Source organism: Equus przewalskii, chromosome 30 (genome assembly GCF_037783145.1).
Source record: "Equus przewalskii isolate Varuska chromosome 30, EquPr2, whole genome shotgun sequence".
NCBI lineage: Eukaryota > Metazoa > Chordata > Mammalia > Perissodactyla > Equidae > Equus > Equus przewalskii.
This window is the reverse complement of record NC_091860.1, coordinates 27,787,298-27,848,245: the sequence shown is the minus strand read 5'-3', so window position 1 is coordinate 27,848,245 and position 60,948 is coordinate 27,787,298. Positions and strand designations below refer to the sequence as shown.

The window sequence follows — 60,948 nt, the reverse complement described above, 5'->3', positions numbered from 1 at the left end:
AGTCTAAGAATTTATCCATTTCCTCTAGATGGTCCATTTTGTTGGCATATAGCTTTTCATAGCATTATGGTATAATGCATTGTATTTCTGCAGTATCAGTTATTTCCTCTCTTTCATTTCTAATTTTATTTACCTGAGCTTTCTGTCTTTCTTTCTTTGGGAGACTGGCTAGGGGTCTGTCAATTTTATTGATCTTCTCAAAGAGCCAGGTCTTGGTTTCTTTGATCCTTTCTACTGCCTTTTTTGTTTTAATACCATTAATTTCTGCTCTGATTTTTATTTCACTCCTTCTGCTGCCTTTGGTCTTTCTTTGCTCTTCTTTTTCTAATTCAGCTAGGTGTAGCTTCAGATTACCTTTTGGATTTTCTTCCTGTTTGTTAAGGTGAGCTTGTATTACAATGAATTTCCCTCTTAATATGGCTCTTGCTGCATTCCTTTCTAGGTGGTCTAGTAGGTTTTCATTTTAATTTTTCTCTACATTTTTTTTAAATTTCTCCTTTAATTTCTTCAATGCTTCATTGGTTGTTCCATAGCCTGTTGTTTAGTGTCCACATCTTTGTCCTTTTCTCAGCATTTATCTTGTAATTAATTTCTGGCTTTATAGCATTGTTTTCTGAAAAGTTTCATGCTATTATTTCAATCTTAAATTTACTGAGGCTTGCCATGTTTCCCGACATATAGTCTATCCTTGAGAATGTTCTATCCAAATTTAAGAGGAATGTGTATTCTGATGTTTTTGGATGGAGTGTTCTATGTATCTATTGAGTCCATCTGCCCCAGCTTTTCATTTAGTTCAAATGTTTCCTTGATTTTCTGTCTGGATGATCTATCCATTGATGCGAGTGGTGTGCTGAGGTCCCCTACAATTATTGTGTTATTATTAATGTCTTCTTTTAGGTTTCTAAATAGTTGCTTTATGTACCTTGGTGCTCCTGCATTGGGTGCATAGATATTTATGTGTTATTTCTTCTTGATGGAATGTCCCATTGATCATTAAATACTTCCTCTCTTTGTCTGTCTTTACCTATCTTATCTTGAAGTCTGCTTTGTCTGATATAAGTATTTACAACACAGGCTTTCTTTCCTTTGCAGTTAACTTAGAGTATCATCTTCCATCCATTCACTCTGAGCCTGTGTTTGTCATGGAAGCTGAGATGTGTTTCCTGGAGGCAGCATATTTTTGAGTTTTGTTCTTTGATCCATCTCACCACTCTGTGTCTTTTTATTGGAGAATTCAATCCGTTTTCATTTAGGGTGCCTATTGATGTATGAGGGCTTAAGGCTGCCATTTTATCCCTCATTTTCAGGCTTTTCTGCCTTTCCTTTTTTTTCTCATCCTGTGTATTTTGGTCTACCAATTGAGTTATGTAAGTTTTTGTGTGGGGTTTCTTTGTCGTCTCTTTATTTATTATTGTGTCTCTGTTCTTTTTTCTTTAGTGGTTACCCTGAGGTTTGTATCCAAGATCTCGTGGATAAGATAGTCCCTTTTCTGGTGGCTTCTAATTTACATAGACAAATTGACTCAGTCCCTTTCCTTTTCAGCTCCTAAGTTGTTTCTCTCCCATCTTATTCCATCTTGTGTTATGAGTTTGTGGTTAAAATGAGAAGATTATCTCCGTTTCTGGTGTTTTCTTTTCCTTTGTTTTTAATGCTACACTCGAGTAATTGCTATCCTGCTCTAATTCTGTCTACTTATTTAACTCCTTACTGCATGGTTTGTAACCCCACTCTCCCTCTTTTTTATCACGTATGAGGGCTTTCTGGAGGATTTGCCGTAGGGGGAGCCTTGTGGTTACAAAATCTCTTAGCTTATGTTTGTCTAGGAAAATTGTTATTTCTCCATCATCTCTGAACAATATTTTCACTGGATAGCATATTCTTGACTGAACGCTTTTGTCCTTCAATGACTTGAATATGGGTACCTGTAATTTTCTCTGTGGCATGGAGATCTAATATAGTGTTTGATATTGACAGAGGACCTTGGTCTGTTCTTTCACTTCCTGGTGTTATTTGGTTGCAGTTTCTGCCTATCACCGCTGGGTCAAGAGCTGCATATTCTGAGTACTCTGCCTTTATCCCAAATCCCAGGGGTTTGAGCCATTGTTGCTTGGGTGGGGGATGTGTGATTGCTCCTGCTGATCTCAGGGTTTTCTCCCTCTGCTCTCCTGAGGTTTTAGCTTGATAAGGTTACCCCCTGTGAAAACTTTTGCCCTAGTAGAGAGATTCCCTCTAGACTGCCAGGGCCCTAGGGATTCCTTGATTTTCCCACAAACAAATGTCCCCTCCGCTGTTCCTTCCTTCCTTCTTGGAGGTTTCCCACTGTCCCTGATTGCAGTCTTTAAGGGGAGGGAATGAAGATTTCTCTCACTGCATTCCAATTTTTCTGAGGAGCGATCCAACCACCCCACCCTCCATCATATGGCTGCGTGGGTATCTCCAACTTTATTTATGTTGTGTTTGAATGTCCTCTGTTGGATAATGGATGTTTACTTTGTTCTATATTGGAGGGGAAAGATTGCTGAGAGAACTCACTCTGCCACGATGGTGATATCCAATCTTTGTTATCTCATTTTGTTTTTTATATGCAATGCCTTAATGAGAAATGATGTTGAGTAAATTTTCATGTTTAATTGCCATCTATATATCTTCTTTGGTGAAGTGTCTATTCAGCTCTTCTGCTAATTTTTAAATTGTTTGTTTTCTTACTACATAGTATTAAGAGCGCTTTTTATATTTTGGATACTGATCCATTATAAATATGTTTTGCAAACATTTTTGGCCAGTTGGGGTTTGTCTTTTCATTCTATTTATAGTATATTTCACAGAGAAGATTTTTTTTATTTTAAACAAGTCTAACATTTTTTTTTCTTTCGTAGATTGTGCCTTTAATGATGTTTCTCTTGAATGTGTTGATTTAGTTTCGGGAAATCTTTATGACCTAATTTACAAAGCAATTTTGCAGGAAACTAGAGCAAAAATTTCATGCTGTCCAATATCTGGTAATTTTCCTGAAGTGTGACACATTGAAATAATCTTTACTGAAAGGAGCAATGATGAGGGAATTGACTAAACTATATTAGTTCTGAAGATGAAAGAGGCAAATGACATATAGAAAAATCAATAATGTCAGCAATGTAAAATAGATGGCACACAATACTATTGAAACTGTTGAGGGTTCCTATACTGCTTGACATTTCACATGTATAAAGGTGATTATGACAATATTTTATTAATAAATTGGTGATTCAATTTGAATAAAAATAAATGAAAAGTCATCACCACACCCAAGATCATCCCTATTTTCAGCTATGTTGCCTTGTAAAGTTTTATACCTTTCCATTTGACACTAAGGCTGATAAGTCATTTTGAGTTAAGTTTTCTGAAATGTATAAGGTCTGAAGACAGATGCATTTTTTGCATGTGGATATCTAGTTGTTCCAGCACCATTTGTTAAAAAGATTATTCTTTTTCAATTGCATTGCCTTTGTTCTTTTCTCAAAGATGTTTCAAGTCCATTTGTCTGGCTCTATTTCTGTGCTCCCTATTCTGTTCCATTAATCAACATGTCTGTACATTCACCTGTCCCAAACTGTCTTGATTCCTGCAGCTTTCTAGTAAGCCTTGAAATTGAGTAATGTTAGCCAAGTAACTTTGTTGTTATCCTGCTTCCACGAAGTTGTGATTTTCTGTAACCACCTGTCTCTCCAATTTTAGATCTGCAATTTGCCCTCTGACTTCAATTTTCTGGTGGACCTAAGGAGAGTTATTCATTATATAATTATTAACTGGGTCTTAATAACATAAGGTTATACAAATGTGAACTAAAATCTGGGAACATATATGACCTTCTCTAATTTAAAGCATGAATCATTTTAGGAAATACTGTGGGTTACATAGCTTTTTGGTTTTATCCCAGCTGAAGAGCATGGTTTTAGAAAGCATGGTGGTTATGAAACATGAATGTGGTCAGGAGTTGAAGAAACAGTTGCAGGTATAGGTGTTAGAAAGTGTACCCAGGTTTTAAACAACTTTTAGCCTCAAAATTCTTTGATTATCTTTGTTTGGTCCATGATTGTCTCAAATTTACCAAAGCAGTTTGAGTTCAAAATACGGTTCCTTAAAATTACATGATTGACTTTGTATCCATAAAAAAATATAGAAAGTAAATGGATATTTTTTTTAAAAATTTTCCTAAAACTTAATGAGTGTTGTAAACATTGTGCTATTTTTTATTGCATGTATTTTGAAGTGATGTTTGAAAAGCTAGGAGAATTGGAAATACTAAGTGTATTTGTCACATTAACGTTGGCTATACCAAAAATATTTAAAGCCTTAGGAATGTTTTGTGTTTTCTATCTGTAAGTATGCCTTGCTCTGTGTTTGAAACATTAAAAGGATCCAGTATATCAAATTAATATGCTTTAGAACCTAAGAAATTATGATAACCTTGGAGCTAATGTTCAAGGGGCTTTGATCAGTCAGTTGTTTCTCGCCAAATTCCTGCCAAAATTCAAGCCTGCAAGCTCATTACTGTTTCCAGGGCACATGCAACACTCTAGCTCTGACTCTCAGCTCTGGTTCTGAGGTAAAATATTGTGAAAAGTTTCTTTTTGTCTACAGCACAGAAGTAGAAAAGAGGCATTTCCCAAAGCTTCCCAAGCAGATATGTGTTCTTAAAACTACCATGTATCTGAATCCTAGTCATCCTTCCAGTCTGGCTCCCCTCCCACCTTCTGGGCCAACCTTGGCACAGGGTTACCTCCTTCTGGGATTTCCTGGACTAATGATCCCCTGAGCTGCTGAAAGGGAGCCTATGCATTGCTGATCATCCTTTCAATATGTTTGTCACCATCCAGGCTGTATGGAGTGTGTCCTCTTGCTCCTTGAATGCCCAAAGGAACACTGACTGATAAATAACTGCTAACTATTACTTCCCTAGGGAATGAAAACTCTACCCAGTCCTCTCCAGAAGTGTCTATAAAATAGTTATTGTATCCCATTTCACCAAGAAGCACACACAGAAATTCTAGGTAGATCATTTTTTGGCTCTAATGAGTCAGAAGGAAAGAAAATATACAAAACAGAGACTGGAATAGGAAAAATATTTGTGGGGAAAATTTTTAATTGTTACAGGATGTGACAAATATTGAGTGACTTTCTTTCCTGATCTATGGACCTAAATCTTGGTGAGTATGCATTTGTAAACAAGGTGGATGAAATTCATGCTGATGTATATAGTTCCCAACATCTGAGACGTTTCTTGCCTCACTATCCACACACAGGGCTTCTAGTGGAGGTCAGAACAAAGGCCTCCAAGTTAATAATCATCAGAAAATGGATACTCAGGGTGGCCAGCAAACCTAAAATGAGAAAAAACAATGCATGCATGGATTCAATGACTCTGTTTCTACAGTGGTACAGAAGTGATTTCTATGAAGCTGTCATTAGGGTAAAGTTAAACATTTTATTTTCTGGCTGGGCATGGAGTCTGCCTTTCTTTCTTTCACAAACGTGACTTCATAATAATTAAATAATAATAAAAATAATTAAAATATTCAAATTGTATTCCCTGCTAAGATATTAATACACGGATGAAGCAGAATCAAAAATTCAAATACCTCCTTTTCCCTATCTACTTCTATCAAGAAAGTAACAGATCACTTGTCCTTTCTTGTTGGAAATCCTTAGTGGGAGCAAAGAGTGGTTCTGGCTTGTTTTGAACAACACGTGTCCAGATATATGCTCAGAACTGATAAATACTTGAGGGTGACACAGGTTACTGAATAGAACTTCGCTTCAATTTTTAAAATTTATTAATTATTTACTAAGTATCCACCACAGGAAACATACCAAGTTATATTCATAAATCTAAAGAGTTTCACACAAAGATTGGGTCCCATCTCCAAGGAGCTTACTGTACAGCATAGAGGTCTTTATTCAGTAACAGGTCAAAATAGAAAGTAATAGAAATATAATGGTTTCTTTTTAAAATATCTAATTTATTGGAAGTATGACTTATTGATTACCTTTCTGTCTTTATCTCTGCATAATTTCCCTATCTTATTCTTCATTTCAAGCTATATTAATAAATATATTAGCAAGGATAAAAATATATTTACCAACTTTTGAGTATTCACAGCTTGCCATTATGCAAATCCTTTCCATACATTATCACATTTATTACTATTATGAATTAACATTCTCACAGGCATAGAGAATGTACCCAGTCTTTCCCTCAATTATGCTGAAGGTCTTTTCTCAAAGAGCATGAAGTAATAGTTAAGATGTTTTGTTGGCTAAAAATACACTCCAACAATGGTGCCTTTGCCTCCACACATTCCCAATGGTTTAAATCTCTCTTCTTAAAAGCTTTGTCTTCTTCATCGAGATCTTCATGTTTCAAAAAATTTTAACCAAGAATTCTTACTGATCCCACAAGATTAGCTCTTCTGGAGGGAAATGCATTATTTTGGTCCTGAATAAACATTCATTGAAAAAGAAGGAAAAAATTTGGAAACTTGTGAAGGACGTAAACTTAGCAGGATCTCATGAAGACACCATATGGGACTGATGGGCATTTCTGGCATGGACCACAAACTTTATGGAGAATCTTTTTTAATCTGATAAAGAATTGAGAAGTTTGGAAAAGAAGATGAGAAACACAGTTTTGGAAACATTGAATCAGGCTACACTGGTGATATCCACAGTGTATGTCCACTGGATTGTTGTAGAAATGGTAGGCATACATGGAAGATGTAGATTCAGCAATATCTACCTTCTTGGAAAGATCTTTGGAGTGATGAGGGCAGGACATATATGTGAAAGTTCAAGCTGACCCTGATCCATTCACCCTGCTGTTGTGACAGTGAAAAAAGCTCTGGCGTGAGTCTAGGATGAGATTCCAGAAAGTACCTGTCTCATCTCTGTCTCAAACTGGCCTCTGTCCTCTGGTATTGAGATAAATTTTAACAACATACACTTTAACAACAACATACTATCAGAAAATGAATTGAGCCCAGTGTGTTTACCAAAGTCACTTACATTTCTAAAGTAAGATATCGAACATTTCGGTTTAGGCCATCTAAGACTTTCATGTCCTCTGAAGTCAACTGGAATCCAAAAACCTATCACAGAAGTAGAAACATTTTTAGAACTTTTAGATTTCATACATGCCCATCCAGAAAATCCAAATAAATCAGATTGAATGGTATAGAGGCAAAATTCAAAATGTCTTAGAAGTTTTCAAAAGTTTTTAAAGACGTCATAAAAATACTCAAGTGGTAATATATATAAAGCAAATATTACATAGAAATCCATCCCTTGATATAGTATATTAAAACTGCACAAGACAACAGACAAAAGGAGATCTTATAAAAAAGCTGAAGTATCAAATTTGACATTATTCAGAGACAAGGTAATGAACCTAGCAAATCAAGAAGAATCTAGAAATAAATTTGAAAAGTAAAACACATAATTTAGTAATTTTGATGAATACAGGTAGATTTCTAAATCCCATAAATGAAGTCAGGATGTGAAAAATTTTTCAAGTTTATTTAAACCAATAATTTTTGAAATACTAATGATGTCATATTCAAAGGACACAGTAAGTGGCTTGGGGAGGATTTCATTATCTAAATGGGAGATACTTTCAACACCAAAAAGGGTGTCTATAAGAGCTAATATGTTGAAACAAGTAAACTCATCAATCCATAATAATATTCCAAGATAGCAATAGATAGTGTAGTTGGAGGGATAAATTAAGAGATGGACAATTCAATCAATTGATAGTGTGCAAAATGTCATTGATATAATAATTGATGACTATAAGTAATGCATTTATTGCAATTACTCTTTCAATGTTCCCGTACATTTGAAAATCTTCAAAATAAAAAGTTAGGAAAAAGCTATCAAAAGGGTATCTAATTTACCCCTTATCTTTGAATAAATCTAACAAAAGGATTGTGCAAATGGCACACTGCAATATGAACAGGAGACTTATACTTTTATTTTTTGCAAACATTGATAAGTGATACTGTATTTGACATTAAAGAACTAGTTGAGTTACGTCAACATGATGGTGGAGTGTGGTCTCTCAGAAATCTTTCACCTCCGATATACAATAAAAAAATCCCTACTCCAACAGACAACATCCAACACAACACAAAAAATGTCAGAGAGATCTAGGGAGTCATACAATGGAGGGTAGAGAGGCTGGAGCCCCCCTTGGAGAGAGTGGAGTGTATTTAAAGAAATCTTTGCTCTCTCTCTTAAAAACTGTGATTGGGACCACAGAGGGTCTCCTAAAAGGAAGGAAGGGGAGAGGGGCCATTTCTTCACAGGATTCAAGGACTCCCAGTGGCCCTTGCAGCCTAGAGGGAAGCTTTCTACAGTGGCAAAAGTTTTCATGGAGAATGTCCTTATCATGCCATCACCCCAAGAGAGAAGACGGCGAGAACACCAGGAGCACACAGGAGAAAGTGCCCCTCCCCTCACACATCTAACACTGGCTCAAGTCCCTGGCATTTGGCTGAAGGAAGAGGACTCAAAATAAGTGTCTCTTGACACCCACATATTGATGACAGGCCATAGGTGCAACCTAATAAAGCTAGGATGCGTAGGAACCGAGCTACCTCCTCTATCAATAGGAAATACTATATTAGATCTCCAGACCAAAGAAAACCTGACAAGTACCCAAAAATCAGTCCTGATGATACAGAAATACGTAATGTAAATCACAAAGTATTCAAAACAACTATCATCAAAAAACTCAATGAGCTAAAAGAGAATGTAGAGAAACAATTCAATGAATTCAGGAGCTACTTCACAAAAGAGATTGAAACTACAAAGAAAAATCAATCAGAAATATTAGAAAAGAAAGACACGATAGAAGAAACAAAATAAAATAGGGATTCCCTAAATGCTCTAGCAGACACCATAAAGGAGAGTATCAGTATAACGGAAGATAGACATGTCAAAATCCTCCAGATAGAGGAGGAGAGAGAACTAAGACTAAAAAGAAATGAAGAAAGTCTGAGAAATGTCTGACTCAATTAGGAAATGCGACAGAATAATTATAGGTATTCAAGAAGGAGAAGAGAAGGAGAATGGAGTAGAAAGCTTGTTCAAAAAATTATAGCAGATAACTTCCAAAACATAGGGAAGGAAATCCATGTGGAAGAGGCTGCCAGATCTCCTAAATACATGAACATAAAAAGACCTACTGCAAGGTATATAGTAGTGAAACTGGCAAAACTGAATGACAAAGAATACAAAGGGTGGCAAAGCAGAAGAAAATAACCTACAAAGGAACCCCCATCAGGCTTTCAGTAGATGTCTCTGCAGATACATTACAGGCTAGGAGAGACTGGAATGACATATTCAAGTCATTAAAGGACAAAAACATTCAGGCAAGAATATGCTATCCAGTGAAAATATCCTTCCAATATGAAAGAGAAGTCAAAACTTTCCCAGACAAACATAAGCTAATTGAGTTCATAACCATGAGACCCCCTCCTTCTAAAACAATCCTCCAGAAAGCCATCATACCTGATAAAAAAAATAGTGGAGGGGGACAAAGTGGTTACAAAGCACAGACTCAGGAGTTAAATAGGTAGACAGAATCAGAGCAGGATAGCAATTACTCAAGTATAGCATTAAAAACAGAGGGAAGGAAAACACCAGAAACAGAGATAATCTTGTCATTTTAAACACAAACTCATAACACAAGATGGAATTAGATATGAGAAAAACAACTTAAAAGGACATGAGGAAAGGGACTGAATCTATTACTCTACGTAAATTAGAAGCCATCAGAAAAGGGACTGTCTTATCCACAAGATCTTGAATACAAAACTCAGGGTAATCACAAAACAAAAAAGCAGAACAGAGACACAAATAATAAATAAGAAGACAACAAATAAACACAACATAAAAAACTACATAACTCGATTGATAGACCAAAATACACAGGATGAGAAAAAAAGGAAAGGTGGAAGAACCTGAAAATGAGGGATAAAATGGCAGCATTAAGCCCCCATATATGCATATCACCATAAATGAAAATGGATTGAATTCTCCAATAAAAAGACACAGAGTGGTGAGATGGATTAAAGAACAAGACCCTAAAATATGCTGCCTCCAGGAAACACATCTCAGCTTCCATGACAAACACAGGTTCAAATTGAAGGGATGGAAGAGGATACTACAAGCTAATGGTAAACAAAAGAAATCCTATGTTGCAAATATTTATATCAGACAAAACAGACTTCAAGATAAGACAGGTAAAGCCAAAGAGGAGCACTATATATTGATCAAAGGGACATTCCATTAAGAAGAAATGACACTTATAAGTGTCTATGCACCCAACAGAGGGGCACCAAAATGCATAAAGTAATTATTAAGAAACTTAAAAGAAGTCACTGATAATAACACAATAACAGTAGGGTGCCTCAATACTCCACTCACACCAATGGATAGATCATCCAGACAGAAAATCAACAAAGAAACAATGGAATTAAATGAAAAGCTATAACAAATGAACTTAATAGACATATATTGAAGACTCCGTCCAAAATAGTAGAATACACATTCTTCTCAAGTGCGCATGGAATATTCTCAAGGATAGACAATATATTGGAGGACAAGGCAAGCCTCAATAAATTTGAGAATATTGAAATAATAACAAGCATCTATTGGATCACAATGTTTTAAAGGTTAAATTACCTACAAAATAAAAGATAAGAAAAGGACAAAGATGTGAAGACGCAGTAGCATGCTATGGAACAATCACTGGAAGATGAAAAAATTAAAGGAGAAATCAAAAAATATCTGGAGGCAAATGAAAATGTAATATACCAATTGATATGGGATGCAGCAAAAGCCATAATAAGAGGGAAATTCATCACAATAGAGGCTCACCTTAATCAACAAGAAAAAAACCCAAAATCAATCTGAAACTACACCTAATTGAATTAGAAAAAGAAGAGCAAAGAAAGACCAAAGGCATCAGAAGGAGAGAAATAATAAAAATCAGAGCAGAAATGAATGGTATTAAAACAAAAAAAGACAGTAGAAAGGATCAAGGAAACCAAGAGCTGGCTCTTTAAGAAGATAAAGAAAATTGACAGACCCCTAGCAAGTCTTCCAAAGAAAGAAAGAGAGAAAGCTCAGATAAATAAAATTAGAAATGAAAGAGAAGTAACTGATACCACAGAAATACAACGGATTATAAGAAAAATTACATTCCAACAAAATGGACAATCTAGAGGGAATGGATAAATTCCTAGACTCTTACAACCTCCCACAGTTGAGTCAAGAAGAAATAGAGAATCTGAATAGCCCAATCACAAGTAAAGAGATTGATACAGTAATCAAAAACATCCCACAGAATAAAAGCCCAGGACCAGATGTCTTCCCTGGGGAATTCTACCAAACTTTCAGAGAGGATTTAATGCCTATCCTTCTCAAGCTATTCCCCAAAATTAGGGAAGATGGAACACTTAATAACACATTCTACAAGCCCAACATCACTCTGATACCAAAGCCTGACAAGGACAACACGAAAAAGGAAAACTTCAGGCCAATATCACTCATGAACATAGATGTAAATATCCTAAAAAAATTTTTGAAACCAGAATAGGGCAATATATCAAAAACATCATACATCATGACCAAGTAGGATTTATTCCAGGGACACAGCGATGGTTCAAGATCTTCAAATCAATCAATGTAATACACCACATTAACAAAATGAGGAATAAAAGCCACACAATCATCTCAATAGATTCAGAGAAAACATTTGACAAGATCTAACAGCCATTTGTAATAAAAACTCTTAACAAAATTTGGATAGAAGGAAATTACCTCAACATAATAAAGGCCATATATGAACAACCCACAGCCAGCATCATACTCAATGGGGAAAAACTGAACGCCATCCTTGTGAGCATAAGACAAGAATGCCAGCTATCACCACTCTTATTCACCATAGTACTGGATCTTTTGGCCAGAGCAATTAGGCAAGAGGAAGGAACAAAAGAAATCCAAATAGGGAGTGAAGAAGTGAAGCTCTCACTGTTTGCAGACCACATGGTCTTATATATAGGAAACCTTAAAGAATCCATCAGAAAACTATTAGAAATAATTAACAACTACAGTAAAATTGTGGGGTACAAAATCAATGTACAAAATTCAGTTGCATTTCTGTACGCTAATAAACTTACCGAAAGAGAACTCTGGAATGCGATTAAATTTAGAATGGGCAAAAAAATTAAAAAAAAGAATAAAGTACCGAGGAATAAATTTAACTAAGGAGGCAAAGGACTTATACAATGAAAACTATGAGACATTATTGAAAGAAATAGATAATCAAGAAAAGAGATAAACAGAGATTCCATGCACATGGATTGGAAGAGTAAAAAGTTAAAATATCCATAGAACCCACAGCAATTTACAGATTCAATGCAATCCCAATCATAATCCCAATGACATTCTTCATGGAAATAGAACAAAGAATCCTAAAATCCATATGGGGCAACCAAAGACCTGAAGTTGGTGAAGCAATCCTGAGAAAAAAGAACAAAACTGTAGGCCTCACAATCCCTAACTTCAAAAGTAGTACAAAGCCATAGTGATCAAAATAGCATGGCACTGGTACAAAAACAGGCACACAGATCAATGGAACAGAATTCAAAGGCCAGAAATAAAACTGTATATCTACCGACAGCTAGTCTTTGAAGAAGGTGCTAGGAAAGTACAATGGAGAACAGATATTCTCTTCAGTAAATGGTGCTGGGAAAACTGGACAGCCACAGGAAAAAGAATGAAGATAGACTATTATCATGCTATACACAAAAATAAACTCAAAATGGATCAAAGACTTGAAGATAAGTCCTGAAACCATAAAAGTCCTGAAAGATAACATAGGTAGTACACTCTTTGATATTGAATTTAATAGGATCTTTTCACATATCACATCTTCTCATCAAGGGAAACAAAGGAAAAAATAAATAGTTGGGAGCTCATCAAACTAAAGAGCTTCTGCAAGACAAAAGAAACAAGGATCAAAACCAAAAGAGAATCCACCAACTGGGAGAAAATTTTTGCAAATCACATATCTGATAAGGGATTAATCTCCATAATATTTAAGGAACTCACACAACTGAACAACAAAAAAACAAACAGCCTGATCAAAAAATGGGCAGAGGATATGAACAGGCATTTTTACAAAGAAGATATACAGATGGCCAACAAACACATGAAAAGATGTTCAACATCACTAATCATCAGGGAAATGCAAATCAAAACTACACTAAGATACCACCTTATGCCTCTTAAAACAGCTATAATCACTAAGACTAAAAATAACAAATGTGGGAATGAAGGGAGTGAGGAGAAGGGAACCCTCATGCACTGCTAGTGGGAATGCAAACTGGTGCAGCCACTATGGAAAATAGTAAGGAGATTCCTCAAAAAATGAAAAACAGAACTACCATATTACCTAGCTATCCAACTACTGGGTATTTACCCAAACAACTTGAAATCTCACAATCCAAAGTAACATATGTACCCCTTTGTTCATCGCAGCACTAATCACAATAGCCAAGATATGGAAGCTATCCAAGTGCCCATCGAATGATGATTGGATAAAGAAGATGTGGTATACACAGACAATGGATTAACATTCAGACAGGAAAAAGGAAAAATTCATCCCATTTGCAACTACATGGAAAGACTTGGAGGGAATTATTCTTACTGAAATATGCCAGACTGAGAAAAACAAATATCAGTTGATTTCATTTATATGTGGAATACAAACAAGCACATGGACAAAGAAAACAGTTCAGTGGTTATCAGGGGAATGGGGGTGGGGGTTGGATGGATGGGTTGGAAGGGATCACCTATGTGGTGACAGACAAGAAATAATGCACAACTGAAATTTCACAATGATGTATAAACTATTATGAACTCAAATAAAAAAATCTTAAAAAAGAAGAACTAGTCAAGAATAGCAAAAAAAATTCTGAAAGAAGAAAAAGGAATAAAGAAGAATTTTTAAAGTTCTGAAAAATAAGACATTTTCCACGATAATGCAACGGTAGAGAAAATTAAGTAGTTGAATAGAAGACAGAGGCCTGAAATAGACTGAAGGTCATTGGATAATATGACAGAGAAAATAATAAAAATCTGTGGGAAAATACGGACATTTGGATTTCCATTTAAACATATATATATATTTGGGTCCATTTTAACATCATATTAAAAAAACAAATCCAAGTGTATTAGAGACCCAAATTTGAATGAGAATACAAAAGCACCTTTGCAAGATTCTCTAACCTTTGAATCTGGCCTGGCCCGTATGTTGTACTGGCCAATAAAATTTGCCAGAAGCAGTGGTGAGACCATTCTGTGACTACACATAAAAAGACGCTGCAAGGACCTACTCGCTGCCTTGAGATCCTGCCGCTGTGATGAGATGAAGAACAGGATAGTTGTCTATGGTCTAGCCAATTGTGTGAGAAGTTGTAAAGAATAGAGTTTAAACACCACTGACAACAGCCAGAAAACCTCCTAAAGCAGAGCTGCAGAGTTACTTGACATTTAACTGCAAATATATGAGAGAACCCAGCCAAGAAAACTGCTTAGTTGAGCCCAGACTAATTGTCAAAGCACACAGTCATGAGCTAAATAAACAGCTTTTGTATTAAAATTCTAAATTGGGGATAGTTTGTTATGCAGCTATAGCTAATGTTCTCCCTACACATAAATAAAATGAATGACACCTTAATAAAAATGGACAAAGACTTGAATGGGCACTTCTCAAAAGCAGAAACTCAGGGAGAATAAATACATGAAAATGAAGCTACATTATTATTCAAGGAAATGCAAACTGAAACCACAGTGATTTGGAGATTGAAGATCACCGCTACATTCTGATGATTGCATGTCTCCAAAATCATATGTTGGAAAACTAACCTCTACTGTGGTACAATTAGAAAGTAGGTCTTTTGAGGGTTAATTACGTCATGACAGGGGAGCCCTCTTGAATGCAATCAATGCGTTCATAAAAGAGACCAGAAAGAGATCCCTTACCCCTTCTACCATGTTAAGATACAATGAGAAATGTGATCCAGGAAGAAAGCCCTCATCCAACCACATTGGCACCTTGATCTCAGACTTCCAGCATCTGCAACTGTGAGAAATAAATTTCTGTTGTTCATAAGACACCCACTCTGCGGTATTTTGTTATTGAAGCTGAAATAGGAAAAGAAAATCACATGGTCCATTTCCCTCATTTTAGAATGAAAACAATGAGATTTACTTCCACAGGGCTGAAGACTACATTGCACACTTCACGCTGGAAATATAATCTCTGTTTTCTGTTCAATCTCTCACTGTGGCAACGGCAGGAGAAAACTGGAATATACATAAGGCACACATGCGTGGAGAATAACAGGTAATTCATCTGGGCCCAAAGCTGTAATGAGAGCCTTACAAAAAGTTTTGGAGCCCTATGCCCACAATCTCACTCATCACCTGCATATTCTCTTTGATCCGCTTCTCACTGTAACTCTTGGCCAGGACCACCACCCCACGTTGTAGCTGGTAGCGAAGGGCAATCAGTGCTGGAGTTTTCTCATACTTTTTTGCCATGGCACAAAGAACTGGATCATCCAAGAGAACTGGGGAGCTCTGGTCCATCCTGGAAGGAAAGGCAGTAATATTAAAGACCTGAGACTCAGTCCTCAGTTGGTTAGGAGACTTCCAAAACATACTGAGTAGGTCCACTCTAGACCAATGCTTCTCAAAATGTGGTCCAGGGACCAGAAGCATCACTAGCATCTGGGAACTTGTTAGGAAGGCAAATTCCATGGCTGCATCCGAGACCACCTGATTCAGAATTTAAGGTGTAGCACCTAGCGTTCTGTGTTTTCAAATCCCTCCATGTCATTTTGATGCATGCTTGAATTCAGACCAATGCTGCCAATCATGAATTTTTTCTTACTACTTCTCAGTGGCTGTCTTTCTTCTCTGGTCATGGTCCTCAAAGTCAGAACAAGGGCACGAAAGGAGAAAGAGAAAGGGAAAGTATAGGATAGTTTTTATTTTAACTTTTCTAAGATATTGATAAAAGTTGAGTAGTCCCCAAATGAAAACTACTCCTTTCATCATTACTCATAGTGTGTGATAGTTCTAGAGAAGGATGCAAAAATGTTTCAGATTATAATTTTTTATCTCATGATGAACCTGGGTGTTATTTATATATGAAATATATATATATTATATATTGTATATATACATTATATATATATATATATATATATATATATATATATTCCTGTGTTTGTGTGAGGAAAAAGATTGGCCCTGAGCTGACATCCATTTCCAATTTTCCTCTTTTTGCTTGAGGAAGACTGTCCCTGGGCTAACATCTGTGCCAATCTTCCTTTATTTTTTATGTGTCGGTTGCCGCCACAGCACGGTCTGATGAGTGTTGTGTAGGTCTGTGCCTGGGATCTGAAGCTGTGGTCCCTGTGCCACAAAAGCAGAATATGTGAAATTAAGCAGAATGTCACCAGGCCAGCCCCTGGTAGTTATATATTACTATTCTGATTTTAGACATAAATTAAGTGAAGCTTAGAGAGTATATTACTAGAAATAGGTTCATTAGTTATTAAATACATAAATTATGACTTAAGCTTATAACTTTTGTCTCAATTTTTGGATTATATATAGATGTTAATTCAGGAAATTGGTATTGATTAAGCAGTCACATATAATGGTAAAGAATTGGCAGGGTGTTGGTGTGATAAAGGAGAAGAATTTCTTCCAAAACCCCCCTTTCTCCACGAAACTGAATGAGAGTTAATTTCATAAAACCAAGTAGGGTATCATTAAACCTATTTCATCAAAAACAGTGTTTTAGGGAATCTCCCTGTTCTCTTTGTTACCATTGTTCACGTTGGCTTCCCAAAGCACTGTAGGCAACCAGGACAATATCTTTTGACTTGCAGAAATCCAACAGTTTGCTCTGGTTGAGATAAGGGTGACATTCCACCTGCAGAATACCAAGATAGAAGAGTGTCAGAGTATATGAAATGACAATATTAAAATAAAACAGAAAGACTAAAAGTAAAAAGGAAGCTGAATAAAAAAAGTGTATTATTAAATTTAAACTGGAAATACCTACATCAAGTAGTGAGTTTTTTAAAAATAAATATTATATCTCTGTTCCATAAAAGGGTAAAAAAATATAGGAACAGCATGACATTCCTGGGAACAAGCGACTCTATGGAGATCTTGGTTACTCAATACCATGGTGTAATACAAGAAGACATGGCTAATTCTAGATCCGGGATACAAAAAAGAAATGTTAGAGCCTTGGACAACAAATAGTGCCAGAAAGCAAGAAATTATTCAAAGACTTGTGAAAAGATCTATAAAGGACAAAAGAACCAGGTTGATGGGGATTCAAATGATGACATATGGTAGGTTTGATCATCAAAGGGAATAATGACTAAAAGCAATTCTAACACATAGAGTAAATAAAAATCCATGAGCACACAGTGATGAGAGAGACAGAGAGAGAGAGGGAGTGAGCTGAGGGAATTTTCTGTTTATGATAAAATGCCAGGTAAAAAAATTATAAAATAATACTTAAAATGGAAGATAATTATTTACAAATCCCAATTAAATAACTAATTCAGGGTAAAATCATTGATGGCTACTCAACCATTTTGTGAAAACTTGGGTGCCTTATGTCTTCCACTGACATAATCATCACTGGACAGATTGCTAGATAATTTCAAAGGAGAAAATATTTACAAAGAAAATGCCTGGCTACAACCAGCTTAATCAAGACAAAAATACTATCATCTTTCACAGTGGGACAACTTGTCATGACAGGCTTCCTACCAGAGTGCAATTTGAGGGGCACAGCATACAAAGGACATTTTCTTGCCATAAATGTCTAACCTTAGTGCAATAGGGCATTCAGATCTAACTTCTACTTTTATAGAAACTGGGACTAGAGAAACAAGTTAGTTAATATCACAAGATAACAATTGGATAAATCCAGAATATTCAACAAAAACCATCCAGAAGTCATGGTAAAAGAGGTGTTGAGTGACCATTCTTGGTGAAGAAAGCTCATTAAACATGAATGAAAGTAAAATATGGTCCAAAATTGGCTCCTGATTATAAACGATGTACAAAAGCCATTGGGAAAACCATAGGAAAGTTTGAATATGGATTGAATGCTAGATCACACACACGCACATATATATATATTTGGCAATGTGCTAAAATGTTAAAAATTTTGATTACGGGAGGGAAAAGATGAATGTTTTCTATCACACTCAACTTCTCTTAATATCTGAATATTCATAATAATATTCATAATTTTATTCAATTCATAATAAAAATTGAGAGTAAAACCTATGTTAGAATTACATGAATGTTTTCACATTTATAAGTGAAAATCAGAAGTGCTATATCACTATATGTCAAAATGTCAAATTTTATAAGCCACATGTTTCAACAGAAGGTGGTAACTTCTTGACTGCAAGTTATCCCTTGAGGAGAGTATGACAAATGAACTAAGATTTTGACAGAAGGACAAGTACTACATGATGCCATTTATATGAGGAATCTTAATTAGTCAAACTCATAGAATCAGAGAGAACTGTGGTTGCCAGAGGTGGAGAGGAGGGAGAAGTCTGGAGTTGTTTGCTGTGGCTGTGGAGTCTCAATAATGCACAATGAGTAAATTCTACAGATCTGCTGTATAAGTCCCCATAGTTAACACGATTGTATTGTGTTGTATTGTATACTTCAGAATCCGATAAGAGGGTAGATCTCATGTTTCTCATGTTAAGTGTTCTTACGCTAGTAAAATAAAAATGGACAAAAATTGTAAGAGCACAGAAACAGATACAGAATAAGGTGTATGAACGGTTCATTTAAGGCTAAAAATCGATGAGGAAAACAAGACTAACACTGAGTACATAACAAGATCTGCTGTATATTCCAGTAAATGTTCCAGAGTGTTGAATTTGTCCACCCTTAGTATCAGCAGAAACCATCCCTCTAGCCTGGATGAGTTCCTAGTCTCCAATTAAGTTTTCTTGTATCCATGCTTCCTATTCAAAGACCCCTGAACACAGAAATACCAAGACGAAGGATTCAGACATACAAACCCCATACAAACCCCTAACAACTACCTCACCTTATTTTCACTCTTTCCTTATTTACTGCCAATTCCATGATTTCATGATCTTCCTTCCCGTACCCAATTCCTTTCAAATCACTTTCATGCCTCCAATCTGTGATCATCATTTACAGCTCAGGGAAATGTGACCTTCCCTCTAAGGTCTGGGTAAATATTCTAGGTCTCCATTAACTCCTTTACTTCCCAAATTTCTTATAGAAAATTTAGAACTAAAGTCTCACCACTTTTTTTCACTAAGACTTTACAAAAAGAGATGCAATTATCAGTTTTATCCATACCCATCAAGAGAGGCTCTGCTTTATGGAATCTTCTGCACCATAAAAGTAGGGTGAATAGGAGGGGAAGCAAATAGACATCTGGCAGAGTGCAAGAAGAAAGAGATGAAGAACAGAAGGGAGAGTAATCCAAGGGTGCTCACCTGGTTGCACACAGGCTTGTGCTTGAGCCCTGGCTTGTTCAGGATCATCTCCAGCTGCCTGCGGTTAAAGTTGGACACTCCGATGGACTTGGTCAATCCTGCATCTTTACACTTCTCCATGGCCTGGAGAGGAAGTGTTGGTGAGGAATCACTTGTGCAATCACTTATAGATCAAGAATAAATGCAAGAAAAATCTGTTGAAAGGAATAACTGTCAAGAAATGACAATGAAGCCAATTGGCTTGATTAATGAGAAGAGAAAAAAGTAGTAAATTAAACAAGGAAAGAATGTAGTGACAGCAAGGATAAGAATTACTGTCTTCTTCTGAGAAAAATGTGAAAGAGTATTACAAATAGAAGGAAAGAGATGCCTGTCATTCCTGTCCCAAATTATTCTGGTCCATTTCTCTCAATTAACATTTCAGGAATGCTTTCCTCCAAACCAGGATAGCACACCTGTTCTTTTAAAGTTTATAAATTTCTGAATACAAAGGTATAGACCATTCTCAAAAGTGGAAAGGGAAACTAGATTTTCCCTCTCTTGATTTCCCCTGCTCTCCTCCAAGTGCTCACCTCCCACGTGGCACAGAGATCCACTGTGTCAAATATTACTTTTCCTTTTTCATCTTGTGGAATATGTTCCTCCCCTGGCTGGAATAGAAGCAGCCGTGTTAGTAATGTCACAAAATAATTTCTCCACGTCTAGCAATGCTGCCAGGTACATCTAGGGCCAGAACACTAAACCTCTGTGAGTTAGGTGGTGTAACATTTTAGATACTGATATTTGCAACGTGATTTTCATATGGAGTTGTAAGAAATGTCTTTAGGAAACAACTTCAGCTAATTTCTGACGCTGATTATGTTTTATTAAATGTCATTTCCTAAGTCCTAAAGGAGACTCAGTGACTTATGCTACCATTGTCTGCCCCATACCTTCCTCTAGCAAAAAGCCACCCTCACGCTGAGAATGACAGTAAATTACATGGCTTTATTTCCAGAAAAACATGTTAGAATTTTGAACCAGGCTAGACAATCAGAGTTCCTTATGGGTCTTAAAATTCAATGGTCCAAGGGCAGGCACATGAACCAAACAGGGTCACTTAAGGTTCTTTTGAGTATTAATATTGATGCTGGAAGATGAGAGACACTCTCACGTGTTAATGAACATGACCCTTGAACATGCTCCAGGGCTATATTTGCCACCAATGGAAAATGTTGCAACAAAAATAAAGCAAACCAATTATAATGAAAAGTTAAAGGATAGGGAAAAGGAACATTTCTGAAGACTATTCCAAATCCTTAAATCTATCAATGGCTTAGACTTCCCATTACATAGTCCAATAAACTTTTCAGCAAAGGATGGCTTGAGTACATTTCTATAACTTAAAATCAAGAATCCTACATAAGACAATCCATAATGGCTAAGTGCAATCTACAAAATTCCATTGTGAAGATAGCCAATGGTGTAGGCTAGGTCTCCTAAGCTCCTGTGAAGGCTACCAGTTTTAGACCCATGCAAAGAGAACATCATCATATCTGCTTTCAACTTGAAATGGTGAACTAGGCGACCAACTCATATGCAAAAGCGTAAGACATTTTCATTACTCATTCCATCTGTGTGAATCTGGATTTTTGACATCGCCAAGAGACTCAAGAGTCATAATAAGGACTGTACATTGGGCATTCCTATTTTTATTTCCTCAAGTGTTTGAAGCAGGGTTTTTGAAATTGTTGAACTCTTTTATGTTGGAGGCATGGAAAAGTAATTAATGATTCAAAAAATGTACACAAAAAGCAGATCAGGATTTACTATTTTGGGGATTCTTCTCTGGTGTAATAATCCTTACATTATTCTATGCAAAATATTAATTCAACCACCCATGCAAGCTGAAAAACATTCTGACACAATAAGTAAAATAGATGTGATCATGCAAATTGCCAACCTTCACAGCCACAGGAAAATGAATAATATAGAGGTCGACATAGTCCAATTGAAGATTTTTCAGAGACCTTTCCAAGGCAGGCCGGACCAACTGTGGTTGAAGAGAAGTGGCCCAAAGCTGCAGAGGTTAAAGAATGGAAGTTGCATTGGATTAATACTTCAATCAGTTTTGTTTTTCTTGTTTCACCTAATAATTAGACATTTTTCTATTGTCAGAAACTGACAACTACAGAGGAAAAATGCTTTTTTCTTGCGTGTATTCCCTTTCGATCTGACTTACTCCTAGATGTTCTATTGTTCATTTGGATTTACCATTAGTACCTCTACTAACAATGGAAGGAAATGAACGAAGAGATAAAAAGTGTTATCAAATAATAAACATGCCCATTATCTGAATGCTTTTTTGATGGAGTTTACAAAGCAGTCCACAAACAGTCTAATTCTGAAAATATTCAATCCTCTGGAGAACAAATAGCAATACTCTTTTAGATAAAAGGTGCTTCAAACATATTAATATGTGCTGGGCTCAATTCAATCTATAGCTTTATATCTATAGAAACAGATATATCTTGTTTAATTCACAAAATGCCTCTTACATTGCTGTCTGTTATTGATGGAGATGAGAAGTGAGATTCAGAATGTTAAGAAACTGTAATAAGTCACCCGGATGATAAGGGAAGCTGTAATCTAATCACAGTAGTGTCTGCTTCAATATTTCACACTAACTCACCCTGATGTGGTCTGAGGCTCAGAAAAGTTAAGTGATTATCCATTAAAATCATAAACTTTGAACAAGCAATGATGAGAAAGCCATCATCGTTCTTTGACACTAGTTTTAATACATGAATATGTGTGAACAAAGTTGTACCAATAAGCAAAATTCACCAAACAACAGGTCCTAGCATACAATTGTCATCGCCACACAATCACGTTCGCACCTGTGCAAACACTCCCCCCAAATACACAGCACCTTTGAAGTGTAGAATATGTCTTCTCTCTTCACAGTGCCATCTTCAATTTTGCTTCGGATAGCCAATCCAACCTCCTTTTCATTGTTGTACAAATGAGCACAATCAATATGGCGGAACCCGGCATCTATAGCTAATTTGGTGGCCTCCACAGCTTTGCTCTTAGGAACCTAGACGAGCAACCAAAGGTAGTAGTTGGATATCCACGTGATTGACAGATAGCGATGGCACAACTTTGACCTTCCTAAGAATTAATTTATCCTTGTGTCTTTGGTTATTTCTGCATGTGTATTGATGAACCCATGGCAGTTTGCCTGGGTCTTTTCTGGTAATCGACCAAAGCGGCCATCCCGAAAACTCCTTCAATCCCAGGCATTCACTGGTTGATCAGTAGCATTGAGCGTGCCAAGACCAGCCCCAGATTCAGTGATTTGCTGAAAGAAATCACAGGACTCAGCATATAGTTATAGTCATGGGTACAATTTATCTTGTGAGAGATTACTAAGCAAAATCAACAAAGGGAAAATGTACATGGAATAAAATCTCCCAAAGCAAAGTGATCACTTCTAAGTGCCTACTTTCAGTGTTGTCACACAGAAAATGCCAAATAAAAATTGTGTGTGAATTTAAAAACTATGTATTTAAGCTGTACAGTCTGATGTTTTCATACACTTATGCATTGTGAAATGATTACCACAATTAAGCTAATTAAAATACCCATCACATCTCTTACTTAACTTTGTGTCTATGTGGTGAGATCACAGAAGATATTCTCTTATCAAATCTGAAGAACAAAATAGATTAACTATGGTCACCATGTTGAACATTATTTCTCCAGAACTTCTTCATCTTATAACTGACAGTTTGTGCCCTTTGACCAATATCTCCCCATTTTTACAATTGCTGTCTCCCCCAGCCCCTTGCCACCACTCCTCTACTCTCTGCTTCTGTGTTTGACTTTTTAAATTCCATATATAAGTGTGATCATGCAGTATTTGTCTTACTGTGTCTGTCTTATTTCACATAGCATAATTTTCTCCAGGTTCATCCATCTAATTTCAAATGGCAAGATTTCCATCTGTTTTATGTCTGAATATTATTCCATTGCTTTTTAAGCATTTCACAAGCTTTCTTTATTTAATGATGTTCCTAGGAAGTAGATACTTGTTCTAACTGCCCTCTGCTGGTTGGGCTCAGTCCTTAGATGTAGAGCCACTCAGAGGTTGGCCAAAGTTGAATCTTCAGTGGTATCCTTGACTCTTCCCTCCCCTTCACTCCACTTTCTACTACAAAGTACACAACCACTGTCATCGGTCACCAAAACATCTCTTTGAACATTTCCTTTTGTTTTCTAGATGAGAATGTGAGACTCAACTTTTAAGTACTAGACCCTTGTTGTACAATTACATAGTCTAAAGCCAACTTTGGAAGGCAAACTCTGGCTTCCAGTTTACTGACTCATCCACTTTGCCCCCTCTTCTGTACAGAGTCAAAATCTCCATTTTTGTTTCAATTAAATTAATAACAAAGATGAAGGATTGAAATCTTGACCTGGGAGTCTGTAGCTGATTCCCTCAAATGATGTTATATTATTCCATTCAGGATAAATTCCCAAGCAGTAGGAGAAGTACCAGGTAAACTACAGATGGATTATTTAATTTCTGTCACTCAGCATGTTACCCCACAACAGAACAGCAACTTTCTCCAATCACTTGTCATTCACCTCATATCTGGGACCATTTACCACAAATATTTCTCTGGATCATATCTTCTTGGTCAGAGGAAAGATTTTTTGATTTCCAGAAATATCCAGAGAAACAATTCCCATGTAATAACCCTCAAAGCAAGTCAGCTAACAGTCAGTGTTCTTGATTGAAAAGTCTTATCTATTATGAAAACCTGGGAAATAGATGGAAAATGGAGGAAAACAGAATAATCTGTGGGTGACCACACACTCAGACTCTGATGCAGAAAGAACACTGACTATTTTGTCTATTTGTAGAAGGAATGGTTCTAGCCTGGTTTCAAGAACCAAATGAGCCTCCCAGAGTCAGAAAGGAACTCAGGGACTTGCCAACACAAAAAGTCTTCAACACATTTTAGGTCTACTTTCTTTCAAATCCTCAACCCCAAAACCACTATTGTTACCTCATAAGGTGCATAAGTGCCAAATCCCAGTACAGGAATGAAGTGGCCGTCATTTAGTTCCACACGCCAAACTTTGGGATCCATTATCTGTTGCTTTTCTGTCTAAGTAGAACCTGTTATTCTTCTGCTCCCGTAGCTTATATACAGAAGAGAAGGGTGCCACCCAAGTCCACAGTCCACTCTTATCAAATGGATTATAGGAGTCAGGTTAAAACAGTAACCCATGGTATGAGAAGAGAATTGGAACCAGTTAACTTGTTGGTTTGATTTTATCAAAAAGGAATCTTAATTAACTATTATATAGTGACCAGTAAATTTTACCTTCAGGATCTATTTACATCAGTAAATTATTACAAGAGATTAGATGAACAATTATTAAACATATTGTAGACCATAAACCTCCAGATATTAATCTCTCTCTTTTGTTTTTGCCATGATGAAGCCTTTTCTGGATCATACGTAATTTCAAACAATTAAGTATCTTATGCCATACACACGCAAATAATCACACACAATTTAGAGAAATCCTTAACAAGCATTTTGAAAATGCTTATTATCAATATAAAATTAAAACTTCAAAGTGATGAGAGAACTTGCCTTTTTCTTTTCTCTTTACTTTTCTCATCAGCAAAATTTGTTTCTGCTTTGTTTGGTTTATCAAAGGAATATACCATTTGAACAAGGATTCAATCCTGAAAAGAGTGCCGAAAAAAGACATTTTTGAAAGAAGATTATTGGAGCATTAAACAGAATTGTAGGGTGTTTATAATGTTTACCCAGTTATAGAACTTTTAGAACATTATCATATTTTAACTACCAGAAAACTGATGAATATTTTCTGTAATTTATTATATTGCTCAACAGGATTCATGAAAGAAAAACCTGAAAACAACTTAAATTACAATAACCTTGGGAGAAATTAGGAGAATTATGAAGCATTGATACAATGGAATATTATGAAGCCATTTAAAATTTAACACATAGATTGATGTCAACTTAATTACAGACTAGGAAGCTCTGACTTCTCCCATGGGAACATAAGTAAACAACCAGAAAATAGCTCAAATAACGTTATAGGAAATCCGGAAAAATGTTAAACAAAGATCGACATCAACAAAGTAAACACCCAGTTAGGAAAAATCCAGATTCAATGTGGTGGGAAATTACATCATGTTTTACTCACTCCTGCCCCTCCCCCTGCCTGGAACAGTGAAGGCTTGGTGTGTAAGAGGCATCGGCCCAATTCCCAGTTACCTGTCTCAGACCAAAGCAATCACAAAAGATCTTGTTTGCAATGTTCTAACCTATTTGCAGCCTCCCTGCAAAACTGTTTTGCCTAAGTCTAAACTTGACCTGAGAAGTGTCTAGAATGGCTCATTATAGATGAAGAGAGATTATAGATGTGCAGATGCCACAGGCAAGAGATTAAGAGTGAAGGCATAGAATAGACAACATAAAGTTCTGAGGAGGATCTGGGATATGTATTTGGGGGATATTAAGAAATTCAAAAAACAGCCATGCATTCAGGGGAATTAAAAAATTCACACACATGCCATGCGAAATGCACACTCAGAAAGGAACTGAATAGACTTTCAGGATTCATATTGGGTAGATCCCAAGACTAGGAGCATGAAATTCTGATAAGTGAAGAATTTGTATGACAGAGAACAAATCTGAGATGAGTCGGAGAAGTGGATGGTTTTTCTAATGCCCTATTGAACACTGTCACAAACATATAGAAAAAAACAAAACCATTATCATCTAAAAAGAAAAAAAAAATCGTCTGAACCATTCTTGAAGAAACATGAGCATTGGATTTATTAGGTAAAGAGTTTTAAAACAACTGCCTTACATATGCTGAAATTATTAAAGCAAAAATTTGACAAAGTAAAGGAAATCAAGTGAATCATATGTGACTAAAATGATAATATCAAAAAACACAGAGGATTTATGGAGCTTAAGGAAGAAAAGGTTAAAAAAATGAAGAAATATAAACAGACCCTAAACAACTTACAGGATACCATCATGTGAAATGGTATACACATTAGCATAATCCCAGATGGAGAAGAGAAAGTTGGACAGAGAGATTATCTCAAGAAATAATGAATAAAAACTACCCAAGCTGAATGTAAGACATGAATAATCAATAAATACAAGAATCTCAAAGACTTGCAGGTAGAAAAAACTCAAACATGTCCACATCTACATACAATATATTCAAACTGTTGAAAAACAAAGACGAGAGACTTTCTTGAAGGAGCAAAGAAAACGTGACACATCAGTTACAAGAGATTCTGGATAAAACTATCAACAAATTCCTCATCAGACACCTTGATAAGATAAAGAAGTGGGATGATGTATTTAAAGGGCAAAAAAAAAAAAAAAAAAAAAAAATCCTGTCACCAAAGAATTCAATATCAGGTAAAAATATCCTTCAAAAATGATGGTGTAATTAAGACAATCTCAGATGAACAAAAGCTAAAAGTGTTCATTGACAATTGAACTGCTCTAAAAAAATATATAAATGAAGTTGTTCACATTCAGATGAAAGGACACTAGACACAAACTTAAAGCCACATGAAGATATAGTGACCTGCAGGAAAGCTAAGTATAGGACAAGTATAAAATTATGTACTTTTGTAATTTTGGATTACACCTCTAATGTCTCATGTTTACAAGATTTAAAAGACAGATGTACAGAAATAGCTATGCATCTATGTTAACATGTCGACAATGTATAAAGATGAAATCAGTGACATCAGTAACATTAATTGGGAGAGGGGAATTGAGCTGTATAAAAGTAGACTTTTTATATGGCACTACAGTTAAATTATCAATTCAAAATAGAGTATTACAACTTTACAATATTATCTGTAATTCCCCTGGTAAACACAAAGAAAATAACAATAGGACTTACACAATTTAAAATGATAATGGAATCATAACATGACACAACCAAAAATCCTCTAATCACAAAGTAACATGTTAATGGAGGAAATAAGTAACTTAAGTCACATAGAAAAAGAAATAAAAAGGTAAGTCTTTCCCTACTAGTAATTACTTTACATGTAAATAAACTGCCTCACACTAATGGTATAGCTAGGCAGAATGGATTTAAAACAAAAGCTTCAAGGATGTGTTCTCTGTAAGAGATTCAATTTGGATCTAAGGATACAAATAATTGAAAGGGAAAGATAGTAAAAGGAATTCCATGTATATAGTAACCTAAAGAGAGCTGGGGTGGCTATACCAGTAACAGACAAAAAAAATTAAGACAAAAATTGTCATGAGACAAAAAACGGTTACTATGTATTGATAAAAGAGTCAATCCACCAAGAATATAAAATACCTATAAACATATAGTACCAAACATCAGATCTCCAAAATATATAAAAATCACATTGACAGAATTGAAAGGAGTGATAGTCACCACTACAAAACTGGTTGGAAACTTCAGTAGTACACTTTCAATAATGGATAATACAATGAGACAGAAGATCACTAAGAAAATGGAAAAGAGAGTACTATGAAAAACTGTATGTGAACAATTTGAAAAATCCTGTTGAAATGGAAAATACCTAGAAAAACATAACCTACAATGACTGAATAATGAAGGAATAGAAAACCCGAGTAGTCCTTTTAACAATTAAAGAGATTGAATCAGCAATGAAAACCTGCCAATAGGGGCTAGCCACATTGCCAAGTTCATGTTCTGCTTCAGCAGCCCAGAATATCATTTGTTCTCATCCTGGGCACAGACCTAACACTGCCCATCAAGCCATGCTCTGGCAGCTTCCCACATAGAGGCACTAGAAGGACCTACAACTGGAATACACCACTACGTACTAGGAGGCTTTAGGGGAAAGAAGAAGAGGAAGGAGAAGAAGAAGAAGAAGAAAAAGAAGGAGAAAAAGAACCTCTCAATAAAGACAAGACCTCTATCAGATTGCTTCACCAGTGAATTACAACAAACATTTAAAACAGAATTAACAGTCATTCTTAACTCTTGCAAAAACTTGAAGAAGAGGGAATACTTTCTATCTCACTATATGAGGACAGTACTACCTTGGTACAAAGCCAAATATAGTATGAGAAAATAAACTAAAGACAAGTATTCCATATGATTTCAGAGTTAAAAATTCTAAAAAAATAAATATTAGAAAATCGAATTCAGCAGCATACTAAAAATTTTACACTATGACTAAGTGGGATTCATTCCTGGAATGGAAGGATTCTTCAAGCAAAATGATTAATAAATGCAATACACCACATTAACAGGATGAAAGAAAAACAACATGATGGTCTCAGTTAATGTGGTGGAAGCCCTTGACAAAATTCAGCACTCTTTTGTGATTAAAAATACTCTCGACAAACTGGAAAGAGAAAGATTCTTCCTGAAATTAATAAAGCCCATATATGAAAAACTGACAAATAACATCATACTGGATGATGAAATCCTGAAAGTATTTCCCCATAAGATCAATAATACAAAAATTTTGTCTGCTTTTGCCACTCATATTCAATACACTGTTGGAAGTTTCAGTTAAAGTAATAAGACAAGAAAAATAAATAACATTCATCCAAAATGGGAAGCAAAATGTCAAATTATTTCTGTTCCAAGATGACATGATCTTACATGCAGAAAACCCTAAAGATCAAACAACAAACTTTTTAAACTAATAAACAATCTCAGAAACAGTGTGGGATATGTATTAAACACAGAAAAATCAATTACATTTATATAACTAACAATGAACAATCTGAGGAGATTTATGAAAAGAATTCAATTTATAATATCATGAAAATGAATAAAATGTCTAAGAATAACAACTAAGGAGGCAAAAGACATGTTCATTCAAAATGAATAAAAGATTTTTAAGGAAATTAAATAATAAACATATGCAAAGACAATCATATTCATAAGTGAAAGAAAATATTAGGATGGCAATACTAACCAATGTGGTTTACACATGCAATGGATTCCATATATAACCCAACAGCCAGTTACAGACCCTCTCTTCTCACAGTGGATCTCCTGTGCTCACATGCAATGACGCTACTGAGAACCATCAGGTTCAATGTTCCAGGATCTTTCGTGATCAGTGAAGACGTTGTCCAGAATTGAGTGACCTTAGTGACTACCTCAAATTTCGAGAGTTCAGGATTTGCTCCATGACCTCAATATTAGAGACCAAAAATTGATGACACTGAGATCAAGAATTTAGCAGTTGGAGTTCCACAGTATGAACGTCCCTTGTGCGCTCTTTGATTGTGGATGGTATTTGAATTCAACCTGCTGAATTTTCTTCCTTAGTCAGCCCTCTGATTATTCAACTCCAACTCCACTGCCATATGTTAGTGGAAGTCACTCACTCAAATGGCAGGTATCCTGTCAGAATGTTGCTTAATTTTAATATCCGGACACACTCAATGGGAACTATAATGTTTCTAGTAGCAGTTTAAGGAAACCTTTTTCTCTTTCTTAAGGAATTCAATATCCTCTGATGCAATGGGTTAGTGTCTAACCTTAACACTGTTCTAACCTTTGCTTCATTCTCACTGCATTCTGAGCATTAGTTTCTGAATAAATATAGGAAGGAAGCACTGGTTGGGATGAGGTCCTAATGTGACAAACTTTATACTTGTTATGGTGTTGAAATATATATACTGAGTGTGTCTGGATTAATATTAAAATTATTTCTATCTTTCTCTACTCCTTCACACACCTAAGTCATTGTCCACTTTCCATGCTTTGGGAAGGGATGGCTGTTGCCTTTGTAATTAATTTCTGAAAAGAAAGAAAGATCAAAGTTTTTAATCTCTTTATTTTTTGTTGAATTTTTGGGTTCATAGAGCAGATTTGCTCCTAGTTAGCAGTATTGATGAGCAGGTTTCCAACATTAATCATAGACAAGAGGATACTTTAGGACTGATGTATAAAAAATTAACATCAGTTGTCTATGTGAAGAGTTCGAGTAGAGAGTATTATATATAATTTCTAATAGTGAAGAACAGAGAGAATTTCTGATTACAACTATAATGAAGTTGAAAAAATCAGTTCAGTTTCCTGAACAGCGACCTCTGAAAGGCAATAGATGTGACTTTGGGGACCTAGTGGGCAGCTGCACTGCCATTCTCGATGTCAGTGCCAATGTTGAGGACACAGCCTGCACCAACTAAGCAAATCGCCCCCACCTCCCCCCTACACCCTAGTGCTATAGATCCTTGTTCTGTATTGGTATGTTTTGACCTCATCTCAACCAATGTTTTCTTCCTAAGGTTATTCAGAACCTAATTATGAATGCAGTGTGAACAGAGAAATGTTAGAAAAGGGAATGGTCAACCAACAGCCCATTGAATCAGGGATATTAAAAAGGAGACAGGGAATGCCTTATAAAACATGCCTGGTATGCATTATTGGATGTTTCCAAAGAAAAATCATAAAATATTCAAAGTCTTTAAGAAGACTTGGAATTTTCAAACACCAGCCTACAAAATATCCTCCTTCAACCTAATTCTGAACCTTCTATAAAAGCTTAGAGTCCTGTGTCTACCTGTGGACTTAGGAAATAACCAAGGAGTTTACCCTACCTATCTATAGGTAACAAGACCTGTGTGTGGATTTGGCTCCTGTGTGGGATTGGACTGGGTGAGGTACAGGTTTAGGGGGATACCAAGAGAACCAAGTTCCCCACCAATGAGGACTCTTCAAGCAAGCCAGGACCTTGGTCAAGAGCTACACCCTCTAGTTTGTCTCAAATCTTGAAGATTTCATTACAAACAATATGACTATGTCTATCAGGCACTAATGTCATCCCCTCCATGACATGAGGTTCCCACTTGTGCAGACAAAGAACAAGCAGGGACTATTAGGAGTTTAAGAAGTTGTGTAGGTTTTGTAAAGGAAAGACGTTTGGTGGAGACTGGATGCTGGGAGGGAAAGCCTGGGACATTTAGGAAATTCTGGCTTCACCAGACCCAGAAACTGGGTGGGAACATCAAAAGAAGCATGAGCCCTGGTGTGCTGCTCCACTGGGGACTTGTGCCTAAACTCAGATCTTTAGGATAGATAATGAATTCTCTGGGGGGAGTGGCGAAATATGGTGTTCCTTTGAGAAAAAATAGAGTACATTTGAACTTGACCTAGACACGTGGGTTTGATATGGGTGCCTGAAGGGCTGCACAGGCCAAACATCAGACTGCCTTGCCTTAGAAATGGCGGGAGATGGTAGAGGCTGTGTGGGAAGAGGGAGGGAAGGGATGCAGGATGGAGAGAGGATTTGTAGCACCGTTTTTTCCCTTTGAGGAATTTTGGATAAAAACAGAGATGTCAAAGGAGATATTTATGAAGTTTGAATTATGATATATGATGAAATTCGTAACTCATGGAATTCAAAGTACAATCTACTTTGCTCACTATTGTTTCATGAAGTGGCCTCTGTCTAAAGAGCAAAATGTGCCCTGAATGTGGCCTCAAGATGAGTGAAGGAGAAGCTGAGGCTTTTTTGGAGATCGTGGCCTCTCCTGCATTTTTATTTTGATATCACCCAATACTCTCATTAAAGCTTTAGAATGCACTGAGTCTCTTGCTCTCAGAGAATGACTCAGCAATTTTCATAGATTGTGAAATTCTTGGCTGATATATAGAGCAGGAAGCAGTAAAGAGAAAATTATTAACTTCAATGGTTATTGTGGTTAGGATATAACCGGGTAAATAAAACTTATCTCAAAATAGCTTAAGCCCCACCAAAATGTGATACTCCCATAACATAAAGTCCAGAAGGTTAGCCAAATGTGAGTTGGCCACAGGAGGTAAAGACCTTCTATATTTTCTTGGCTGTTCCTTCTTCTGTGTCTAGGTATCATCTTTGGGCTGGGTGAAGACACTGCAGCAATTTCAGACACCACATTTCAACAGGACATATCCAGTTGAAGGAGAGTGGCTACCTGTTTTAAGATGAGTGTATCTCTCTTAGAAACTCCCCAGGACAGTTGCTTTCATGTGCCATTGGCAAGGGTTGGGTCACCATTCTATTCCCAAGGCTATTACCTGTCAAAGGTAATGAAGTTTACATAAGTGATCTAACAAATCATTTGGACACAGTAGGTGTTGGGAAGGCCAACACCTTGACCACTGAAATCATAGTGAGATCCTGATGGTGTTTAGATTAGATATTTCAAATATTGGCCTCAATTAGAAGCAATTAGAAGTGCTTCATCAGCTCTAAAACATAGGGATACCTAGACATTACTACAGTCAAATGAATGAGAATCTCCAGTGAGTGTGAGTCTCAGCTTCAGATAACAGGGTCCTCATAAAAGCAGAACAATTGTCTTGGTTTTAGAGACATTTGTCCTATATGGCCGGTACAAGGACAGACTAACAGGAATAAAGGAGGAAGATAGTTCCTCTACCCTCTCTAGTTACTTCTGGCTGGTCTAAGAATTAAAATGACATGAGACAGAATAACAAGAGAAAATCACATAAAACTTTATAACATGTATACATGGAAAAGACCAAAGGATAGTTTTGAAGGTAGTGGCTTGGGACATTAGGGGGAGGAAGGCAATTTCAATAGAGGTAAAAGTGCAAGTGGACCATCTTTGGGCAATGTGATCTTAGAGAAACATGTTACTAAACATTACAGTTATTTTATGCTATTACCTCCTTCCTGGAACAGCACCTTCTATTTTAAATTATTTTAGACAGTTGGAGGGGATGTCAAATTTTCTTTCAGAGTCTTTTCTTCTTTAAATAATGAAGTAAAGAGACACATTTTTGGCTGGCCTATCTGATCCCCTACAGTCCCACCTTTGAAACTTAAGAATATTCACAGTCCTTTGAATCTTAAGAAGTTTCATACTCCATAAGCCATGTTGATAGTTGTTCCATTTCATTGAGCACATTTTATAGTCCTGAACATATATGAGTCCAGTCAAATTCATTTCAGGAGGTGGTGATGGATGTGCGCTCCCCAAATTAGGCCTATATTGTGGAAACAAGCAATAAGGTATTTAATAGGAAGTATTTTTATAGAAACAAATCGAAAAACAAGGTTAGCGGTTGCAGAAAATTATAAACCAGGTTTCTGACACCAGGGGACTGTCAGTCAAGAAGATTTTTAGAGGTCAGTGTTGAGTCATCATTTACAGCTTGAATTGTCTCCCATGATGTCATGGGGTGTTCAAATATCAGTTTGAATGGCTTACAAAGCAATAGGAGTGCTATCATGGTGATCTCTCTTAAGTTTATATCAATTTGCCCAACTTCAGTTTACAGGGCTTTAGGAAGAAGAGTGGTTTCGATTCTCAATGATTGCAAATAAAATTGATGGGAAATAAGTTTAAAATGTTATTTTGGATATTTGTAGCCAGATATTTCAGGCAACTCAAAGAATTCAAGTTCTAGTCATGTTTATAGGTAGGAAAAAATAAAAAACCTCAAAGACAACTGAACAAGGATCTAATATCCATAAGTATGTACTATAATTTTTACTGAAATATATTTTTTCTCTCTAAAATCACTCTCATTTTTACCAAACATCACCAAATTATGGCTAATTGGTTTGTAAAGCAAGTCTAAATTTGGCCCAATTATTTACATAAGTACAGCAAGAATAGCAGTTGATCATATAGGCTCTTCTAAATCTGCTTTGCCTGGACTTTTTAAGGAATCTCAGATTGAACTTTATAGGCCACTTGAAATCAGGAAAACCAAGTCAAGAACTTGTCAGACTTCTCCTGCAATACCTATAGGTTTGGGTGAATTTCTTTCTTCTCTTGAGGTTTCCCAAATTCTTTTGAATTTTCTTGCACATGCAAGAAAAGTGAGCTTCTTAACTCAACTAGTAAGGTTGCTGGAAACCCTGTAAACAAGGTAATAGGCCAGTATTGCCAAGTGGCTTTATTTCATAAAGTATAATCTTTATTCCTCAAAAGCTGTCTGGTTATATCTGGTCTATCAATGTTTCTCTCAAATATGACATTGCAGTGAAAGCTTTGATAATACAACCATTGATGCCAATGGGTCTTATTATGAAGAGAACATATTCTTAATGAACTTATGCAAATAACTCCATTGTCATGAAAATAACAATAGTAATTCACTGTAAGTTTTCAAATTCTGGAGATATCAGGTAGGGAGAAAAAGGTAAATGTTACAATTTTGCTTACAGATGTATAATTTATTAAGTTGTTGTATCATAGTTAGCTTCAGGGGAAGGAGAAAAAATTTCCTTAAATCTGAAATTAGATGTTTACAAATCAGCAATAATTTAAAGTAAAAAATCATAAAAATTGTAATCATTCTCATTAGTTCACTCAGTCTCATGTAATCAAATTTTGATCTTGGTCTTTCATTATCAATTTCATGAACTCATCAGTTTCTCCATTAGAATCAGTAATTTCTTACCCAGTTCAGTTTTATGATCTGAAAGTTTATCAGAAACCTGAGTGTAGAGTGTGTCAGAGTCCTTTCTATGAATCTCTCCAGAGATGAAAATATTACAAAATCATCTCTCTAAAATAGCTGTCTATAAATGACAAAAGACGTCAAAACAACAATCGATAAAGTAATTTGGTTATTTCTGTGACATACAAATGCTTAAAAATCTTTAACTGTCACCATGCTTAAATGTATAAATAAGCGTTATTTCATATGGACCTAGGATATCATGTGGGTAAATGTTACTGATTCAATTGTTTAAAAAATTATAGAATATTTCTAAAATTATAATCTGTCCTGGTTATCAGTCATAATTCTAGTTATTATATTGATGTCGTCTGTCACAGAAATAACCAAGTTACTTTATCAATTGTTATTTTGAAGAGCTCTTAATTTTGGCCGTACCATCTGCAGGTAAAATATCACATATATATATAACATCTATAGACACACATTAACATATAGGTAGACAAGGAGAAAGACCATATAGCTTTTTGAATTTAAATTTTTGTTATGAATCAGTTGAGATACAAAACTCACTAGTTTATGAGAAACACTTACATTTCAAATGATGTTTCTTAAATCCTAGAGAAGTTGGGAACAGAGAATCTAGGTCATAAAGGCACAGAAAAAGCCATCAAGTTTTCTTCAAGATGGAGTTTCTGGGGCATATTTGCCTTGTCAGTTTCTAAGATCTCAAGCTTTTGCCTCAATCAATATCTAGGAACATTTTTAGAGGAACATGGGAGGCTTGGGATTGGCAGGTGAACTTTCAGCTCTTTTCTAGAGCCATACTCCCTCCACACACCTTGCAGAGATTTGTAAGCCAAAGACCCAAAGACATTTACTGCATCTGGATTACAGTTTAAATGACAAAGAAGGATAACCCACACTTCCAACTACATTTTTCCAACTCCTTCTTTGTGTCAGGGAAATTTTTAATTTAAGAGGTGAATCAAAAGATGATCGTGTTCTAAAACTTCAGGACAAGGTGTCACACCTTTAAATGTCTGCACAAAGAATTTAACAAAGGCTTCTTTTTTCCTAAGTGTACAGTTCAACACTAGACCAATTTACTTGGGGGAGCTTTTATTATCCTTTTTATTAGCACTTGATATTAACCACTAGTTTTTATCTCATAAGGTCTAGGCCCAAGCAACCTTATGGACTTCTCGTTGGTATGTTTAATCAACATTGTCTGAAGGGCAGACTATATGCTGGATTACAATCAGGCAGGGGAAACATCTCCCTGTGAGAGAAAATATCTATCCCTACAATGCAATTTATAATACAATCAGGCAAAAAGAGATGTGATCACTTCACATAGAACCCACGAATATATCATTTTTCCTACAAAATTTCATCTGAATTATGTCAACTCTTCTGCCTCTAATCATACCTTTCATTAGGACTTTATCAGTAGTTTTTGGTCTTATACTGTTGGATAGGGGAAGCTCTCCCAGTCAGATGTTTTAAAATGTACTCAGGCAAAGTTGATATAACATCTTGATATAAAATTAGCTCAAACATTACAGCCTTTATAATCTTTACACCAAGTATACTTTTACATTTTCTCAATTTAATTGTAACCTGAGTCAGTGTCTTAAAGTTAGTCATTATTTTTTTGTATTTCTTTTTTAATTTGGCTTTTTCATAGATACCAACAAAACAATTAGGTTGAAAACTGTCAAAAGGATTTTTTTTCCATTTTTAGAAGTTTTTCTAATGTAGCGATCCATCATCTGGCCACATTGATGAGTAGATCTTAAAAGAGGCTCATACCCATAAGCTTAACCACAGATGGCTGAGGCATCCCCAAAATATATCAAGAAAGTTCTCTTCCCCAAAATAGAGTAAGAAAGCAAAGGCCAGCATTGCACAAAAAGCAACAAAGGTTGAAATGACAAAGTCCCCTTATGAAAACAACTGGACCCTTCATGCCAAACTTCCCTGAGAGCTGACACAGTAAATAAAGAAAGTGCTTCAGAACCCCAGTCTATTTGACTGGTCACCAAGATGTTTGCCTGTTGGTGCATCCTCTGGATGGCAGAAACAAGAAAGGTTCACAAAGCCAAACTCTGGAGACACAGAACAAGACAAAAGAAAAAAACACTCATCTTATATGCACATGAACAGTTTTAGCTAAGCCTTAGGTCTCTTGGAGCCAAGTTAACAACTAGCAGAGAGGTGCCATGGGGCTGTATGTGGTTTTGTTACTGAACCTGAAGTGAGTTCGCTCACCCATTGTGCAGCAAGCCAATCTCTGACACTGGCTGTGGTGGAAGAAAGTAGGAATTTTATTTTTTGCACAGTGCTGAGCAAGGAGAGAGGGCAGCTAATGCTCAAATCCCAAACTCCCCGAAAAGCTAAAAGGAAGGGTTTTTATTTGGGGTTTTAGGTAGGGGAGGGGGAGCATATGGCCTTGCTGGTTGGAGCTTTCCCACCAGACTCTCTTTGGCCTTGAGACACTTGCAGAGAGAAGGGAGCCCATGATCTTGCTGGTCAGCAGCTTTCCCACCAGCCCATATCTCTTTGTGGGAGGAGACAGTCCAGGTGCTTGTCCTTGATGGTGTCTGTCTCCATGGAGGATAGTGGATTCTGGAGCCAGGAAGCCAGAGAATAGTCAGGGAATAAGTGTTTTGGTTTTAACCCCCTATATGCTGGGTTTAATGTGGGGAAACCGATATCCAGGTCGATATCAGTTTTACAGAATACCGTATCACACAGACATTTTGAAGTTGACAGGGACCTGTGTCACCTATCTCATTCCATGATCCAACTTATCCTGTCATTGGAAACTTCTTGAGGTGACAAGTTCCCTAATGGCTCTTAATTCCTCGATCCTTGCCTACCAACTGTGTGTCCTTTATGGCTTCTGAGATGCCCTTAGCAACAGTTTTCACCTCATGCACATATTCCCAGACAACCGGCTTGTAGAAATGCCTGTGTCTTATAACAAATGACAAAAAAGACAGAAGCAAGAAAAGATAGTGACTATCTCTGGGAGAAAATGGATCAATGAGCAATGAGGACTCAAACCAAATCCTAGAGTCACTGAGTCCAAGAAGCTAGATTCACCAATATTTTCTCCTGATATTTAGAAAAGGAAAAGAAAAACTTACCACTCTCATGTCCATTGTACCCTGCAGGCAGACATCTGGGAGACTGACATGATTAGAACTCTTACCTCCTGCTGGCTCTTGGCAGAGGTCCAGGATCTCTCCTGCAGTAGTCCAGGAGTGAACAATGCACAGCAAGTGAAATGTGATGCTGACTAAGTCCCCAAGCTGTAGGGCAGGAAGAGAATTCCTCTACCCTTTCTAGGTCCTTCTGGCAGGCCTAAGAATTAAATTGACATGAGACAGAATAACAGGAGAAAATTAAACAAAGCTTTATAACGTGCATCCATGGGAGAAACTCGGAAAGACAGCAACTCACCAAAATGGCTGAGGTCACCACCTTAAAAACTATTTTTAGCTAAAGAAAAACAAGGGTGTTGGGGATAGAAGTTGGGAGTTGAATGAGGAGGAAAGATATTTATATGGAGATGGAAATGCAAATAGGCCAACTATAGAGAATGTGACATTAGAGACACGTTTTAAATTACGTTACTGTTATTATATAACCTCTTTCCTGGAAGAGGCCCTTCTACTTTAAATTCCTTTAGGCAGTTGAGGAGGACATCAAAGTTTCTTTCAGAGTCTTTTGGTCTTAAAAATAATCAGGCCAAAGAGAGGCGTTTTGAGGTGAACAATTCTAATTGCCCACAGAGATGAAAAAGCCAGCAGGTCTCACTTAGCACCAACCTGTTTAAGGGAGAAATTTAGAGAATGAGTGGAGTCTGATTTAACTTTGATTTAATTTATTGCTTAATTTGATATGTAAACTTCTATGGAAACTGAAAGGATGAAATGGAGAGAAAAAGACTCAGTGATTACAATTCTTGATGAATCAATAACTTGTTGGATTAAGCTGTAGTAAAAGCCAGAGAATAGGAGACTTGGTGGGTGTGGAATGTGTTAAAGTTAATGTTTCACAGATGAAGCAGTTCTAAGAAGTAAACATGGGAATAGTTACCACCTGTAGTGTGAGTACAAGTTGAAAGAATCAGGAGTTGAGATTGTCAAAAGACTGAAACTTGAGATGTCTGCATGAACAAGGATGATGTGAACATATCCTGGGAATGAATTATAAAGTAAAACCACGAAGGGATGTACAATGAGTCAGGTGGTAGGATCAAACTGATATCAGCATTAAAAGGACAATTATATATTTATGTCTTTGTTTCCCTGATCTAACATCAATTGCCAATCTTCTTCTTTTTGCCAAGGAAGAATGGCCTTGATAACATCTGGGCCCATGTTCACATGTCCATAGGCCGACACTTGGTGTTCCCAACTGATGAACACCAGGCTGGCAAAGCAGAGTGCATAAGCTTAATTGATATGCCACCAGGCCAGCCCCAAATGGACAGTGTTTATTAATATGGCTTTCAACTTGAATTCTGAGATGAAAATCTAGAGTTTCAGTACTTAGCCTCTGGTGATATAACTATTCCTAGTAGATGGATTAGGAAACTGAGCTTTAGTTGCCCCAAATTAACCACAGAGCTAGTGTAGTAGACTGAATAAGTAACCAAAGATGCCTACACCCTAATCCCTGAAACCTCTGATTATGTCAGCTTGCACGGCAACAAAGAATTTGTCAATGTGATTAAGGATCAAGCCATGGGAGGATTTCCCTGGATTAACTGAGAAGGCCTAATGGAATCACAAAATCCTTTTAAGTAGGACCCCAGACGGTTTCAGTCATAGAGGGATGCTGGGATAGAAGCACAGATAAGAGATTGGAAGATACTGTGTGGCTGGCTTTGGAGATGGAGGAAGAGACTATGAGACAAAGAATGAAGATATGCTGTAGATGCTAGAAAAGGCAAGGAAACATATTTTCCTCTAGAGGTTCAAGGAATTCAGGCCCACAGACACTTTTATTTTAGACCATTCATCCTAATTTGAACTTTGGACCTCAAGAGATATAAGATAATAAATTTATGTTGTTTCAAGCCACAAAGTTTATGGTAAACTGTTATATTAGCAACAGGAAACTAACACAGACATGAATCCAGCAATTCTCCCCCCTTCTTCTTCATAATCAATTTTCCTCTCTCTATTAGAATGTTCTAAGAGCATAGGGGCACGTTGTTATTTCTCCCATCAGAGACAATCCTCACTTAACTTCATTTTCTTCTTCAGCAACTGTCCAAATCTGTGGTCTTCTTTAGAGCAAATTTTTGAAAACTGTCTATGTTCTCTAATTGCTCTCATCCCACACTTTCTTGAACCCACCCTATCCAGGCTTTTGTCTCCACCCATCTTTCAAAACGGCTTTTGACCTTGTTAAGGTCAGTTGCCAAATGCACTGGTCCATTTCAATGCTCATCTTACTTGTTCCATCAGTAGCATTTGACTGTTCTCCTTGAAACAGTTCCTTCATTTTCCTTCCAACACAGAACCATCTCCTGCTCTTCATTGGACCTAATTAGCCACTCCTTCTCAGCCTCATCTTCCGTTTCCTCCACTTTTCTAATAAATTCGTAATTATGCGAACCCTCATGGCTCTTCCTTTCTCTGTCCACACTCACTCATCTAATCTAATCTCTGGTCATCCATCTTTATGGCTTTACAATGACAATTATATTATGATATATATTTGGTCTAGACCCCTCCTCTACCTCTAGAAGTGTATGCCCATGGTCTATAGAGCATCTTCGCCTTGATTGCTAACAGACATCTCAAACATACATGTGTAAAATTAAACTTATCCTCTTCCCATATTTGCTCTCGTATATTTTATGCATCTCAGTAAATTGTAACTCCTTCCTTCCAGTTCCTTATCTCAAAGAGTCTTGAATCAAATTTGGCACCTTTTTTCCTGTTCCCAAATATCCAGTATGTAAGAAAGCCTTGTTGAGTCTATTTTTATTTTTTCTTAATATATGTTTTTTGTTTATTGCTTATTTTTATGTGGAAGATGGTTCTGAACTAACATCTGTTGCCAAACTTCCTCTTTTTGCTTGAGGAAGATTGTCATGTAGCTAACATCTGTTCCAACCTTCCTCTATTTTATGTGAGATACTGCCAGAATGTGGATTGACAAGTGCTGCTGGGCACATGTTCAGGATACGAACCTGCAAAGCATGCAGACTTAACCACTACACCAGCGGGCCAGCAAGTATATTTAAATTGTGGAATATGGGTATATTCTAACAACTTCTGACCACCTTGACTGCTCATACCTTGGTCTTAGTCAACATCATCTCTCAATGGAATTTTTCTAAAGAGCAATATCAGAGGGGTCTTTTCCCTTTATCTTCTCAATGTAACACCCACAATGATCCTTTTAAAATAAGCTAACAAATGTAGCTACTGTGCAATCATTCTCCATTTCATCAGAGAAAATGTCAAAGCTCTCTTGATAGCCTACATACCAGAGGGCCCCTTCGTAGATCTGGAACTTATCTTCCACTACTTCCTCCCTGGCTCACTAAGCATCACATAACCTGCATTAGCCTACCTGCCATCACGTACATATTATAGGAACACACTTTTTTCTTTGCCTTCACATTTTCTGTTCAATGTCCAGGAATACTCTCCCACACAAGTGAATAGCTCAAACTCTTGTCTCATTCAAATTTATGCTCAAGTCGCCTTCCTGGTGATGTCTTTTCTGACCACTCTATTTGAAATTCCACATAATAATCCCACAGCCCAACACTGCTTCTTTTTCTGCCTGCTTAATTTTTCTCCATATCCCTGTCAATCCTCATGAAGGATTTAAGATTTTAACCTGACTTTTCAAGCTAGCAAGTTAACTTGCCATGGTTTCATGGATGTTGGTAGAAGTCATGAAACTTGTGGCTCACAGAAGAAGAAATATTTATTACTCACAACAATAGCTGTATACAAAGTGAGAGCATTTTTCCACTTTTATAGAAATATGGTTGATATATAACATTGTGTAACTTTAAAATTTATGATGTGGTGATTTACTACATGGATATATCATGAAAATGTTTCTCACAGTAAAGTTTGCTGTGCTAGGTCCTTCATCCCCATTTCTACAGGGTGAATTGAAGGGGCCCACATGACATCTGAAATTTCAGGTTGACTTACAGGAGGAAAACTTGAGTCTAGAGAACTCAGATGCCTTCTAGCAGGCACTGAACATCCCTGTCCTTTCTCGGGAGGGAAATATTGTCTTCCTATTACCAGAAAGTAGGCATGCCTTCCATTTCTTTGGAGGGAGCCACTATCTCTACATTCCAAGGCTGTTTACTGGGCAAACATCTTGAAAAACTACTGTAGAATGCAGGGGAGAAGTGCCTCTGCCTATCAGGGGTAGAAAAGTATGAGACCACGGAAAATTATTTCCCAACACACACGTACCCATTTCTAACAACTAAGTAACTAATTCCTTCATGGTCGTTTCTCCCACTAGCCTGAAAACCCAAGACCTTTTTCATCTTAATTTAATTCTCGTCTGGTTTATTTATTGGTAAAACAATGTCTAGCAACTAAAGAATGTACAATAAAGATTTTGCTGGATTAATAAATGAATGAATTGGAAAATAAATGAGAACAAATGAAAATGTCAAAACAGAGGCTGATGATTAAAGAATTAAATTAATAAGATACATGGCTTTTAACAAGCAAAATATAATACTGGAATTTTTAATAATATTCGATAGCTTGGGAAAATACTTTAAGTAAGTAAACATAAATTATGCAATCTGTATATTGACTATTATTTCAATTTATAAATAAACACAAAACTCCACATTTCTATAGGAAAATCATGAAGGAAAATACACTAATAGTTCAGGAATTTTTTAATGGACTAATTATAAGTTACTATCACTCTCTATCCTCTCCATTTTATTTTTCATTTTTTTCTAATTTGTATATATTATTTTAATAATCAGGAAAAGCAATCATCCTTATTTTGTAGTCTTTACTATTTCTTAAAATGAAAAAAAGTAATGAAACTGAAAAAAGGAGAGGCTGGCAGTCTGAAACTAGAGATGCTGCTTTGAATCAACTCCACCAACTACAGAAATACTCTCCACGCTCTTAGACAGATAATTCTGGTAGAGCTCATGGTGCATAGCTCACATTCAATATTCTTCAGAATATGGATAATAGCAGTTATGTCAACAGCATTGAAAGAGCAGAGGGATATTAATGCATTAATTCTGTCTTCACGTCGTCAAAGAGGGAATTTCTCTGAGGATCTAGTCAGGATGGGCTGAAAACTAAATTTACAACCGTGTCCCTCGTTCTACATTAATACACATACTTGCAGGCTCCCTGTTCATGTGCAAACAACACCTACATGCCCAAATCTCATATTGCTGTGTAATATCAACACAAAAGTGAAAGGTAGTTTGATTAAGATTAAAATTTATATTTATGTATAAGTAAGAACTATGGCTAAAATGCTGTGGTCATTTCAGCCACAAGTGTAACTTTTGTCCATAGCCAATAAGAATGATCATGATAAAGATTTTGCTGCTCTATTTGACACATTCACTCAACAAATATATGCTGAGCACCCTCAACAATCAAGGGCCCTTCCGTTAAGGAACTTCTAATCTGCTGAGGAGACAACATGAACACTTACATAACCACATCTATAAAAGGTGATTATTGTTTGCTGTGTTCATAATTTATAAGAATACTTGTTATTCAACCATTAGTACTGATTTTTCCTTTTTTCTATGTTTTACTTTCCTTTTTAAATTTGTCCTTTTCAATTCAATTTCATTGAAAACTGCATTGTGAGCAATTCTGTGGGCCAGGAGTTGTGCTGTTGACATAAAACAACAAAAATAGTGAGACTAGGCTTTCACAGCCTAATGAAGGAGATCATACACTTACACTTAAAAGCCTTTGGGAATAGGAAAGTTACTTTCTCAGAATCATGACAAAGTTTTGAAAGCAAGAAGGAGAATTTTAAGACCATTCTTTTGGAACTAAATCTTTATTCTATAGCTAAAATTTTATCCCCCTTATCTCCAGTCTCCCATCCAAACTTCTCAGTTTGATGAGCCTTCCTTCTCTTCATCGTGAGATGCTCCTCCAGGAACAGAACAACTTGAATGTTATGTTTGTGAACAAGTCAAACTCAAAGGATGTAGAGGCTCCCAGGTGATAGTCTCCTGACTGACAGAGGCCACTTTTTTCAAATAAGTAAGACTTAACTCAAGAAGCAGAGCAACACAGAGGACTTCATCTTGGTGTGTGCCACTGGGGACACATTATTCACTAACTTTAGTGTCAACTAATTTCATTATCCATTTGTAATTCAGTTTGGTGAGATCACATGGCTGAGGAAATGGGAGTTGTGATGGGGCAAAGAGGCCAAGGGAGAGATAAATTTAGGAGAAATGGATGGTGTCTTGAAAAATTAATATCCTTTAAGGAGAAATGCCACTGGACACTTAGGAGAGGAAGCTGAAGCAGGGACATGGTATTACTTCTGTAGCATGAATGCACATTTGCCTGTTTGGGTCCCGCCTCTCTGCAAAATATTAACATTACATTGTACTATTATATTAGGATAAAAATGAATAGAATCCGGGCTGGATTAATAATTATGTAGGCATTATTAGTATAATCATTTTTTTCTCCTGATTTTAAAAAGTATTAAAGACGAAACATTTTATAGGCTCCCAAAAGTATAGTGGGTCTTGAGCACTGTATCTTCCATGTTGAATGGGTAAGTCAACTCTTTTTAGAAGATCATCAGACATAGAAACTAAGGGTGTAAAATTAGTGAATTCTCCGTGATGAAAACTTTGGTGATTTTACTTATGCTCTGTCCTGGACCTTGTTCACAATTCTGTTGGGCCAGAGGCTGAATCCTAGAGTGATCTCTGGTCTCAGGTCTACAGGATGCACCTGTTTAGTCCTACACCAGAAATCAGGCCTGTCTTTTGGATTTAGGGAAGCTTAGTTCATCTGACAACTTGCATGCTACGAAAAACAACCTGTGGAAAACAATCTATAGCTAACTTACAAGACTAAATAGAAATTTCTGGTGAGGCCACCAACTGCTTTCAAGCCTTCTGGAGTCAACTCATTCAAAGTCAAAAACCTGAAATGAAGGAGACAATCATATTGAACTTTTTGCCACACAGTTGGCTCCTCCTGGGAACTTGGGGACACTCCAGCTGTACGGAGGCAAGGAGAGCATCAAGGAAAGCCTTCCCTGTCATCAGTTTCAAGGTGTAGTGGCCTGAGAACTCTTCTTCCTTCTTCTTCCTTCTTCCACATCTCCTTCCACACTACCTGTCCTTCACTCTCCACTTCACAAAATAAAAGACTCAAAACTCACAAATCCCAATTATTTCCAAGTTAATTGCTTGTGACAGAAAAGAAAACATCCATTTTTTACAAACGGACAGTTGGACAATCAGGACAGAGTATCTGCTGATTTGACACAACATTAGCCAGATTTTTCCCTCCCCATAACTCTCTAATATTTGATAGCCTTGAACTTAAGTAAGTATTGGCAGGAAGAGCCAACCCCTGTGAAGACTTATCCGAGAATCTGTCATCCTCCAGAAAAAGGGTTCCTTGATCAACTGTGGAATTAAATCACCTGCTCATCACAACCAGCAAACACCATTGTCTTTCTAGGAGTGTGTACTCCTTCTTATAAAAGAAAACAGTTTCTGATTGATCTTTGAGACACATAGATCTTACACTCAGAGGGTTCTTCCTTTTGAAAAAAGTCTCTCTTGTTTAAGTCCAGATATGTTTCTATTTGACAATGCATAGCCCCTAATCAAGACTCCAATAATAAGCAGACAGATCTTTGGCAAGAAATATGAAACTGTGAAGTTCATCATTTCTTCCTGGGAACAACTTCATGGAAAACTCAATGCCTCATCTTCCTACCAACATATCTATCTATCTGTCTGTCTATCTATCTATCCATCTAAATATCTATCTACCTATGTGTCATCTACCTATCAACCCATAATTCATCTTAAAAAATATTCTCCAGAGGTGGTTTTGTTTTCATAAGGATATGTATTAACATGTTGAGTTGACTTACAAAATGAATTTTGATTGTTTTCTGATTCATTTAATAATGATATTTAAATTTCTGTATTCAATATTTACATAAATTGAATGAACTAAATCTATAGCTTCAAGATTTTAGAGCAAATAATTATAAATAATATTCTCCAATGTCATCTTTTGCTAATATTAAAACCGTGATGTAATTTTTAGCATCACATCAAAATGAGGTAGAGCTTAAGTAGTTTTTCACAATTCTCATGAGGTGCACAACAAAATAAGTTGAAGACCACTGATTAATCTAAGGGACCAGGAGATGTATGAGGGAGAATTTGGGGAACAACTTTATTCAATTGTTTGTTAATTTGATATGTCTACAAACTTATATGTAGTTTTTGATCTACCACGAGCTCTGTTGGGGAATAAGTGCTAAAAGATAACCCAGAGGGAGTCACATTTCAGGTCTCATGATCTAGAAAGCACGAGTCATATAAAGAAAAAAAATAGTTTAATAAGGAAAAACTAACAGAGACAAAGCTAGGGCTATGATGGTCAACAACTGTACTGGTGTGTCTTATTGGATTAACAAAGCACTAATCCTACTGGGGATCATCGTGTAGAGTAGCCAGAGAAGAGGAACCAGGGTTTTAAAAGATCTTGAGTGCATCAAAAGACTTCTACAACTGATGAAAAAATAGAGATCACATTTGCTCAGTGTCACACAACTGTGAAAGTGGCAAAGTGGCCTAGAAGCCATAAAACCTAAGACTCTGAGGCCAGTGGTCTCTCTTTCCTCTTTTCCAAGAGGCCCCATAACACATAGGTAGAGATGCATGGGGATGAATAAACATGGGTGTTTCCTGAAATGAAAGAGAGATAGCCCCAAATACAGCACCAGTTCCTCACTCTGGAGAGACTCTCCACCTTGTATCGGGAAGTTCTTTTCGATTCTCTTCTCATTAAAGCTCTTGGCCAGAAACACCACTCCTGGGTACAGCTCGTAGTGTAGGGCAACCTGGCCATGGTTTCAACTATGTTTCTTGGTAATGGCATTCAAGATTGGATCCTCTGAGAGATATGGACTACCCCACTCCAACTTGAAAACAAAAATCAGAAAATACATATTTAAAGGTTTTACAATTGAAAATGTAGTGTCCTTTTCCTCAAATTTCTCAGATAACTGAGAGAAGTAAGGCACAATATGGTGTGATTAAAGAGTCTCATTAATATGTGTAGAGATTCATTCATAATTGTACCAAAATGGGAACAGCTAATATTTCCATTTACTAGTGAATGGAGAAGGAACTTAGTTATTTATATATATCCATACAATGGAAAATTACTCCGCAATAAAAAGGAATGAAGCAGATACCAGCAAAAATGTAGATAAATCTCACAGATGTTATGCTGAGCCAGTGAGATGGGACACACAAAAAAATACTGTATGACTTCTTTTATATATGAAGTACTAGAACACATCAAGCTAATCTAAGTTGAAAAAGACAGAAAGATGGTTGCGTTACGGTGAAAAACAATTTTCTGGAAAGGAACACAAAAGAACTTTGCTGGGAGATAGAAAGTCTTTGTAGCATACTAGGTGTCAGGTGATACCATACATCCCTTTGTCAAAATTGGACAGCTAAGATTTATGCTGAGAAGCTGTGTAAATTTTATCATTAAATCACTTTAGAACATAATATTTAGAGTGGGATTTGGAGTAGGTGCACATGTAGAGGTAACAAGAATGGAAGAATTTTGGTGATGGTTGAAGTTTAGGGATGGTATTTGGGAATTCAACACTATTTTTTTTTTAATTTAGATACCATTGTTTTTAAAAATCATATAAATTTCAATTTTGCATCATTATATTTTAATTTCTGTGTAGATTACTTCATGTTCTACACCCAAAGTCTAATTACCATCAGTCTCAGTACACATGTGCCCTGTCACCCCTTTCTCCATCCTGCCGCACCTTTCTCCTCTGATACCCAACAACCTAATATCTGTATCCGTTTTTGTTGCTGTTTTTGTTGTTGTTTTTATCTTTAACTTAAGAGTGAAACCATATAGTATTTGACTTTTTCTGTCTTACTTATTCCACTTAGAATAATGCCCTCAAGGTCCATCCATATTGTTGCAAATGGTTGAGCAGTATTCCATTGTGTATGTACACCAGTTCATCTTTATCCATTAACCTATTGATCATCACACAAACGTGTCCACTTTTTTATGTTGAAATTTTACATAATAAATGTAAAACTATTTTTAAAAAGGGTTTCTTCAGTAGAGTTGCTGACATAGGTTCATTCTGATATTCTCATTACCAGTTTGGGTCTCTTTGGGAACCAGGGAACTGTATACAACGTAAAATAGATGTACGATACTCTTGAAATTGTAGTGGGTTCATATACTTCTAGGTATTTCAAACTTATAAGGATGATTATGACAATATTTTATTAATAAAGCAAATTGACAATTCAATTTGAAAAAATAAATAAATAAATAAAAAGTCATCACCATGCCCAAGTTTATCTAGATTTTCACCTATGTTATCATCTAAAGTTTTATACTTTTCCATTTTACACTCTGGTCGATAAATCATTTTGAGTTAAGTTTTCTGAAATGTATAAGATCTGAATCTAGATTCTTTTTTTTCACGTGGCTATCTAGTTTTTTCAGGACCATTTGTTGAAAAGATTGTTCTTTCTCCATTGCATTGCCTTTGTTCTCTTCTCGAAGATGTTTCGACTCCATTTGTCTGGCTCTATTCTGTGCTCCCTCTTCTGCTCCATTGATCGGCATGTCTGTGTGTCCCCTGCACCAAACTGTCTTGATTGCTGCAGCCTTCTAGTAAGCCCTGAAATTGAGTAACGTCAGCCAAGTAACTTTGTTGTTCTCTTGCTCTCATGGAGTTGTGCTATTCTGTAACCACCTGTCTCTCCAATTTTAGATCTGCAGTTTGCCCTGCGACTTCAATTTTCTGGTGGACCTAAGGAGGGTTCATTCTTAGGTTGTTTGCCATTTTTCTTGATATGAGGAAGGAAGGGTTGACTTTCAAGTTCTTTATCTATGCAACCCAAAACCAAAAGTCTAAGTTTTTCAATATTATTAAAATTTGGCCCTCATTTTTGAGCAGTTCTGAATTAGTTAGACAATATAGCTTCTTGAGGCTTTGCATCTTCTCATTTTCTTTTTCCTGCCTGAAACAGGCTTAGGGAGTTTACTTGACCACATTTACCATATACACTGATTTTCCCAGGGGAGGAACACTTTAAGACGAATTTTAATGAATTGACTAAAAAAAATCCAAGGAGTCATTATAAATAGAAAAGGGGTACAATACAGCCTACCAATAAGATTCAACCCAAATAATTATTAACTTGGTCTTGATAACATAAGGTTATAAAAATCTGAACAAAAATCTGGGAACATATATGACCTTCTCTAATTTAAAACATGAATCATTTTAGGAAATACTGTGGGTTACATAGCTTTTTGATTTTGTCCCAGCTGAAGAGCATGGCTTTAGAAAGCTGGATGGTCATGACACACGAATGTGGTCAGGAGAGGAAGAAACAGTTGCAGGTATAGGCATTAGAATGTGTACCCAGGTTTTAAACAACTTTTAGTCTCAAAAATCTTTGATTGTCTTTGTTTGGTCCATGATTGTCTCAAATTTTAACAAGGTAGTTTGAGTTCAAAATATGGTTCCTTACAATTACATGATTGATTTTGTACCCATAAAAATTATAGAAAGCAAATGGATATTTTAAAAAAAAGTTTTTCCTAAAAGTTAATGAATGTTGTAAACATTGTGCTATTTTTTATTGCATGTATTTTGAAATGGTGTTGGAAAAGTTAGGAGAATTGGCATTACTGAGTGTATTTGCTACATTAATATTGGCTATACAGAAAATATTTAAAGGCTTAGGAATGGTTTGTGTTTTCTGTGAGTAAGTGTGCCTTGCTTTGTGTTTGAAACATGTAAAATGATCCAGTATATCAACTTAATATGTTTTTGAACGTAAGAAATTATGATAAACATGGAGCTAATGTTCAAGGTGATTTGATCATTGAATTGTTTCTTTGAATTCCTGCCAAAATACAAGCCAGCAAGCTCATTGCTCTTTCCTGGGCACATATAGCAGTCTAACTGTGACTCTCATCTCTGGCTCTGAGGTAAAATATTGTGAAAAGTTTCTTTTTGTCTACAGAAGAGAAGTAGCAAAAAGTCATCTCCCAAAGTTTCCCAGATATTTGCTCAACTCTCCACTCTTAAAACTACTATATATCTGAATCCTAGTCATCCTTCCAGTCTGGCTCCCCTCACACCTCCTGGGCCAACCCTGGCACAGGGTTACCTCGTTCTGGGATTTCCTGGTCTAATGATCCCCTGAGCTGCTGAAAGGGAGCCTATGCATTGCTGATCATCCTTTCAATATGTTTCTCACCATCCAGGCTGTATGGAGTGTGTCCTCTTGTTCCTTGAATGCCTAAAGGAACACTGACTGATAAATATCTGCTAACTACTACTTCCTTAGAGGACAAAAACCCTGCCCATCCCACTCCAGAAATGTCTATAAAATTACTCATTGCATCCAATTCCACACACTGAAATTCTAGGCAAATCATTTTTTGGCTCTAATGAGTCAGAAGGAAAGAAAATATACAAAACAGAGAGTGGAATAGGAAAGAGATTTGTAGGGAAAATTTTTAATTGTTACAGGATGTGAAACATATTAAGTTCCTTTCCTTTCTGACCTATTGACTTAAATCTTGCTGAGTATGAGTTGCTAAACAAAATGGACGAAATTCGTGCTGATGTATCCAATTCTCAACACCTGAGATGCTTCTTGTCTCACTACTCACACACAGGGCTTCTAATAGAAGTCAGGACAAAGGCCTCCAGTTAATAATCATCAGAAAATGGATACTCAGGGTGGTCAGCAAACCTAAAATGAGAAAACAACAATAGATGCATGGATTCAATGACTTTGTTTCTAGAGTGGTACAGAAGTGATTTCTATGAAGCTGTACATAGGGTAAAGTTAAGCATTTTATTTCCTGACTGGGTATAGAGTCTGCCTTTCTTTCACAAACATGACTTTATAATAATTAAAATATAATAAAAATAATTAAAATATTCAAATTATATTCCCTGCCCAGATATTAATACACACATGAAGCAGAATCAAAAATTCAAATACCTCTTTTTCCCTAGCTACTTCTATCAAGAAAGCAGCCAGATCATTGGTCCTTTCTTATTTGAAACCCTCAGTGGGAGAAAAGAGTGGTTCTGCCTTGTTTTGAACAACACGTGTCCAGATATATGCTCAGAACTGATAAATACTTGAGGGTGACACAGTTTACTGAATAAAACTTCACTTCAATTTTTTAAATTTATTAATTATTTACTAACTCCCCACCAAGGAAACATACCAAGTTATATTCATAAATCTAAAGAATTTCACATAAAAATTGTGTCCCATCTCCAAGGAACTTATTGTACAGTAGAGAGATCTCTATTCAGTAACAAGTCAAAATAGAAAGTGATAGAATATAATGGCTTCTTATTAAAATATCTAATTTATTGGAAGTATGACTTATTGATTACCCTTCTCTCTTTATTTTTGCATAATTTTCCTATCTTATTCTTCAATTGAATCTATACTGATAAATATATTAGCAAGGATAAAAATATATTTACCAACTTTTCAATATGCACAACTTGCCATTATGCCTTTTCCATACATTATCACATTTATTACAATTATGAATTAAAATTCTCACAGGCAGAAAAAATGTGCACTCTCTTTCGCTCATTAATACTGAAGTCCTTTTCTCAAAATTCCAGAAGCTTAGAGCATGAAGTAATCATAAAGACGTTTTATTGGCTAAAAATTCTCTCCAACAGTGGTACTTTTGCCTCCACACACTTCCAATGGTTTAAATCTCTCTTCTTAAAAGCTTTATCTTCTTCATTGAGATCTTAGTTTTTCAGAAAATCTAAACCAAGAATTCTAATTGATCCCACAAGGCTAGCCTTTCTAGAGGCAAATGCATTATTTGGGTTCTGAAAAAACATGCATTGAAAAAGAAGGAAGAAATTTGGAAACTTGTGAAGGACATAAACTTAGCAGGATCTCATGAAGATACCATATGGGACTGATGGGCATTTCTGGCATGGACCACAAACTTTATGGAGAATCTTTTAATCTGATAAAGAATTGAGAAGTTGAGAGAAGAAGATGAAAAACACAGTTTTGTAAACATTGAATTAGGCTACTCTGGTGATATCCACAGTGTATGTCCACTGGATTGTTGTAGAAATGGTAGGCATACATGGAAGATGTAGATTCAGCAATATCTACCTTCTTGGAAAGATCCTTGGAGTGAGGAGGGCAGGACATATGTGTGTAAGTTCAAGTTTACCCTGATCCATTCACCCTTCTGTTGTGACAGTGAAGAAATCTCTGGAGTGAGTCTGGGATGAGATTCCAGAAAGTTCCTGTCACATTTTTGTCTCAAACTGGCCTCTGTCTTCATGGTATTGAGGTAAATTTTAACATCATACACTCTTTATCAGGAAATTAATCGAGCCCAACATGTTTACCAAAGTCACTTACATTTCTAAAGCAACATATCGAAGATTTTGGTTTAGGCCATCAAGGAGTTTCATGTCCTCTGAAGTCAACTGGAACCCAAAAACCTATCACAAAAATAGAAAGATTTTTAGAATTTTTAGATTGCATAAATGCCAATCCAGAAAATTCAAGTAAATCAGAGTGAATGGTATAGAAGCAACACTCAAAATGTCTTAGAAGTTTTCAAGACTTTTTAAAGACATCATCAAAATACTGAAGTGGTAATAAATATCAGGCAAATATTAAATAGAAACCCATCCCTTGATATAGTATATTAAAACCGCACAAGACAACAGACAAAAGGAGATCTTATAAAAAGCTGAATTATCAAAGTTGACATTATTCAGAGATAGGTTAATGAACTTAGCAAATCAAAAATCTAGAAATAAATTTTAAAAGTAAAACACATAATTTAGTAATTTTGATGAATACAGGTGGATTTCTAAATCCCATAAATGAAGTCAGGATGTGAAAATTTTTTTTCAAGTTTATTTAAACCAATAATTTTTGAAATACTAATGATGTCGTATTCAAAAGACACAGTAAGTGGCTTGAGGAGGATTTCTTTATCTAAATGGGGGATACTTTAAACACCAAAAAGAGTGTCTATAATAGCTGATATGTTGAAACAAGTAAATCCATCAATCCATAATAATATTCCAAGATAGCAAAGATAGAGTAGTAGGAGGGATAAATTAAGAGATGGACAATTCAATCAATTGATAGATAGTATGCAAAATGTCATTGATATAACAATTGATGAATTTAAGTAATGCATTTATTGCAATTACTCTTTCAACTTTCCTGTACATTTGAAAATCTTCAAAATAAAAAGTTAGGAAAACACTGTTGAAAGGGTATCTAATTTACCCCTTATCTATGAGTAAATCTAACAAAAGGATTATGTAAATGCCATAGTGGAAAAAGTTATGAAATTTATTAAAAATATAAAAATAATATCAAAGTGATTAAAGTTAATATTCTGATCATGGTTTGGAGGTATTAATATTGTAAAGAAAATATTTTTCTTCAAATTCATCTATAGTTTTAATACAATATGAACAGAAGACTTATCCTTTTATTTTTCGTGAAAATTGATGTGATACTATATTTAACATTCAAGAATAACTAGTTGAGTTATGTCAGCATGACGGTGGAATGAGGTCTCTCAGAAATCTTTCCCCTCCAATGTACAGCGAAAAAAAATTCATACTCCAACAAACGACATCCAAACACAACACAAAAAACGGCAGAGAGATCTACACAGGCATATGATGGAGGGCGGAGTGGCTGGAACCCTCCCATGGAGGAGGTGGAATAGGGTAAGTGAAAACTTCACTCTCTCCCCTAAACACTGTGATTGGGACCACAGGAGGCCTCCTAGAGGGAAAGAAGGGGAGAGGGAGAGGGGCTGTTTCTTCACATGAAATTCAAGACTCACAACAGCCTGCTCAGCCTAGAGGGAAGCTTTCTACTGGGGTGACAGATTTCATGGAGGGTGATCTTATGACGCTAACACCACTGAAAAGCAAAAGGAGAAAACTCTGAGAGCACACAGGAGAAAGAGCCCTTCCCCCCAACCACACAATGCTGGCTCCAGCCCCTGGGATTTTGGTAGAAGGCAGAGGACTCAGAATAAGTGGCTCTTGACCACCACACATTGGCAATAGGCAGTAACTGCAACCAAATAATGCCAGAATGCGTAAGAAAAGACCCATCTCCTCTAGCAATAGAAAACACTATATTAGATCTCCAGACTGAAGGGAAAATGAAATAAGCCAGACTGAGAAAGACAAATATCAGATGATTTCATGCATATGTAGAATATAAACAAGCACATGGACAAAGAAAACAGCTCAGTGGTTACCAGGGGAATGGGGGTGGTGGTGGACACAGGGAGTGGAAGTGAGCACCTACGTGGTGACAGGCAAGAAATAATATACAACTGAAATTTAACAATGTTGTAAAAAATTATGAACTCAAATTAAAAAAAATAAGAAAAGAACAACTAGTTAAGAATAACCATGACATTCTGAAAGAAGAAAAAGTAACAAAGAAAAATTTGAAATTCTGAAAACAAGACATTTTCCATGATAATATGACAGTAGAGGAAAGCAAGTAGTTGAAAAGAAGAGAGATGCCAGAAATAGATTGAGGGACATTGGATATATGACAGAGAAGACACTAAAAATCTGTGGGAAAAAATGGACATTTGGATTTCCATTTAAACATATACATATTTGGGTCCATTTTCACATCATATTAAACAATCAATTCCAGGTATATTAGAGACCCAAATTTGAATGAGAAGACAAAAGCACTTTTGCAAAATTTTCTAGCCCTTGAATCTGGCCTGCCCTGTAAGTTGCACTGTACAATAAAATTTTATAGAAGCAGTGGTGAGTCCATTCTGATACTACACATGAAAAGATGCTGCAAGTACCTACTCACTGCTTTGAGATCATGCCACTGTGATGAGATGAAGAACAGGCTAGTTGTCTATAGTCTAGCCAATTGTGTGAAAAGTTATAAGGAACAGAGTTTAAACACCAATGACAACAGCCAAAAAAACCTTCTAAAACAGAGCTGCAGAGTTGCTTATCATTTAACTGCAAATCCTTGAAAGATCGCAGCCAAGAAAACTGCTTAGTTATGCCCAGGCTAATTGTCAAACCAGAGAATCATGAACTAAGTAAACAGCTTTTGTAGTAAAATTCTAAATGTGGAATAGTTTGTTATGCAGTTATAGCTAATGTTCTCCCTACACATAAATAAAATGAAAGACACCTTAATAAAAATGGACAAAGACTTGAACGGGTACTTCTCAAAAGTAGAAACTCAGGGAGAATAAATACATGAAAATGAAGTTACATTATTATTCATGGAAATGAAAACTGAAACCACAGTATTTGGAGACTGAAGATCACTGCTACATTCTGATGTTTGCATGTCTCCAAAATCATATGTTGGAAAACTAACCTCCATTGAAGTAGTATTAGAAAGTAGGTCCTTTGAGGGTTAATTACGTCTTGACGGGGAGCCCTCTTGAATGAGATCAATGCTTTCATGAAAGAGACCTGAAAGAGATCCCATACCCTTTCTACCATGTTAAGATACGAGAAATGTGAGTCCCAGAAGAAAGCTATCATCCAATTACATTGGCACCTTGATCTCAGACTTCCAGCATCTGCAACTGTGAGAAATAAATTTTTGTTGTTAAGACACCTAGTCCGTGGTGTTTTGTTATAGAAGCTGAAATAGGAAAAGAAAATCACATAGTTCATTTCCTTCATTTCAGAATGAAGAAAAGGAGATTTACTTTCACAGGACTAAAGAGTACATTGAAGACTTCATGCTGGAGATAAAATCTCTGTTTTCTGTTCAATCTCTCACTGTGGCAACAGCAGGAGAAAACTGGAATATACATAAGGCACACATGCGTGGAGAATAACAGGTAATTCATCTGGGCCCAAAGCTGTAATGAGAGCCTTACAAAAAGTTTTGGAGCCCTATGCCCACAACCTCACTCATCACCTGCACATTCTCTTTGATCCGCTTCTCACTGTAACTCTTGGCCAGGACCACCACCCCGCGTTGTAGCTGGTAGCGAAGGGCAATCAGTGCTGGAGTTTTCTCATACTTTTTTGCCATGGCACAAAGAACTGGATCATCCAAGAGAACTGGGGAGCTCTGGTCTATCCTGGAAGGAAAGGCAGTAATATTAAAGACCTGAGACTCAGTCCTCAGTTGGTTAGGAGACTTCCAAAACATACTGAGTAGGTCCACTCTAGACCAATGCTTCTCAAAATGTGGTCCAGGGACCAGAAGCATCACTAGCATCTGGGAACTTGTTAGGAAGGCAAATTCCATGGCTGCATCCGAGACCACCTGATTCAGAATTTAAGGTGTAGCACCTAGCATTCTGTGTTTTCAAATCCCTCCATGTCATTTTGATGCATGCTTGAGTTCAGACCAATGCTGCCAATCATGAATTTTTTCTTACTACTTCTCAGTGGCTGTCTTTCTTCTCTGGTCATGGTTCTCAAAGGCAGAACAAGGGCATGAAAGGAGAAAGAGAAAGGGACAGAATAGAATAGTTTTTATTTTATTTTTTAAATTTTATTTCTTTCTTTATTTTTTTTGAGGAAGAATAGTCCTGAGCTAACTATTGCCAATCCTCCTCTTTTTGCTGAGGCCTTGAGCTAACATCCATGCCCATCTTCCTCTACTTTATATGTGGGACACCTACCACAGCATGGCTTTTGCCAAGTGGTGCCATGTCCACACCTGGTATCCGAACAGGTGAACCCTGGGCCGCTGAGAAACGGAATTTGCGCACTTAACCACTGCACCACCAGGCCAACCCCAGGACAGTTTCTATTTTAACTTCCCTAAGTTATTGATAAAAGATGAGTAGTCCCAAAGTGATAACTACTCCTTTTATCATTACTCATAGTGTGCAATATTTCTACAGAAGTTTGCAAAAATGTTTCAGGTTATATTTTTTTCTCTAATGATAAACCTGGGTGTCATATATATATACATATATATACAAATTTTGTATGTGTGCGAGGAAAATTAGCCCTGAGCTGACATCCATTGCCAATTTTCCTATTTTTGCATGAGGAAGACTGTCCCTGGGCTAACATCTTTTCTGATGAGTGGTGTGTAGGTTTGTGCCTCAGATCTCAATCTGTGGGCCCTGGGCCACCAAAGCGGAATGTGTGAAATTAAGCAGAATGTCACCAGGCCAGCCCCTGGGAATTATATATTATTATTCTGATTTTAAACATAAAGTAAGTGACGTTTAGAGAGTATATTCCTATAAATGGATTAATTTGTTAGTAAATACATGAATTATGACTTATGCTTATGTCTTTTGTCTCAATTTTGGATTATAGATAGGTGTTAATTAAGGCAATTGCTATTCATTAACCGGCCACACACAATGGTAAAGAACTGGCAGGGTGTTGGTATGATAAAGGAAAAGGATTTCTTCCAAACTCCCCCTTTCTCCACCAAACTTACTGAGATTTATTCCAGAAAACTGAGTAGGGTATCATTAAACCTATTTCATCAAAAACAGTGTTTTAGGGAATCTCCATCTTATCTTCATTACCAATGCTCACGTTGGGTTCCCAAAGCACTGTAGGCAACTAGGACAATATCTTTTGACTTGCAGAAATCCAACAGTTTGCTCTGGTTGAGATAAGGGTGACATTCCACCTGCAGAATACCAAGATAGAAGAGTGTCAGAGTATGTGAAATGACAATATTAAGGTAAAGTAGAAACATTAAAATCAAAAAGGAAGCAGAATAAAAAACTGTGTGTTATTAAATTTAAACTGGAAATATAAATATCAAGCAAAGATTTTATAAGAAATAAATATTATATCTCTGTTCCCTAAAAGGGTAAAAAAGAAAAGAAAAGAAAAGAAAAACGATGACATTCCTGGGAACAAAGGACTCTATGAGTCAGATCTTGGTTATTCGATACCATGGTGCAATATAAAGAGACATGGCTAATTCCAGATCTGGGAAAGGAAAAAAACTGTTTGAGCTTTGGGCATCAAATAGTGCAAGAAAGCAAGAAATTATTCAAAGACTTATAAAAAGATCTCTAAAGAACAAAAGAACCAGTTTTATGGGAATTCAAAGGGTCACGTATGGTAGGTTTGAGCATCAAGGGAATAATGACTAAAAGCAATTCTAACACATAGAGTAAATAAAAATCCATGAGCGCACAGTGATGAGACAGAGACAGAGAGAGAGAGGGAGCGAGCTGAGGGAATTTTCTGTTTATGATCAAATGCCAGGTAAAAAAATTATAAAATTATGCTTAAAATGGAAAATAATTATTTACAAATTCCAATGAAATAACTAATTCAAGGAGAAATCATTGATCGCTACTCAACCATTTTGTGAAAACTTGGGTGCCTTATGTCTTCCACTGGTATAATCATCACTGGACAGATTGCTAGATAATTTCAAAGGAGAAAATATTTACAAAGAAAATGCCTGGCTACAACCAGCTTAATCAAGATAAAAAAAAAAACTATCATCTTTCACAGTGGGACAATTTGTCATGACAGCCTTCCTACCAGAGTGCAATTTGAGGGACACAGCATGCAAAGGACATTTTCTTGCCATAAATGTTTAATCTTAGTGCAATAAGGCACTCAGATCTAACTTCTACTTTTATAGAAACTGGGACTAGAGAAACAAGTTAGTTAATATCACAAGATAACAATTGGATAAATCCAGAATATTCAACAAAAACCTGTCGGTAAGTCATAGTAAAATAGGTATTGAGTGACCATTCTTGGTGAAGAAAGCTCATTAAACATGAATGAAAGTAAAATATGGTCCAAAATTGGCTCCTGATTATAAAAGGCCTACAAAAGCCATTGGGGAAACCATAGGAAAGTTTGAATATGGATTGAATGCTAGATCATATGCTTTCTGAGGTCTGTAAGGGGAATTGCCATGTCTACAACTTATTTTGAACAGGGTCAGCAAACGATTACATATATAGATAGATAGATTTGGCAATGTGTTAAAATGTTAAAGATTTTGAACATAGGAGGGAAAACATGGATTTTTTTTCTATCATACTCAACTTCTCTTAATATCTGAATATTCATAAATTTATTCATTCATTTTATTCAATTCATAATAAAAATTGAGAGTAAAAATAATGCTTGAATCACATGAATGTTTTGACATTTATAACTGAAAATCAGAAGTGCTATATCACTATATGTTGAATAATTGAATTTTATAAGCCACATTTTCCACCAGAAGATGCTTACTTCTTGACTCCAAGTTATACCTTGAGGACATTATGGTAAATGAAATAAGAGGTTCACAGAAGGACAAGTACTGCATGATACCCCTTATGTGAGGAATCTTAATTAGTCATACTCATAGAACCAGAGAGAAGAAATGTGGTTGCCAGAGGTAGGGAGGAGGGAGATGCCTGGAGTTGTTCATTGTGAACATGGGGTCTCAATTATGCACAATGAGTAAGTTTATGCAGATCTGCTGTATAAGTCACCATAGTTAACAAGATTGTATTGTGTTGTATCCTTCAAAATTCGACGAGGGTAGATCTCATGTTAAGTGTTCTTACGCTAGTAAAATAAAAATAGGTTTAAAATGTGAGAGCACAGAAAGAGACACAGAATAAGATGTATGAACGGTTCATTTAAGGGTAAAAATCGATGAGGAAAACAAGACTAAGACTGAGTAAATAACAAGGTATGCTCTATATTCCTGTAAATGTTCCAGAGTGTTGAATTTGTCCACCACTAGTATCACCAGAAACCATGCCTCTAGCCTGGATGAGTTCCTAGTCTCCAATTGAGTTTTCTTGTATCCATGCTTCCTATTCAAAGACCCCTGAACACAGAAATACCAAGACGAAGGATTCAGACATACAAACCCCATACAAACCCCTAACAACTACCTCACCTTATTTTCACTCTTTCCTTATTTACTGCCAATTCCATGATTTCATGAACTTCCTTCTTGCACACAATTCCTTGCAAATCACTTTCACGCCTCCAATCTGTGATCATCATTTACAGCTCAGAGAAATGTGACCTTCCCTCTAAGGTCTGGGTAAATATTCTAACCCTCCATTAACTCCTGTACTTACCCTAAATTCTGATAGAAAATTTAGAACTAAAGTCTCACTAGTTTTTTTTCACTAAGACTTTACACAAAGAGATACAATTATCGGTTCTATGCATGTCCATCAACACTGAGGCTCTGCTTTCTGGAATCTTCTGCTCCATAAAAGTAGGGTGAATAGGAGGGGAAAGCAAATAGCCATTTGGCTGAGTGCAAGAAGAAAGAGATTAAGAACAGAAGGGAGAGTAATCCAAGGGTGCTCACCTGGTTGCACACAGGCTTGTGCTTGAGCCCTGGCTTGTTCAGGATCATCTCCAGCTGCCTGCGGTTAAAGTTGGACACTCCGATGGACTTGGTCAATCCTGCATCTTTACACTTCTCCATGGCCTGGAGAGGAAGTGTTGGTGAGGAGTCATTTGTGCAATTGCTTATAGA

At 36.4% G+C, this 60,948-nt stretch overlaps 2 protein-coding genes across 7 annotated transcripts in view; both read right to left on the bottom strand.

The window, feature by feature from the left end:
- Positions 1 to 5,104: 5,104 nt before the first annotated feature.
- Positions 5,105 to 24,928, bottom strand: LOC103540778 (aldo-keto reductase family 1 member C23-like). 6 transcript variants are annotated; one of them, XR_011535171.1, is made up of 11 exons: positions 24,704 to 24,823; positions 23,294 to 23,339; positions 22,558 to 22,725; positions 21,589 to 21,705; positions 20,219 to 20,296; positions 19,647 to 19,769; positions 16,950 to 17,056; positions 15,535 to 15,700; positions 15,091 to 15,252; positions 7,042 to 7,124; positions 5,105 to 5,360 (listed from the first exon to the last, which is right to left on the bottom strand). XR_011535171.1 is itself a non-coding variant. In XM_070601953.1 (10 exons), the coding sequence occupies exons 1-10, from the start codon at positions 24,754 to 24,756 to the stop codon at positions 5,318 to 5,320; spliced, it is 984 nt and encodes a 327-aa protein (XP_070458054.1). In that variant the 5' UTR covers positions 24,757 to 24,827; the 3' UTR covers positions 5,105 to 5,317. The 6 variants fall into 6 exon arrangements, 2 of the variants coding, with proteins under 2 accessions (XP_070458054.1, XP_008505658.1); XR_011535170.1 differs by having other exon boundaries at positions 15,091 to 15,190; XR_011535173.1 differs by lacking the exon at positions 23,294 to 23,339 and having other exon boundaries at positions 24,704 to 24,860.
- Positions 24,929 to 50,931: 26,003 nt separating this feature from the next.
- Positions 50,932 to 60,948, bottom strand: part of LOC103556618 (aldo-keto reductase family 1 member C23-like) — a 15,047-nt gene continuing 5,030 nt past the window's right edge. Inside the window, exons 5-9 of the mRNA XM_070601965.1 lie at positions 60,778 to 60,900; positions 57,998 to 58,104; positions 56,413 to 56,578; positions 52,861 to 52,943; positions 50,932 to 51,186 (exon numbers count right to left, since the gene is read on the bottom strand). Coding sequence (XP_070458066.1) covers positions 51,144 to 51,186; positions 52,861 to 52,943; positions 56,413 to 56,578; positions 57,998 to 58,104; positions 60,778 to 60,900 — 522 coding nt within the window. The 3' untranslated portion in view covers positions 50,932 to 51,143. The remainder of the gene's footprint in view (positions 51,187 to 52,860; positions 52,944 to 56,412; positions 56,579 to 57,997; positions 58,105 to 60,777; positions 60,901 to 60,948) is intronic.

Bases quoted from the DNA above. Each gene is read 5' to 3' on its own strand.
- LOC103540778 (XM_070601953.1), bottom strand. From the start codon at position 24,756: ATGACGGCCACTTCATTCCTGTACTGGGATTTGGCACTTATGCACCTT. The intron at 22,726-23,293 runs GTTAAGTAAGAG...TTGCTCGTCTAG, and splicing joins TCTCACCACATAGACACAAA to GTTCCTAAGAGCAAAGCTGT. The intron at 19,770-20,218 runs GTGAGCACTTGG...CTTCCTCTCCAG, and splicing joins ATCTCTGTGCCACGTGGGAG to GCCATGGAGAAGTGTAAAGA.